At 33.6% G+C, this 70,070-nt stretch overlaps 8 protein-coding genes and 1 non-coding gene across 18 annotated transcripts in view; 4 read left to right on the top strand and 5 right to left on the bottom strand.

Annotated features, from left to right (window-relative positions):
* The window catches only part of LOC118054494 (histidine kinase 3), a 7,371-nt gene extending 148 nt beyond the window's left edge, over positions 1-7,223 (top strand). Inside the window, exons 1-12 of one of the 4 annotated variants that reach the window (XR_012169356.1) lie at positions 1-799; positions 862-1,578; positions 1,978-2,259; positions 2,520-2,689; positions 3,015-3,227; positions 3,444-3,630; positions 3,717-3,768; positions 3,858-4,087; positions 4,199-4,297; positions 4,744-5,882; positions 6,140-6,428; positions 6,537-7,223. The exon at positions 1-799 is cut by the window's left edge and continues 147 nt beyond it. Coding sequence is in view for 1 of the 4 variants with exons in the window: in XM_035066111.2 (XP_034922002.1) it covers positions 1,093-1,578; positions 1,978-2,259; positions 2,520-2,689; positions 3,015-3,227; positions 3,444-3,630; positions 3,717-3,768; positions 3,858-4,087; positions 4,199-4,297; positions 4,744-5,882; positions 6,140-6,344 (3,063 nt within the window). In the remaining 3 variants the exon portion in view is untranslated. Of the gene's footprint in view, positions 1,579-1,977; positions 2,260-2,519; positions 2,690-3,014; positions 3,228-3,443; positions 3,631-3,716; positions 3,769-3,857; positions 4,088-4,198; positions 4,298-4,743; positions 5,883-6,139 lie in introns of all 4 variants that reach the window. The other 3 variants (XR_004688525.2, XR_012169357.1, XM_035066111.2) reach the window with 3 other exon arrangements.
* Positions 7,224-7,683: 460 nt separating this feature from the next.
* TRNAS-UGA (transfer RNA serine (anticodon UGA)) lies at positions 7,684-7,765 on the top strand. The gene has a single exon. It is a non-coding gene; the product is annotated as a tRNA-Ser (tRNA).
* Positions 7,766-9,012: 1,247 nt separating this feature from the next.
* LOC118054493 (nuclear transport factor 2B) lies at positions 9,013-10,867 on the top strand. Its single transcript, XM_035066110.2, has 2 exons — positions 9,013-9,418; positions 10,540-10,867. Exons 1-2 carry the CDS (start codon positions 9,122-9,124, stop codon positions 10,612-10,614), a joined length of 372 nt encoding a protein of 123 aa, XP_034922001.1. The 5' UTR covers positions 9,013-9,121; the 3' UTR covers positions 10,615-10,867.
* Positions 10,868-11,292: 425 nt separating this feature from the next.
* On the bottom strand, positions 11,293-12,475 carry LOC118054492 (uncharacterized). The gene is made up of 2 exons (XM_035066109.2): positions 12,266-12,475; positions 11,293-12,095 (listed from the first exon to the last, which is right to left on the bottom strand). Exons 1-2 carry the CDS (start codon positions 12,407-12,409, stop codon positions 11,649-11,651), a joined length of 591 nt encoding a protein of 196 aa, XP_034922000.1. The 5' UTR covers positions 12,410-12,475; the 3' UTR covers positions 11,293-11,648.
* A 1,016-nt stretch (positions 12,476-13,491) lies between these two features.
* LOC118054491 (calmodulin-binding transcription activator 4) lies at positions 13,492-21,653 on the bottom strand. 2 transcript variants are annotated; one of them, XM_035066107.2, is made up of 13 exons: positions 21,306-21,653; positions 21,071-21,196; positions 20,873-20,988; positions 20,460-20,548; positions 20,165-20,210; positions 19,439-19,919; positions 18,196-18,314; positions 18,007-18,097; positions 17,647-17,870; positions 15,821-16,521; positions 14,867-15,437; positions 14,351-14,644; positions 13,492-13,860 (listed from the first exon to the last, which is right to left on the bottom strand). In XM_035066107.2, exons 1-13 carry the CDS (start codon positions 21,316-21,318, stop codon positions 13,771-13,773), a joined length of 2,961 nt encoding a protein of 986 aa, XP_034921998.1. In that variant the 5' UTR covers positions 21,319-21,653; the 3' UTR covers positions 13,492-13,770. The 2 variants fall into 2 exon arrangements, with proteins under 2 accessions (XP_034921998.1, XP_034921999.1); XM_035066108.2 differs by having other exon boundaries at positions 15,821-16,503; positions 21,306-21,651.
* Positions 21,654-26,834: 5,181 nt separating this feature from the next.
* Positions 26,835-31,971, top strand: LOC118054565 (uncharacterized). The gene is made up of 3 exons (XM_035066204.2): positions 26,835-27,303; positions 27,601-27,610; positions 31,448-31,971. The coding sequence occupies exons 1-3, from the start codon at positions 27,095-27,097 to the stop codon at positions 31,724-31,726; spliced, it is 498 nt and encodes a 165-aa protein (XP_034922095.1). The 5' UTR covers positions 26,835-27,094; the 3' UTR covers positions 31,727-31,971.
* Positions 31,972-35,498: 3,527 nt separating this feature from the next.
* On the bottom strand, positions 35,499-38,222 carry LOC118054490 (uncharacterized). Of its 2 annotated transcripts, XM_035066104.2 has the most exons (3): positions 37,460-38,222; positions 36,849-37,006; positions 35,499-35,907 (listed from the first exon to the last, which is right to left on the bottom strand). In XM_035066104.2, the coding sequence occupies exons 1-2, from the start codon at positions 37,827-37,829 to the stop codon at positions 36,969-36,971; spliced, it is 408 nt and encodes a 135-aa protein (XP_034921995.1). In that variant the 5' UTR covers positions 37,830-38,222; the 3' UTR covers positions 35,499-35,907; positions 36,849-36,968. The 2 variants fall into 2 exon arrangements, with proteins under 2 accessions (XP_034921995.1, XP_034921997.1); XM_035066106.2 differs by lacking the exon at positions 36,849-37,006 and having other exon boundaries at positions 35,570-35,907; positions 37,460-38,218.
* Positions 38,223-43,093: 4,871 nt separating this feature from the next.
* On the bottom strand, positions 43,094-54,930 carry LOC118054488 (MADS-box protein FLOWERING LOCUS C-like). Of its 2 annotated transcripts, XM_035066101.2 has the most exons (8): positions 54,774-54,930; positions 54,394-54,662; positions 48,251-48,329; positions 48,006-48,067; positions 47,823-47,922; positions 44,771-44,812; positions 43,532-43,576; positions 43,094-43,429 (listed from the first exon to the last, which is right to left on the bottom strand). In XM_035066101.2, the coding sequence occupies exons 2-8, from the start codon at positions 54,576-54,578 to the stop codon at positions 43,142-43,144; spliced, it is 801 nt and encodes a 266-aa protein (XP_034921992.1). In that variant the 5' UTR covers positions 54,579-54,662; positions 54,774-54,930; the 3' UTR covers positions 43,094-43,141. The 2 variants fall into 2 exon arrangements, with proteins under 2 accessions (XP_034921992.1, XP_073264002.1); XM_073407901.1 differs by lacking the exon at positions 54,774-54,930 and having other exon boundaries at positions 43,532-43,573; positions 54,394-54,767.
* A 5,090-nt stretch (positions 54,931-60,020) lies between these two features.
* Positions 60,021-69,110, bottom strand: LOC118054487 (MADS-box transcription factor 14). Of its 4 annotated transcripts, none has more exons than XM_035066095.2 (7): positions 68,836-69,109; positions 63,399-63,477; positions 63,144-63,208; positions 62,947-63,055; positions 61,902-61,943; positions 60,563-60,604; positions 60,021-60,455 (listed from the first exon to the last, which is right to left on the bottom strand). In XM_035066095.2, the coding sequence occupies exons 1-7, from the start codon at positions 69,018-69,020 to the stop codon at positions 60,405-60,407; spliced, it is 573 nt and encodes a 190-aa protein (XP_034921986.1). In that variant the 5' UTR covers positions 69,021-69,109; the 3' UTR covers positions 60,021-60,404. The 4 variants fall into 4 exon arrangements, with proteins under 4 accessions (XP_034921986.1, XP_034921987.1, XP_034921988.1 ...); XM_035066096.2 differs by having other exon boundaries at positions 60,021-60,245; positions 68,836-69,108; XM_035066097.2 differs by having other exon boundaries at positions 60,021-60,396; positions 68,836-69,103.
* Positions 69,111-70,070: the final 960 nt, after the last annotated feature.

The raw sequence follows: 70,070 nt of genomic DNA, 5'->3' as shown, positions 1-70,070 counted from the left end.
AATGAAAATGAAAATGAATATCCTTGTCGATTTATGGTAGTATTTTGTGTGTGTGAAATAATTTTTATGGCATGGATATAGATAATGGGGCTAGAATGCTAGCAGACATTTTCTATAACCTTATTCTCTCATCTTTATTTCATAGATTCTTCTTTTGTTAGTGTGTCCATGAGTAACTCGCTCTTATTACCTTCTTTTTCTACTAGCAGTACTAGAACCATTACTTGTTGTACTCTTGTTGTCTCTACTGCTTCTTCTTGTGTAATTTCTTGTGCATAAACTTGGTGGAAACACTTGAGAGAGTCAAACCTTCAATGGTGGTTCTTGATTTTCTTCTACTAGTTGTTTTGAGTTGAGAAATTTGTAAGGACCCTCTTGTCAAACTTGATTTTCTTGCTAGAATCTTTGTTGGGCGTTGGAGTTTGTGTTTTAATATAAGCTGAATTTCGAATCTATGTTTGTTCTGGTCCGTTTCTTTTTCTAGGTGTTGTTTTTGGTTGGTAGTTAACTGGATAAAAACCATTTAAGCTCTGTTTTAGATTAGAAACTCAAGAATCTTGAGGATTCTTTGATTCTTTCTTGAGGGTGTATATGTGAATTACTTTTCTTGTTTAATATCTGGTCCTCTTGTAGCATTCAAAATCTGAACTTTGTAGCTGTTTTGATGGATAAGATCGCATCTTTTCCTGAAACACCCATCTCCTTTCCGAGTTCCACTTGTTTGTAATTGAATTTGGAGTTAGGTGAAGTTCTCTAAATATTCTTCTTCGTTTAACCGTGCCTCTTCTTGGTCTCATAGGTGAAGTTCGCTAACTATTCTTCTTCGTTTAACCGTGCCTCTTCTTGGTCTCATAGGTGAAGTTCAAGTTCGCTAACTATTCTTCTTCGTTTAACCGTGCCTCTTCTTGGTCTCTTAAGTTTGGATTTCTTTTGATGTTGGGTTCTTACTAGACAGACTCTGTAGACTTGATAGTGGCTCCCTTTCTTTCTCTCTCCCTTTATTTTTTTCTACACCTAGGGCTAGGCAATAAGTAAGACCCACTTAAACCTTTGGTACTGTTTTTAGATATCCCGTGTTTGTTACTGCTTTGGATGAGTTTGCTTCATGTATTTGGGTTTGGTTTAAAGGTGGGTCATCTACTTTGGATGCTATGTTGCTGGATTGTATCAGTAATTTACATGAACTGGTTCATTAATGGTGGAATTTTGGAGACCAAGGCTGGTTTGCTTGGTGATGGTGGCAAGATGTGGCTCAAATGCTTGGAGAAAGTTTCAGGGAATAGTTGCAAGATCCATCATCTCTACTACCAGTATATTGGTTCCAAGAGAATTAGAAAAACATGGTGGAGAAAGCTTTTGTTCGCGTGGATAGTTGGCTGGATCACTGTCTCTGTTTGGCTCTTCTGGTACATGAGCTCACAAGCTTTTGAGAAGAGGAAAGAGACCCTTGCAAGTATGTGTGATGAGAGGGCTAGAATGCTACAGGATCAGTTTAATGTGAGCATGAACCATGTGCAGGCCATGTCCATTTTAATCTCAACCTTTCATCATGGAAAAAACCCTTCTGCTATTGATCAGGTTAACTAGATCTCCTTTAACTCTTAGCAACTCTGAATACCAAATCTGGTAGAAATTGCTAATTGTCTTAGAAGTGCTTAAATGCCTTGCTTCTTTTGTTCAATAATGTCAAATTATTTACAAACCAGAGTCGATCATTGCTCCCGCTCCTTCGATTTGATTAATCTAGGTTCTTAATCACCCAACTGCTTTTACTATATTCAATAATTTCGGTGCGCAGTTTTGTTATTCTAAGTTTTTTCCATTTTTGGAAATTAGTTCACAGTGTTAATTTCAGTGAATTTTTTGAGGTTTCCATTTCATACTGTTAATGGCTTAGTCCAGAACTAGATCTTGGGTACTTCTTTTCTATTATTGATATTATCCAGTTGAAGTATAAACTGATTTTCTAAATTTCAGAGGACTTTTGCGAGGTATACGGAGAGAACCGCTTTTGAGAGGCCCCTTACTAGTGGAGTGGCATATGCTGTAAGGGTGATCCACTCTGAGAGGGAACAATTTGAGAATCAACAAGGCTGGACTATTAAGAGGATGGATACCTTTGAACAAAGTCCAGTTCAAAAGGATGACAATGTCGCCAAAGCATTGGAGCCATCCCCAATTCAGGAAGAATATGCTCCTGTCATCTTTGCACAGGATACTGTCGCACATGTGGTTTCCCTTGATATGCTGTCAGGAACAGTAAGCTCAATTCCTTTTTTTTATTTAAAAATTTCAGAAATGTTTTTTATCGTCCAATTCCCTGGCTGCTCATAGATTTCGCTAAAATAATGCTAATGGGACACAATAAATTACCAAGAAATAAAAACCTGGTGATAGCTTCCATTCATGTTTTTCCACCGGTCTCACAATTTTGGTTAAGCTATTCTTTTAATTCCTTGACTGCTGCATTGCTGATTTAAATGTACTTATTTGCGAAGTTTCGTTTACATCCATATCAGGAAGACCGTGAAAACGTGTTGCGTGCTAGAGCATCTGGAAAGGGGGTTCTAACTGCTCCTTTCAGGTTACTCAAAACTAACCGTCTTGGAGTTATTTTGACATTTGCTGTCTACAAGACAGACCTCCCTTCTAATGCAATGCCAAATGAGAGGATTCAAGCAACTGACGGGTATGATTTAATTCATCTATATGTGAGAGGAAACGTTTCTTAATTCATATGGTCCTGTTCTGTTGATGCTTGATCAAATAAAGGTGCATAATTGATGCGGAAACTGAGTTTTAATCCAGAAGCAAGGGTGATGCTTGAAAATCTCAACTGTTTCCCTACATTTAGTCAGTTGTATGGAAAGAAAAAATAATATTTGCAAATTTTATGGTGTCAGGATGTTCCCAAAGTGATGCTCTAATAAAAAGCTTGGATATATAGAGTTGGCACTCTGATGAAAATTATAATTAATAAACAGCTCTTCTGATCTTCTCATGACTCCAATCAGGTACCTTGGAGGAATCTTTGACATTGAGTCACTTGTGGAAAAGCTACTTCAACAGCTTGCAAGCAAGCAAACTATCTTAGTGAATGTATATGATATCACTCATCAGTCTCACCCTATCAGCATGTATGGTTCAAATGTATCAGATGATGGGCTGGAACATGTCAGTGCCCTTAATTTTGGGGATCCTTTCAGAAAGCATGAGATGCGCTGCAGGTAATCAATAAACATCCATCTTTTGTTGAATGGCATGGGGTTCGACTTGTGTATGAAATAGCCATCTCTATTTGATTGTTTTGATGTGGTTATGCCATTATTATTCAAAAGAACGGAGAAAAAAAATCACCAGTTGTCTCTAAATCAATGTTGTAATGCTTTTAAGTGTATATTAGTTGAGACAGTTGCATAAACTAGTTGTCTCTCTTAATGCAGATTCAAACAAAAACCACCATGGCCATGGTTAGCAATAACAACATCAATTGGCATCCTTGTGATTGCATTGCTTATTGGTTACATATTCCATGCAACTATGAATCGAATTGCCAAAGTTGAAGATGATTTCCATGAGATGATGGAGCTTAAAAAACGAGCTGAGGCAGCTGATGTTGCAAAATCTCAGGTATTTGGTATTTCTATTCTGCTCCTCTTTTCTTTAGGCTTGCAAGTTATGTCATACAATGCTAAATAAATTTCAACTTTTTGTAGTTTCTTGCTACGGTTTCCCATGAGATCAGAACCCCAATGAATGGTGTCCTAGGTGAGTTTTGAAATTGTCCATTACCCGTCCAATATAAGGAACAGTGCAAAGTTCATGCAGCCATGACACTGCCTTTGTCCGTGTTTCAGGAATGCTACATATGCTTATGGACACAGAACTAGATGCAACTCAGCAAGATTATGTTAGAACTGCACAAGACAGTGGAAAAGCACTAGTCTCACTTATAAATGAGGTCTTGGATCAAGCAAAGATTGAATCTGGTAAGATTGAGCTTGAGGCAATGCAGTTTGATCTGCGAGCAATTATGGATGAAGTATTGGCACTCTTTTCTGGCAAGGCTCATGAGAAAGGAGTTGAGGTAAAGTGTGTTTCTCGAAATTTGTTGTTTTGTTTCCTTCGGGCCCCACTTCTTGTCTTTGATCCTTCTTTACATGTTTCATTTTCATGATACAATTGGCGGGAAGAGCAGTTGGCAGTTTACGTGTCTGATGGTGTTCCTGAAATGCTAATCGGTGATCCAGGGAGGTTTCGGCAAATTATTACCAATCTCATGGGGAATTCAATCAAAGTAAGTACCCAGTTATTTCTTCCTTCAACCTCTTTGGTAACAATTATGGTTGAATATCCAAATTGATACACAGCCACCAAAAACTGATTCAACTGAAAACTTGAGAACTTGCACAGAGATATAGGAGAAAACACCAGCCATAGTTTTTTTTGTGTTAAGGCTTGGACATAGGTCTTCATGTTTTCAAGTTCTGGCAGCTGGATTAGCTAATGGTTTCTTGCTCAGTGATCCTGAAGAGATCTCTCTGTGCTTGCCATGTGTTGGTTGGAATTAGGCCCCATTGTGACATAAAAATTGTACCTTCCTTTTGAGGAAGAGTGGAATGAGGAATGTTGTGCCTTGTCCTTAGGCTTAATGGCCTCTTCTAACACATGATTTTTCCCCTGTCAACGAGAAGGAAAAAGGAGTTGTTGACTGATGTTTTCTTACCTCTTTTTTTTTTCCAGTTTACAAAGAAAGGGCACATCTTTCTCACTGTTCATCTTGTTGCGGAGGTAATGGACTCGATAGATGTTGAGACAGAATCATCATCACGAAACACCTTGAGTGGTTTGCCAGTTGCAGATAGATGCCGGAGTTGGGTAGGATTTAAGACTTTCAATCCAGAGGGCTCAAGTCATACTCTCTCGCCATCCTCTTCTGACCTCATCAATCTAATAGTTTCAGTTGAGGATACAGGAGAAGGGATCCCTCTAGAAGCCCAGCCTCGTGTTTTTACTCCTTTTATGCAGGTTGATCCCTCTATTTCCAGGAAATATGGAGGCACAGGCATTGGCCTAAGCATAAGCAAGTGTTTGGTTGGCCTCATGAATGGGGATATTGGCTTTGTTAGCATACCAGATATTGGGTCCACCTTCACGTTCACTGCTGTCTTTGGAAACGGTTGCTCCAATTCAAATGAATCCGAGCTCCAGAAGCAGAGACTAAAAACCCAAACTAACACATTGTCTTCCAAATTTCAGGGCATGACTGCATTGGTTGTGGACCCCAAGCCTGTTAGGGCCAAGGTCTCAAGATATCAGATCCAACGACTAGGAATACATGTTGAATTAGTTTTGGATTTAAATCAAGGTTTATCTAGCATAAGCAATGAAAATAAAGTTGTCAATATGGTCTTTATTGAACAGGAAGTTTGGGATAAGGATTCGAGCATTTCAGCTCTCTTTGTCAACAAGTTACAAAATATTGACTTGGAGGTTTCTCCAAAACTGTTCCTCTTGGGAAATTCTCTCAGTTCTTCAAGAACAAACACTGCAACTTCTGGTGTTTATACCCCAAGTGTCATAACCAAGCCCCTCAAGGCAAGTATGCTGGCTGCTTCTTTACAACGTGCAATGGGTGGGAATATGGGGAATCCTTGCAATGGAGAACACCCTAGTTTGTCTCTTCGTAAACTCCTTGTTGGAAGAAAAATGCTTATTGTAGATGACAATAAAGTGAACCTCATGGTAGCTGCTGCTGCTTTGAAGAAGTATGGAGCTGATGTTGTCTGTGCAGATAGTGGCCAAAAGGCTATCAAATTGCTTAAGCCACCTCACAAATTTGATGCATGCTTCATGGATATCCAAATGCCTGAAATGGATGGGTATGTGATGCTTCACGCCTTTAAGATTTTAATGTTGGATTTTTTCAAGTTCGTGGTTAACTTTTGAAACCCACAGCAATAGGAAAACTACTAGTTTTGAAATATATATTTATAGGCTGCCTAGTTTGTGATGGCAGCTGTTTGTGCTGGATGTGCTAATCCAGATGCATTCTTATCTGTCCGTTGATTTTATTTGGATTTATTAATTCATAGATAGATTTGTTGTTAATTTTAAAAACAATGTCCTTTTCCCCCAGGTTTGAAGCTACAAGGAGAATTCGGGATATGGAGTCAAACTGGCATATACCAATACTGGCAATGACTGCAGATGTGATCCAGGCTACATCCGAGGAATGCCAAAGATGTGGGATGGATGGATATGTTTCCAAGCCATTCGAAGCTGAACAACTCTATCAGGAAGTTTCACGTTTTTTGCAGCCAACTTCCAGTGCGAATTTATAGAGAACTTCTTTTGAAGGCTACTCATGACATGAGCTCAAGCACCTGTTCTCCAGGGCTTGAAGGGGTTGAGAGTTTTCCCGAACAGTGAGTTCTCCATTCCCCTAAATTGATTCTTGATTTTCATAGTCTCTGCGATGAAGGTTTTTCTTCCAAAATTCCTGAAACCCGCTACTTTTTTTTCAAAACCTGCAGCACACCTTTCTCAATTGTTCCTCAGATCATTGACTCTAAACCTCAAATTACTTTGCTACCTCACAAGCTTGTTGACTTCCTGATCCGCTTGATGTTTCTCCGGGGAAAAAAATTTGTTTTGTTGCGGAGAGTGTAAATAGAAGCCATGATTGATTGGTTGGGCTCTAGTTCATTGATTGTTTTACGGGCTGCATAATGAAAGCTGACTCCCTTTTCCTCGTAAAGTTGATCTCATTTCCAAGCTGTCATTAGTGTTAGGGAGGAGGGTTTATTGGTAGAGACAGAACTCTTAGAATAGGACGTCGAATTCAATACTTACTTTCCAGTGGATGGAGAAATCCAGATTCCCGAGTGTATCATAGAAAATACGGAATTGCATTCTCCTTCATGTGAAGTAATAAATCAGTGAGAAGCCGAAGAGATCTCTCTTTCTTTGAGGGTGGCCGCCTCTGGCTTGGATACAAGATTCTCTCGGAAGAAGGAAAGATAGCTTCTTGGCAGCAAAGGAGAGAATGCTTCATGTATATTATCTCTTTAATAACGATGTTGATGTGTACCATACTAGGTTACTTCTTGTTAGATGTTTCTAGCAGTACTAGAAGGTTGTACTGCTAAGAATTGATGTAACTTATACAGTCACAGTCAAAAAAATTCGAGTAATCGCAAGATTCTTGTCTGGTTATCACATTTGACTCGCGGCATTATTGTTTCAGAGAACGTTCATTACGCCCCATGACTCTGTTCTTTGCGGGTGAAGTGCTTTTTATCAGTACTCGAAACGGTCCTTCGCAGTTCAGTTGTCAAAAGTGATTGATGCTGTTGTCCTAAAGCTCTATTCCATCCGCTTCTGACAAATCAAGTTAGACATCAAGTCAGAAAACAACGTGTATTATCTACTCTCTCTTTTACCTGCATACAAAATAGATGTACAGGGAACTAGGGAAGGGTATGGAGTGGATGTAGAAAGCCCATGTAGATATATAGCTTATAGTAAATTTTCAAACAGTAGAAAGTGGAAAAATAAGTTGTGGCCTTCAACCACCAGAGCTTGGAGCTTGCAGTTTTCTACTAAACGTGTAAAGTATGGGCTATGTGCTTCGTAAAATATGTATTAATAATATGAATAGAGCTTTAAGACAGCACGAGTGTCGATATGTCCGAGTGGTTAAGGAGACAGACTTGAAATCTGTTGGGCTTCGCCCGCGCAGGTTCGAACCCTGCTGTCGACGGTTTTTCTAACCTTTTTCAACTGCTTTCATTGCAGATAGCATTATTACATGCAGTATATGAAAATTTAAGGGATGAAATACCATTAAAATTAGAATATATATTCAAACTACAATAATTGAGACAAATCAGTTAAATTTATTAAAGCGTAACTCAGGATAGAAGAATAGAATAACCTGCAAAAAAAACAAATTGCAAAATTCAAGACAGGCATGACTACGGCAAATTATTCCATGCAAAAATAATAAAATTAAAAGAAAAAACTTATAAAAAAATTGAGGACAAAAAACAGACTTTCAAAAGAAACACCTGGTAAAAAAAAAAAAAAAAAATACAAGTTAACTTGGGTTAACTTTACCACTTCACACTTAGAATAACTTATTACATGCTTATACGTGCAGCTATTTTGTACTATTATAATGGCTCCCACGCGCCTACACGTGTGTGGCACACACAAGCCTATTATATTGATTCATTATTATTATAATAATGCAAATTATTGAAAAAGCCCTAAAAACATATGAATATTATAAAAAAACAATGATGGAAATACAAAAATACCCTCCTAAGGCAGCCTTTGATTTTTTTAAGTCAAAAGGTAAACATGGAATTTTACTATACATAAAATGTGCAAAAAAAAAAAAAAAATTCATCGTTTAAAAGGCTATTTTTTTTAGACCTAAAAGGTACAAACATTATTTAACTATACAAATCAATTTGTAAAGATGCAAAAGCCCTGGGATCAAAAGCCATTTTTTTCAGCTCCCAAGGGCAACATATTATTTTTTCTGCAAATAAAAAACACAGAATAACTATTTTGTTCCCGATCAATTTTAAATCACATTCGGATCCCATGAAAAATACAACTTTTCCCCATTGCCAAGACAATTGTTAAGTGCAACAAATGGTAAAATGGTCAAAATACACTGTTTGAATCCACAATATTTCACTCGCAAAGAACAGTAAATAACCTAGCTGATTTAGTTTTTTGTTTTTTCCAAAAAAGGGCTAGGCTTAACCCTCCATGTAAGGCTTTTGAAGGCCCAACGCAGCTACAGTTGGGCTTCAAAGTCTATCTACAACGTTCGCCCAAAACAATAGAAGAATAAAAAAAGTAATTGAAAAAAAAAGCCCGCGTCAAAGAGACTAGAATAAAATAAATTTCTACGATCGTAAAAATCCCCTAGATATTCTTACTTTCCAACCCCAAATCCTAACCGTTGGATGATGAGATAAAATCAAAACTAAACCCTCTCTTCCTTCCTCTCCTCTCCCTCTCTGTCTTTCTCTCTGTGAAACGAAGCAGAAGAAAGAAAAAAAAAAAGGAGGAAATAAGATTAAATTTACAAGGGGTTGAGATGGATCCAGACACAGTAGCGAAGGCATTTGTTGAGCACTACTACAATATGTTCGATTCGAATAGAGCTGGGTTGGCGAATCTGTATCAAGACGCTTCCATGCTGACTTTTGAAGGTCAAAAGACTCAGGGATCCCAGAATATTGTAGCTAAACTAACTGCTCTTCCTTTTCATCAGTGCAAACATCACATCACCACCGTTGATTGCCAGCCTTCTGGTCCTGCTGGTGGTATGCTTGTTTTTGTCTCTGGTAATCTCCAGCTCGCCGGCGAACAGCACGCTCTCAAGTTCAGCCAGGTATTTCCTTTTTTTCTTTACGTTTTGTCTTCTGGTGTATGTGGACTGATCTGTGGTTAATTGATTGATGTTTACGGATTCGATTCTCGATCTGATTGAATTGGTTGTGACTGTTAGGTATTTTAGTTTATTTATTTATTTATGATTTCGTTATTTTTTAGATTCTTGTTTTGGAAATAAAGAATGTTTGTGTTTTGTATTGCTAGATCTAGGGTTTATTTGTGTGTTCCTTGTAGAGATTTCCAGTTATATTATAATCTGATTTGTAGCTAATTTATGCACATCTAGAGTTTTATGACATTGCAAGTGCATGAAATAGCAGTGACACGAATCAATTTTCTGGTTCAGGTGATTTTTCAATGTTTATGCGGATTTGAATTGTTTTTTTCCTTTGTTTTCAATGGCTGCGCAAGGGTTTTTTCTATATGAGATGCTTAGAAACTTATATTGAAAACTTGGTTGGTGCTCGACCTTCTAGAACATTATAGGTGATTACTTGTTTCATTTCCATGGTGTTTTGCTTGTTGTAAATTAAGCATGCGCTGCCAAAGTGGAGTGAGAAAGAAGTGATTCAGTAATGCTGAAAAAGTATGCCCTGAGCATTGGATGATGCTTTAGATGATCAAATCTCCTAGATAAGGAAACTTTAAAGTCGGAGCTGGGGCTTAAAAATGAAACCCAACTCTGTGTTCTGTCGAGTTTCTTCATTATGATTCCTGTGTTGAAATCAATTTGATGAATGTTTGGCTAGCCCAATACACATGCATGTGCTAACCGGTAGAGGATGAGTTCTCTTGTTAGTTGTCTGGGTCATCTAATCATATGTATGTTGGCATGTATCAAATTGGTCCTCTGAATTCTTCATGCAGGTACTCTTGAAGTCTAGCGTTCTGTCAGCCATGACAATGTGGCACTGATTTGTTTTTTGTTTGGTCCTTTTTCTAGCACCATCTAAGCACTTGGTGGATAATGTATTGTTCTTTGTGATCTTTAATTCATTTTAGTTTTGTGGTGTGTATTTCAGTCTTCATTTATTTCTTTACTGTGCTGTTCTGAGACTGAAAGGTTAATATTGTCCGTTTAGTCTATAACCAATTTCCCCTTGCGCTTTCTGCTCGCAGATGTTCCATTTGATGCCAACGCCACAGGGAAGCTATTATGTGTACAATGACATATTCAGGTTGAACTATGCTTGAAGACAAGAACGGCCAAGTGAAATCCAATATGGTTATATTTTCCAGGGATTGGACCTCTTTCATTATATCCGTTCAGTTCAAAACATTTTAAATGAAGACGGGGATTTTTTGTTTGGGTTATGTTTAATGTTTCATTCCAACACGCCTTCTTGGTGTTTTCGAAGTTCTTAGATTGCTATGTTGTGGTTGGTTGAATTGGTAAAGATTTGTTGGTTTAATGTTTAAAGATTTTGGTGTTGGAGATTTCAAAACATTTTGCTCGAGTCGAATTCCATGTCATGCGTTCAATGTTTCAGGTCTTGCTTTGAGGTTGAACTGCAGTTGCTTGCTATTGAACCATCCATCATCACTTAATTATGCGCGTTGTATCTTGCATTAAATGACTTGTGTAATGTCACTTTTTTTGTGTTTAATTTTTACGGTGGCTGGCTAGGCACCACACCATGGTAGTCGTCGTGCAGATGATTGTCTCACTGATTAGTCCTCATCTATGAACATCGAAGGGGGAGTTCACTGCGCTGTTGAAGTTTGTGGCTGGCATGAATTCTTTTAATCATTTCTTTACAGAAAGGGAAACTGTACGTGGTCTGCGTAAAAGTTAAAACACTTCAATCTTTATTATTTACGTTATCCAGTTGCTCTCAAATGGAAACTTGAAGGCTCAAAAAGCAGGGGACCTTGATCGCAGTTTAAACGCAATAAGAAGACGTATTTTACATGGTTCTTTTACAAAACATCAACCTATAAAAGCAATTCAACATGGTTTTCTCTTCCTATAAATGCCTTGTTTATACCTGGATGCTAAAAACACTGAACATGCAATTACAATAATGCATCATATAGGCATTTACTGCCCATTTTGGTTTTTGAGGTTGCACTGGTCAGTTCCCAAGTGAAAAGCATCGAAAATTGTTTTTTAAAAACCAAAAACACTTCTAGAAAATAGTTAGAAGCAGAATCACTACCAAACACCTACTTTTAGGCGGTTACCCTTCATCGGTTTGCCATCAAATGCACTTGAAATGTAGCAAATGCTATTCAATGTTGGAACCTAAATCGATATGTGGAAGCTCTGGAATTTTAAAAGGAGGAACTTTGACAGGAACCTCTTCTGACTGCTGATTTTCTGAATCTTGACCTTTGGTACCGAAACGTTTCAGCATCCCATTTAACATATTCCCAAAGGATTTAAACGGGTGGCTCAACCCATCTTTAACTTGCAAAATGATGGACACCTGAGATACCTGCCAGGCAACAGTGAGGACAATCATTGCTGAAAGAAGGCACTGCGTAACAAAATTCTGCCTCCGCAGTTTTCTAAGCTCGTTCACTATCTCTCCAGCGGCTGTATTTTCAATGCTGTTCTCATGTCTTGACAACACTTCACCAATTGCAGGAGAATTTACCTCCTCCTCCTCCTCCGCTCCAGGTGATATATCAGATTGCTCAAGTTTAACATCATTCCCTTTTAGTGATTCCAACTGTTAACACAAACGAGGCCAGCTACGTTAATTGACAGCGAGACATGTAATTTGAACAAATCATTCAATAGAAGCTAATCAATCAATCAAAACATGAAGTGTTTATTGAAAGTCAATCACACAAGAAAATGATTTCAATGTTCCTTGGAGTTTTTCTCTCTCTCATATACCTCGGAAAGCAATTTGGAGAGGAGAAGTTGATCGTTATCATCCTGGAGGAAACCATCATCACCAGAGGATTCTTTGTTTCTTTTCTCTGCTAAAAGCTTCTTGATAGCCAGATCAATGAGCTCCAGATTTTTGGCTGGTTCCATGGTTAGGTTAGGCAGTGATATTGATGAGAGAAGAATTGACAGATCAAAATAAGTCAAGACAACGAAATGAGATGTACTTGAACGTTCTAAATGGCAAGCTTATCGCATTTTAGTGGAAGCCACGTGGCCTTACACGATAATCGTGGCTCCAAATCACAACTACCCACAGTGCACGCTGTCTGTTGCATTTTGCACTGCAGGTTCAGGGCGAGGGCGGCTACGTGTAGCAGGCTTAACCTTTTCAAGTGACGTCGACAAATTTCTACTCTCTCTACACATGTACTGTTGCGAGGTTGGGTGATATTTTCGGTTTGTTTGTTTTTTATCTTTAAAAATAACTAAATTAAATTATTATTATTTTTTAAAAAAAACTGAAATTAGTTCAAACTAATTAATTTTAATTTGATTATTTTAAAATAAAAACTGATTCAAATAGATTGGTTTTTGGTTCGATTTAGTTATTTTATATTAAAAATCAAAAACTATATTATTTTTTGGATTTTGTTTTTAATTTGCAATAAATATAGTTTTGGTTTGGTTTTTCAGCTCGGTTTTGATCAATATGACTCGATTCAGTTTTTCAGTTTAAAACTTATTAAATAGATACCAAACTGAACAGGTTATATTTTTTAATATTCTAATTAATTTAATCAAGTATAATTTTTTTACTCATCTCTCTCACGCCCTCTTTGAGATTCACCATTATTAAGAAGGGGCGAAGCTGGGTTATAGAGAAGAGGTTAACGGCACCCTTCACACTTTCCATTTTATTCCTTTGATTTTGAACCTTTTCATTCAAAATAAATAAAAATGTATTGATTATCTTCATCATTCTCATTTTTTATCGATGAAAAAGTTGCTATGAACTTATAAGCTAACAAAAATACAAAAGACTACTATAAATGCAAAGCCTTCAACAAATATTTATAGGGGTTGACGTGATAATTTCTCTATTTCTAGTGTCGTCGGTAGCCATGAGCTCATCTCTATTCTAGCCAGAAAGAAAAGGCTTCACGCCTAGGGATCCAAGGAAAAGACTTTGATACCAGGAATCCCAGCATGGGCATGCATGCACACGAGGATTGGAATTAAGACTACTTTCCATACTAAAGAGTGTTGTAGCTTCCAAGAGAATAAAGAAACTACATCAACTTCATCATGTACCATTTACAGCACTTACAAGAAGCATTTACACAATCAATATGAGATAATGTACCAGTCATATTCTAATATCACTAGCGACTGTTGTGAATGCAAGCCATTATACACAACAACTGAATCCAGAATTGTCCAAAGCAAACTTAGGATCGGTCAAACTGAGGTGAAGATTGGTTAGTGCAATCGTACGTCAGAAGTTGCTTCTACTGGAAACGGTACAGATCATCATTTTCCATCTCATTCGCATCAGCCAGAGAAGTAGACGCTGCTGCTTCACTGGCACCAAGTTCATCCTGCAAGAATGGTAGAAGAGTTCACAGGTTTGGCCAAAAGAAAATAAGCGTGCTCACCACAGAAACACTAAAATCGCAGAGTGATTCTCTTGGGATAATCTGGGGCAATAATAGCAGGAGCAAGTATCTTGTTAAACTTTTGAGGTTGATTCAAGATAAAATGGCAGGAACTCACAATTAATCCTCCCACCTTCAAACCTGACTTTCTATTTCCAACTGTGTAATTAGGCTAACATTAGTATTTTCAAAAAAAAATTAATCCTCCCACCACGACATTGAGTTCACCATGCTTTACATGCATGAAAAAAAATTACATAATTGTTTCTTCTTGTTAATTCCATCGAATTACTTGGTAAAAAAAATAATCCATTCTATTGCACAATCAACAGATGCTCAGAGGTAAAAGGCTTAAAAAACACATTAACCAGTTGCATTAGAAAGCATGAATGTTCAAATTCGATGTCAATACAAATTTTTCTGATCTATTTACCTTAGCTTGGCGGTATCGTTGCAGCATCCGATGATATTGCTGACGTGCATTCGGAGAATCAACCATTGATAGCACACGAGAGAAAGCCTCATCAATAGTTCCATCCACTTTCTGTTTGCGGAACATCTTGAGAATATCATCATCTTCCCTTTCATCAATGGACACCGTCTCATTCCGGAAACCTCGCAAACCAATTCCTTTGCGTCGCCACCGCAGCACTACCTTATCTAGAATTCCAACAGCCCAACATATTACCTTATAGTTCTTCCTAACCCGATAGCCTCTCACATGAGCCTGCCAAAAGACCAAAAGGTGCTTAATCAAGGATACTCTACCTCTCAAAATGAATGTATGTAATATACTCAATGGTTTGTTGATTGTGCTATTTGATAAATGAATACACAAGCTGTCTAGATAATGAAATGCTGAAGCACAAAACAAATCATGATTTTAATACATCTCACTACTTTGAGAAAATACAGATGAAATTAGATCTCTGGTGAAAAGATACAGCACCTGTATCTTCACAACTTTCTGTCTAAGTTCTAGAAAATCCTTGCGACCTTTCCATCCTCGATATTTCTTCTGAATGGATAATGCAGCTGAATTAATATCCTGGGAGTTGCGAAAGGCCAGCTTTGACATAGCTGAGAGCCCTTGAATGTCACCAGCACTGATACCATACTCATCTAAAATAGAAGCTTCTATCTCTTGTCGCTTTCTGAAAGAATGTGCACGGAAAGCAGATTGTATTCGGGCAGCTGCCTGAGCCGCATTCCGGACCGCAGCCAAGGTATCTTTAAGCGAAACCTGATCTTCATTGGCAGCGAAGCTCACCTTTGAGATGCTATCTACAGCTCTGTCAGCTTCAATCTCAGCAGAGCCTTTAGAAAGCTCACTTTCCTCGAGTCTGAGAGATGAAAGATGGCTAGTTAGTGCCACTTCTGAAAGATAACCAGCAAGTCCCTTGTGCCCACTACTGGCAGCAATGGATGCTGCGGTTTTGCCAATTGGATCTTTTGTACTAGGATCAGTCACAGCCCCAGCTGATGCACCAGAAGCTAAAAGGGCAGCAACCATTTTTTCCCTGGTGCAGAAAATAACGACCACCATTCAAAAACTAGTAGGCAAATAAAACCAATTTATTATGAGATTTACTACATTCTAAGTCATAACCCAACAACACCCCTAATCGTCTTCCGTTTTAGTTCATTTGGTTAATTGGTGAATTAGAAAATAATTCTGCCACTGAATCTCTTTCTAGCTTTCTCTCAAAACTAGTCAATTCTATCTTCTCATCTCCTATACATGTACTCAAAATTGCAAGTCTGGGTTGAATGCATCAACATTCAACATGGATATCTTCCCCTGCAATATAAGTTGTAAGCCTCTTCTTTTGGAAGATGAACAATCTCTATAGCCAAAATCAGTATACAAAATATATGAAAACATACCAGATTATAATTTTACCTTCCAAAACGAGCAGCCCAGTGGAGAGCGGTCCACCCATTAATGTCACGGAAATTTATACTGACTCCATGACTGAGAATTGGGCTTAAGGCCCACTCAAAACCTAACCCAGCAAGCATGTGTATGATCCCTTGCTCTTTTTTGGACAATGAACATCCAGGATGGTCATGTTCTTCCTGAGACTTGGAGGAAAGCCACTGCCACAGCTTGTCTTTCAGTAGTTGTTGCAGAAGCCAATCAACTGTCGTGGATGAAGTTCCACTGCCAACTAAAAGAGCCTCTATGATATAACCCCATGAATCATCATCAGCCTTCAATTTTTGAAGTAGATGAATTCCCGTTTGTATGCTGTCTCCTCTCCGCAAAGAGAAGTCAGACAGAAGCATCTGCACAAATCTGACAAGTAACAATAGCTCTTCTGGACTCTTAGTAGCTTCTGTTTGGGACAAGTTACAGTGAGTGCAGCTATAATCCTTAGCTTGGTAATCAAAGTATCTGATCTCACTGCAGGACTCCCGATTGCCAGAAGTAATGCAGAGAGTGACCTTTCCAGGCTGGTGGGGAGGAGCCTCGCAACGAATAACGCCTTCTTGAATGATTTGAAGAGGAACTTCAGTGTCACCAAACATGCATGTCCATGATGATTCTGATGGGTCACAGAGAAACGATCCAACAATGATGACCTGCATTGAGACTCGGGACTTGAAATTTTCGACTCAATCTCTTATTTCAGAACTAAAAAGAAAAACATCTAAAAGCAATGCATAATATAACTAATTTAAGAATATTCTCAAAGTACAACAGATGCAAACTGGAAATGTTTCAAAAATAATCCTGAGGAATGAGTCATCATCAGGACAGAAGTTCATTTCGTGCATCAAGAAGGTTTATGAGATAATTGTTTGGTTTGCAAGCAAATTGGTAGTTTGAAGAATGTTCACCAAAACATCTAGTTATCTAAAAGGACCATAAGCTACCAGTAACTAGTCTTACCTGGTTTTCCCAATGGTACCAGTAAGCACCAGGGTTGGATGGTTGGTCGCTGTCCATGAAATTTTGAATTACTCTTTGCCTAGAGAGGGAGAGGGGGGGAAGGAGAGGGTGCAGGAATCCATCACTTGAGATTGGGAAGCATAAGATGATTCTGTGTCCTTTGCTGATTTTATAAATGTGTTGCATCAGGATCATCTAATACACTCTATATTCAAGTACTTCGGTGTCCTGGAACACTAGTCATGTTTTCCTAATTTCTTAAATACTATCTTCAATGAATTCAGCATAAGATGATTCTGTGTCCAGTGCTGATTTTATAAATGTCTTGCATCAGGATCATCTAATACATGCTATATTCAAGTACTTCAGTGTCCAGTATAAAGTCATGTTTTCCTGATTTCTTAAAAACTGTCCTCAATGAACTCAGGAACCAATTTAGCAGAATCATAAAACTAGGGATAAAGCTAAAAGGGAAAGTTTTTCCTCTGTTTCATTCAATCCTTGATCAAGAATGAGGATGGTGGCAAATAGTTGGTCAGGCAGCAAAAAACTAGTCAAATCTTACATGAGATGGATGCATCAGTGAAAGCATAATTCCGAAAGAAAAGAATGAACACATCCAGACAGGAGTGAGGAAAATTGTGCTATCAACTTAGAATTATATCACTGCACTGAAGGGGCAGCCTTTTTTCAAACGCTGTAAATTAATGAGTTCATACATTCTTCAAACCACACAACAGTTCAATTCTTAGAATAATACTGCCATCTCAATGAATGAATAATGAGAAATGTAGTGAAGAACATAACAGTTCATAGAATTTGATGAGTCATACCTTTGTAGCCTCTGTAGCATAACCCCATTCTGGGGATATTTCACGGATACTAAACTTCTGCTGCTGTGCAACTGTCAAACTTGAATCTGCCTCAATGGGAATTCCAAGATGGCCTTGGTCATATAGCATTGCATAGCAGTCAGCATTGTTTTCATGTGTTTCTATAACAGAAGAATATGTAGGAGTTTCAAAACCTTCAAATTCTTGAGGCGGCAACAAAGAAGCTGGCAATATGAAAAAAATATTAAAGCTTGATAAAAGTTCACTAGATGTTGAAAATTAAAATGTGAATCACTATTGATATCATTTCAACACCACATAATTCATTGAAAGGATCCTCAAGGCCATAGGATATCATACAGTTTCCAACATTGGCTTCATCAAAATTTATCCAAAGAGAATTTTCTTGCTCTTGAGCTGTTTCCATCATTAAAGAAGACGTGCGCTTTTCCTGTTGAAAAATATAAATGTCCATAACCAGTATAAACAACTAACGATATCAAAGATGTAACAGAAAGATATGTCATTTACAGTCTCCATTTATTTAACCTGGTACTCAATGCCTGATGAAGTCTTATAGGATTCAAACACTTCATTCCAAGAAAGGTCTTCTTTACTTCCATCTGTATAATATTGAGAATATGATTGCTGGTATGTGCCACTATCACCTAAAAACCATAATGTCATTAGTAGCTTTTTCTTGATTCCTTTCATATTGTGTTTTATTTATACATCAATGAAGAAAGGAAGAATGGAAGGCAGATACATGAACAAAACTAAGCAGATCCGGTAGTTAAATATTAAAGCACCAATCCAAGAGTAAGTATGCAGTAACATTAGCTAGGAATGACTGAGGAATCTCTGAGAAGTGTTTTAAGGAAGTGGTAAACAAGAGATTACTTGGTGGTTACACCACAACTAAAATAAAAGGATTATATTGGACAAAATCTGGTCCTTGGGAGATGGATATCCTCTCCATCCATGATCAAAAGATCCCTTTTAATCCATTAATTCTTAAAGCCCTTTACAAGTTAGTGCTCATGTTTCCAGAATAGCAAGTTGATGAGATAATATAAATTAGTTCCTAACCTATGATGATATTGGAAATTCTCTTCCCTTTCCAACTCAAGTATGATTCTAATAGAAGCACAACATATGCTGTAAGAAACACCAGTATCAGGCCCTCTTTCTCACAATTAAATTGGGACATGTACAGAATCAGAAAGATGCATGTTGTATTCACCTTCTAATCACAACTCTCTTACCCCTCTGTCATTTATAGACCACAATACCAAAACAAATCCATTTGGAATTTATCTGTGAGGAAATTTTATTTCCCCTTATTTTGTTTTGAGGATTATGGTGAGAGAGCTTTACTCACAAACTGTCAGTCAAGTAAAACCTCTTCCAAAATCTTTGCATGCTTTTCTCTCAACAGGTAAGATTTGAACCAGAGATCTAACATGACCCACCCACTTATTACCACCTGAGCTAAGTCATAGAAATTAATAAAACTAAATCGCAGAACAATAGTAATTGAATCATTGCACTCCAGAATTTGATACACGCAAATTTTCTAAGCCAACAACACTTTGAAGAATTAATTAAGAAGCTAATGTTAAGTCAGATCTAGCCAAAAAAAGAGTGCTTAACAATACTAAACATGATGTAAGGATACATATGAAACCAATTAAATTAAATGCAGCCACGTGTAACGTGGCATCAATAAACTAGCAGAAGTAAAATGTCATGTTTAAATTGAGTACAAGCACCAAATAAGGACACAACAAACCTGCATCCTGAAGTGGTGCAGGATTGTTTCTCTCTAGTTGCTTTCCAGAAAGTCCACCATAAGATTGGTAATCAACAATATACTGTGATCCACGAAGTAAATTCTTAGATTGATCCTCCTTGGAGTTGTGGTCAACGTATTCCAGAATTTTTGAATCATTTGTGGCTCCCTCCTCAAAACCAAATGAGCTGATTTCTTTGATGTTGTCCTCGTTCAAACTCAACTGCTCCTCCAGCCTTCGCAAGCATTGAGTAACCTTGTTATTAGCAAAACTAGTAAGCTCTGCTGTACTATCCACCCCATTATCCTTGATGTCTAATCCCGAGTTAACTTCTACAGATGCTGGACTGGACAAACTCTGATGTTGTTCATATACGCCACTAATTGCAGAGGATGATCCTTGAGTTTGACTATTATTACTGCTGGGACTATAAGAGAATCCAGGTGATAGCTGTGCAGCAGATCCAGGAGAGGGTTTTCCCTGTAGAGATAAATGTGACCAGTGACGTTAATTTGCAACTTATAGCAGGCTAAGCAACATTTCATCAAAAATCATTTGCTGCTAAGCTAAAGGATTGACAAGCACCTCAATGGAATGATAGAGTGGTCAATCCAACCCGCATAACAGAAATAATAAGGATTGCGACAGACAATGACAGAACTTAAACACGTTCAAACATGAAATATAACAGAATTTGATAATTTACAGAGGTCATAACAACTCACCTCAGAAATCTCTCTATAATGAACAAGCACAATGTGCTCAAATGCCCTGCCAAGAAAGTAATATTTCAGCACATGTGACCCAACACTTTATCATCCATTTCTCTTGCTCATAAAATGGGAGTGAGTAAAATGGCCATGATTCTGTGGATAATTTTATGTTAGCCTTTCTATATCTTGCGTAAAACTTATGTTTCCACTTGCCTCGAAAGATATCATGAATATGAGGTATTCTCTATGATCATAGCACATAATGAAAGGGAAAAGATAGTTATAGAAGAGTAGAGAGTTTACTCACGGGTCCAGCATCCAATAGCTGCGTCTCTGAAAATTTGGGTTTTGCTCACCATGTGCATAATAACAATTTATAGTCTCAACATTTCCAACCTAATCATGCCAGCAAAATGTCAATACACAGAAAAATACCAGAAATATGAACCTTAGAATAAACACTAAATGCATGAAATGGAAACACGTTTCACTAACTAAACCACTAAACCTATCCGAAGTCATTTCATGTTCTAGAACACCATTGAAATGCATATTACTCGTTCTAAATTGATACATCTAGCACCTAATACTATAAATGAGATCCATAATCATATCTTAAAAAAGTTTCCAAAGGAACTTCTACCGCACGAGAGATGACAATCACAAGAATAAATAAAAAGTGATGTATGTGCCAAAGATTTGAAGGTGTGAAACAATAACCTTTAGCCTTTCATGTGCTTCCCCGACAGTTCTTCCATCCTTCTTTTTGCGCCAACTATGACCATCTCTTCTAAAGAACCTAAGAATCCTCTTATTAAATAGAAACAAAGATCCACCTGTTCAACATTTCCACACTGTAAGTAACTAATTAGCGGTAATCTAATCTTCATTACCTGTAAGAAAACCTTAATTACTTACTGGTTGGCTTTTGAAGTGGTTCCTTTGTGAACTCATACTTATCATGATTTTGTAATATAAAAAGCACTTCTGCTGGTTTCAGCCACCGCGTTTGTGCTTCTTCAAACAGACTATTAATATCATACCCTGATTGAATTCCAGATTTTCAGTAAAATAATATGAAATTTGTTCATCATAAGAACATAATCACAGCAATTCATCTTTAATAATAAAAAAAAAAAAAAAAAAAACTTACCTGGTTGCAACATAATGGAATTAACTTCTCGAAGAAAAAACAGCTAACTGGAAGAATTGCAGGGAGCAAAAACAAATAATACAGAAATCACTGCACCCTCTGCCCGATTGTGTGAAGTGGAGACTCTAACTGCAGAGAACATGAAAGTAAAGTCTCTAACTAGGAAAACTGTACTTACGGTCCGGATTTGTCCATCCTTGACCCATTTTCTAAGCTTAAACCGGAGAGGCCGATTGATGAGAGGGAGGAGGAGGGTTGAGATTTTTTTACTAAGTCGTGCAGTTATTGACGATTTTAAGACGAGGAGACAGTGACGAGTTTGTGCAAGAGAAAGAAGGAAATTATCCAATGTTTCGATCATAGCTGAAACTACTTTGACCTCTTAGCAAAAAGGGAGAAGGTTACTGGTATATGCTGTTCGGTTATTATGTTTTTATACTAAATTAACCCTGAGTTTATCACGAAATAACTCATTTGTCCCTGGACGAGCTAATAATCAGCAATTTGACTTGAGAAAGATAGGATTAGCGACTGTTACGAGGTGGCCTACGAAGTGCCAACTATAATATTCTCGTACCTGTATTTTTAATTATTAAGTATGTATTTATTAATGTGATATAGTGTATTTTTAAAGTATTTTTTAATTTAAATTATATTTCTTAGATTGTTCTAATTTCTTACATCATCATATTAAATTGACAGAAATATGTTTTTTAAAAATAATTTAATATTTTTTGAAGTGATAAATAATTTAAAAAACATATTCAATTGTCTACTCTGAAATTTGAGTGGTTGCGTCGTTGAACAGCCCGTGGTGCTCTTTCACCGGTGCCATCAAAGGTCGGTGCAGTTTATTTCCGCTGGCTTAATTCAAGGGTGTTTTGGTTATTTCACTCGTTTCCAAATTTTAAAAATCATGAATGGAAGTGCTGGGAAATTGGTGGGGGGTATTGACAAATCACAGGAGCTTTTTTAAAGTGAGCTAATGATTTTTAAAGCATTTGTAAGAAAAACAAACACGTGGTGAAGTGCATTTTCCAGCTCGTGGAAGAATATTCAAATCAGTGCAAGACTCGTGCAAGATGCATATAATTGTTGACCGTTAAATAAAGCCATTTTAGCTTAATTATGCGTGGTGGGCGAGCCTATCTGCAATCTGCGCACTGACATCATTCTATGAACCCTATTTATATTTCTCCGGGAGTTTTGATTATAGTCAAGGGATGGTCCGAAATATAAATATTCTCATGTGCTTTTCATATGATTTGGATCGGAGGCGTCCCTGTATCTATGTTTAAATAACCTCATGTAAACTCTCGATATATATATATATATATACATAGTAAATTCCTTCCACGCATATATGGGTGGCAAGACAATTTCATAAGGACTGTTTGTTTGTTGAGAGGTGGCATGGGAAGTATTGAGATATATTTTATCACAAGTTCTTAAGTCTCGAAAGTCTAGTTCCAAGTTAATTTCTAATTGGGGTGCCATTATGGAAAAATATTATGGTGTTTAAGTTGTAATGATTGTAATTTATATTAGTTATTCAATGAAATTTATTTTATATAAATAAATAGATGCAAGTATAAAAGATAAATATTAAATGGAGATATTCTTATTACTTTTGACATGTCATAAATTTGATTATCTCTCAAACTTGTGTATGTTTCTTTTTTCAAAATAGTTTTTATTAAGTAACTAAGAGAATATCATTAGTTACAACTTCAACACTATAAAATTTTATTTGAAATTAGGTTAAAGATAGAGGCGAATATTCAAATGTAAAATTAGTAAAATTACTTTTTTATATAATTACTCTAGTTATCTAAATTCTTAATTTTTTCTACCCCAGTATTTTTTTCAACCCGAATTTATTTTATTTTATAAAATAATTTATATAATTTGAATATTTCACTCATCACCTCTATCCTTTTTTTTTAACTAAAATACAAAAAAAGAATTATAGCTAGCCAAAATTAAGTTGAAGGAAGGCTTTGACTAGCCAAAATTATATTAAAAATAAACTACAAATTCATTAATTTAATGATTTTATACGATAAAAAAATATTGTCTTTGATGTTTATATGTATACCATGATCAATACTATTCTAACTAGCTTTATATATATACTTTGATGACTGCAGGTCATGACAGACCCAGATGTTCTAGGACCCAGTAATCCATACTTGAGGAAGCACCTACACTGGTATATATATTAATCCCGATATTTTTTTCAACCCAAATTTATTTTATTTTATAAAATGATTTAGATAATTTGAATATTTCACTCGTTACCTCTATCCTTCCTTTATAACTAAAATACAAGAAAAATAATAATAAAAAAAAAAACTTGTCAAAAGTTAAAGGAAAGCTTTGACTAGCCAAAATCATATTAAAAGTAAACTATAAATTCATTAAATCGATTAATTAATTCTTCAAAATTTTCGAAATTCAGTACTTGAATAGTTTCGAATAATTCAGTATTTTTTTTAATTAATATAAATATTTAAATTAGCTTTTATGTACTTCCATTAATTCTCCGTGTACTGATAACATTATGCTGACCCTTAATGCAAGCCGCTGATTATGTACCACTCATTCTGAAGACGTGATTGTTCTTACCGCGAAGATGAGTCCATCATGTTTCGTTCAATTACCAGGCAATTGAGCTCATCATCTGCCTGGGTAGTGGGTGGGACCAGTTGAGAGGTTTCCTTGTCTTCGCTTGTCGGGCCCATCCAAATTTTAAGATGGGTGTAATTTCCTTTTCATCAGAGTGGATTGTGACAGCGTCTCCATGACTTATCAATTTGCATGCAATGCAACTTGGATGCTTTTGGAATACGGTAATGTCCCAAAAATCTTAGTTGTCTGTCTAATAATAGAATTTCGGGATGGGTAATTAATTAGTTTTAATAATTTTATTTATTTATTTTAATTAAATTAGTTAATATCTTATACTTGATGTTTGATAGGTGCTTATGATTAATACTTATAAAATGTTTTTTTTTATGAAGGTAAGGATTTTTTAATGTTTAAATATATATATTTTTTAGAAAGAAAATAGAGAAAAATATTCTAAAAAAATCTAGTTGTGATCGGACTCCCTAAACTAAGACAAGATTCAATCATTCAAAAACCACTTGGTGTTAACATATGACAATGGGAGCTCCTCTTGTGAGTGTGGGTATGGAAATTCTCTGCCTTCATTTCTTTTTGGTATATTGCGCGTGGAGAAAAAGTAAAGGCCCTCAATTTTATTATAACCGAGAGAATTGATTTTCCTTAACTAATGAAGAAAGTAGAATAATAATATAGAGTGATTTTATCAGCTCATAGGAAATAATCTATCATTTCTCTTATTTCCCATGTCATAGCACAGGTGGGTTGAGCTAATCATAGGCATTCAGATTTCTATGTCTAAAACTTAAATAATCTATCATTTAATTCTTATTATGATTTTTTTTTGTAATTAATTCTCTATACGATTTTCTTAATCACACAATGGTTCGTTACATATATTTTTTTATGCATTGCTTATAATATAATGAGTTATTTTAATTATAACCAATGGTGAAGGCGGGGGCTGGCAAGGGCCTTGATCTCTGCAAGGAAATTTTTTCCAACCCCCTCTTTTATTATAAAATAATTAAAATTTTAAATACTTCTTCTTCTTGTATTTTTTTCAAGAGAAGCTTTTTTTTTTTTTCTCAGTCTCTCTTTACATCATTCAGAGCTAATATTGATTTTTTTTAAGGGGAGCCTACTTTCTTTTAATTTGGCCCCTCTTGATTTTTTTTCCCTAGCTACGCCCCTATTATAACCCTTTATTATATTGTAATTTTAAAAATTACATAAATAAATATGAAAATATAATAAATTTATTACATTATAAAAATTACAATTTCTCTTAAAACGTGACTTTAGTGTTTAGGAGAGCCGTGGACAAAGGAGGACGACTTTCCGCAACTAGGTAATAGGTAGCCATGGTCATTTTGCCTAGTTTCTTTTTAGGAAAATCTTAACTCCTAGGGCAGGCCTGCTGCGCTCAGCCCAGGCGCTAGGAGCCCCAGGCAGCCTGACCCAAATTCGTCTTTTACTTATCAACGAATTAATTATTATGGTCATTTGACATCACACCCATACATTTGTCGGATAGGAAGTCTGGTAGCCAATTCCTGACAATAACAGCTGTCGAGTACGGGATGAGAGGGCAACCTGGTCCCCCAGTGCACCAAACAAAACCGCCGGCACAATTCAACCGTGGAGAAATTTTGACGAAGTCTTGGCCGTGCTTTGCACTGCAGTTAAAATGTTGTTGCTTTTAAAATTAAATTTATTTTAGTTTTTTAGCTTATTTTAAAATGTTCATATTAAAAATAAAAAATATATCATTTGAATATATTTTTAAATAAAAAGTATTTCAATACGTAACCTTTTACTTAATCGGATATACCATTTCTGAATCCAAGCGCTCTAAAAAAAAGGCAATTGGACATGTGGGTCTTTCTAGTTATTCCCGTAACTTCCTCGGCACACAAAAAATATCCGTGTAAGATCACCCATTACTGCACATGTGGTCACATCAGTCCTCTGGCAGTCCTTTAATTTGCTTGGACATGACACATTCGATTAATGTATGTGTCGTGAATTAGAGAGTGTACTAGACATATACATGCTAAAGAAAAAAAAAAGTGTATAAAACATGGGAAAAGGATGCATGATTAATGAGCAAGTTATTCTTACACGAACCAACTATATATAATATCTTTAATTAGGTGCCCTTTAATCCTTGAACTTGTTTTAAACTCGTCCCAGATTTAGTTATCCAAGTAATGCAAATAGATTAATTAATTAATTAACCGACACACCTTGACCATGCATATATAATTAAACCCTCGTGCTTATGATATATCTAGAAGAAGAAGAAGAAGAAGAGAATAATTTGATATAAAGTAAGATGGTTCTCGTAATTGAGAGAGGAGTACGGCCAGAGGGGAGCGGTGTGGAGATTTACCAATCGGAAAACTTAGAAGAATAATAGCCCTTTTTTTCCCCTCGCAAAGCATGATGAATCATAGGAAGTGTTACGCAAATGTTATTTTACCCAGGTAATGACTAATAGCTACGACTTGTTTTCCTTTTCCTAGGGGAAAAAGACTAGCCAATACGGTGTCATTTATAGAAAAATGGTAAAATTACAGTACCTTTTATTTTGGAAATCGGTAGTAACTATGTCATATTAATTGCTATCCTCTGTCTATAATCGCATTAATTATCCACAACAATTTCCTTTCAAAGCAAGTAAAATTACAGTGACATTCCTTCAAATTTTAATAATATAATATCAATTTTGCAATGAAAACACTTTAATTGAGGATGAACAAATCAGGTCAATTGAATGGTAGTAGTTATAAAAAAATAAAATCCAGCCAGCTCTATGACAGAAATCTTATGTACATGGTATATAGTAATTTAATGGAATAGCATTAAATAGAAAAAAAAAAAAAAAAAAAAGGAGAGATAGCGAGTAGAAAAGGATTGCCACATGCGAAAGGCAATGGCCACCGGTTTGAGAAAAGAGATGGAGGTGGCGGGCAGAGAATCCAAAATGACTTCATCTACCAAGTTCCGCCCCACACAGCACTCCCTCATGAGTCATGATCTCCTCCTTTTTCATCCATATAAAAAACCCTCTACAACCCTAAAATCTCCATCATAGCTTTTCTCATTCTCCACAAAGAAAGACCAGGGCCGAGACCGAGTTGAAAAGACTACGCAAAATGTCAGACTGGGGTCCGGTGTTTATGGCCGTGGTGCTGTTCATCCTGTTAACTCCAGGGCTGCTGTTTCAGGTACCAGGGCGCCATCGAAGCATTGAGTTTGGCAATTTCCAGACAAGCGGTGCTTCAATTATGGTTCATGCTCTTCTGTATTTTGCTCTCATTTGCGTTTTCCTGCTGGCTGTTAAGGTTCACTTGTACCTCGGTTAGTACTTCTTTATTGCTGATGCAATTGACTTGCTCCCCTAGTTGAAAAACAAGATCAAGGGTAATAAATTCAAGGTGTGTTTTGGAGTTTGCTTCTCTGTCAAACGTAGTCTATTCCATTGTTTGCAAGCTATATATCAAGATATTATTTTCTTACATTTTAGAGGGGGTTTGTTTGATTGATTGTCATAAATGTAACGTGCCGAGCATTGATCTTGCTTGCTTTGTAACTGGAAGTTAAGGATTTGTGATGCATGACTTCAATTAGTATCTTAATTGTTCTTATTGAGTATTTTTAGTTATTTCGCTGTTGATTAATTAATTTTTGATTCTAAGGGGTTGAGAATAATTCAAATAAATTTTTATTTTTTTAAAAAATTCAAATATGCCATACACTAAAGTAAATAATATTCTAGCAAAGAAACACCATAAAAAATGCAAAAGACTTGTCTAAAATTTATTTTAAAAATCTAACAAAAAATCCAACAAAAAACTAAAATAGAAGGATGAAATCATCAAAATGAAAAAAATAAAAAAACTAATAAAATTCAATGGGCCCGAAAAAAAAAAGGAGGCAGGTGCCCCATTGGCTTGGCCAATCCGAATTGGCATGATAAGCTCGTGACTCAAGTTGTGAGACTGGGCTATCTTCACATGAAGCAAGTGAAAAAAATAATAATTTAATCTTCAATAAACTCAATGTTAAAAAAAACAAAAAAATTGATGTAAAAAAAAAAGAGAAGGAAAAAGACGGATGTTGATCTAGGCTAACATCTTACAATTATGACTTGGATCATAAGATAAGAATCATCGCATCGGAAAAATTATGATCTAAACTCAAAACTAATTAAATATTAAAGAATAAAATCAAAAAAATAAATTTAATTAAAAAAATAAAAAAAAATAAAAAAAAATTGAAAGAATGATGATCAAATTTAATATAAAAACAAAATAAATAACGAGGGATAAAATTAAAAAATAAAAGTCAATTAAGAAACTAATATAAAAAATAATAATTAAAAGAATAATGACTAAATTTGATCAAATTAAATTAAATTTCAAGGGATAAAATTGAAAAGAAAAGAACATGATAACTAAAAGAATAAGAACCAAATCTGATATAAAAATCAAATCAAATTAAATTTTAATAGATGAAATTAAAAAGAAAAAAAATAGTAATTAAAATAATGAAAATCAAATTTGATATAAAAATAAATTAAAATAAATTTGAAGAGACAAAATTAAAAAGAAAAATCAACCATAAAAAGGGTTTAAAACAATCAAAGATCATTTAAAAGAATAAAAACTATAATTGAAATAATAATAAAACAAAGGGACACTTTTTATTTTTTTACTTGGCTAACACGAATCCAGGGCCATGAGATAGAAAAAAAAAAGGGGAAGAAAAAAAATCTAAGCCTCCCCCAGTTGCCATAAAAAACAATACATGCATCGCCTTATTAGAAGCGCCTTCACTTGACAGTATTGGTTACACGGTGGTTGGGTACTTTTGACCATTTGAGGAGGTACACACGTCGCTTGGATATGGCGGTCTTCCTCCGCACTCCATCGTGTGTTTCTCAGTCGCCTATAACTTTTTATATATATATATATCCTTAAAAGGACCAAGTTAAAGACCAAACTAACCCTCTTTCACGTTTTATACAAAAAAATCAATGTAAAAGTATTTAAAGCTCCTAGAAGGTAGTTTTACAAATTTTGGTTTCAAGGACAGTGTAGTAATTAAAGTAAATTAGAAAAAAAACCCTTCCATGATAATATTTTTTTTCTTTATTTTAAAGGTAATATAATCATTTTGTTGTTTTTTTTAACAAAAAAACCATTCTACCTATCCCAAATCAACAATGATCAATTGGTCTTTTTAAAAAGATTATTGTACCCCAAAATCAAAGCTTATTTTTCAATGGAGAGGTAAAAAAGAATAATTTTACTATAATAATACGTGTATAGTGCTAACACCCCGTATATTTTTTGTGTAATATATATAAAACATAGGCTTACCAGAAAGCAGAGATTTGGAAACAGACAAGACTGAACAAGATGATTGCATTGACCTCCTTAACCAGCTAGTTTGCGTGCAGATCAAATTAATGGATTGTTTCCCCTGCCAAGCTGTACTTTAATTTACGTTTATCAAGAATGGCACTTCAAAGTTCGAGTAAGATACAGCATTTTGCCAGGCCGCCTCCGTGGATGATATATATTGATGGTGTTTGTGTTTTTTCAAAAAAAATTAAATTCTTGTTTTAATTAACTTTTTTAGATGTCCGAGAAGCTGAGCCCAACGAATGCTGCTGGACCAGGTGTACCATGAATGTGGGCTTTGTAGTGCTGAAGCCTAGCATCGCTCCCTCAAGACGAAAACAAAGAAAAAGACTTGATGATGAATATTGTCTGTCACGATGGTATATTTATTTTTATGTTTTAAAAATATATTTTAAAAAAATTAAATATATTTTATTTTATTTTTATTTTTATTTTTAATTTTTATTTTATTGATATTTTCAAATCATTTTAATGTGATGATATTAAAAATAATTTTTTAAAAATAAAAATATATTATTTTAATATATTTACAAGTAAAAAACAATCATAATTATATTTTTAAACAAAAAAACATAATCTCTACCGAGCTGCTTTGGGTGGTGATAAGCATAAACGTTTTGAATGCCCGTGCAATGTATAATAATGTGTTTGTGCATTGAAGTTGGTAAAACCAATTCAAGTCACTGGGAAAATATATGTGTCTTTTTTTACAAAAAAAAAAAAGGGAAAAACAACTAAATTAATTTAGTGTTTTTCTACAAAATAGAGTTTCGAATTAATATTGAAAATAAATAAGAGCCTTAAATTCGAGATCGGTATTAATATAATTATTAGTTTTTATCGAAAAATTCATTTAGGAATCAAAACACACAGAAACCTTCAACGATTATTCGTGTAAATTCTTTAGCAAAATGAGAGAGACAAAATCAAAACAAAAGGGGAATTGGGATGTCACATCCAATAACAAAAGTACGAAATGTCATTTTAAATTGGTATTTGGACCCAATATAAAAGGCAAAGGATGCATGGATGTGATATCCAGATAAACTATATGATTAACAAAATATATCAATTTAATTAGAGGTTTTTTAACATTCTAGCATAGTTTGGTAAAAATTTTAGGAAAATAAATAAAGTCGTTGTTAAAAATAATAATTTTTTTTAAAATCCATATCTAACATAAAAATCAACTTAAAATTTTAAAAAATTTCAATGGTGAATAAATAAGATTTAAAATTCAATTATTAATAAAAAGCAAAAAAGCAGATGTGACTTTAAAGAAAAAAAAAAAAAAGAATGGGTCACAAAAAGATACATCATGGCTTCCTTTTCAACACACTTTATACCATTAGAAAAATCTTGATAAGATGATTTTAACTATACTTTAAAAAACCATAAAAAAAAATTAGAATTGATTAAAGATTTTATTTGAGGTTAATTTAGAGTTAATTAAGACTTTGTTTGTTGGTTTTTCAATGTGTAATTAAAATCATCTTATCAAGATCTTTTTAATGATATTAGATATATTAAAAATAAAAACTCTGTGTATCCTTAGTGAATTCTTTGTGGCTATTATAAATTGAATCTTATATTTTGATTATTGGATATTCATACAAATTTGAGTTGATTTTTGTTCAAAGCAATTAATTTACATAAAACATATATTCTAAAATATGAATAAACAATTGTTATTAAAAATAACAATGATGTACAAAACTAATATTTTAAAACATGATTTTATTAAAACTGTGCTATTTATCATATAGTTTTTTTAATCTATGTCATTCTTCCATTATTTTTAACAAACTAAAAAAAAAAAAAATCTTTAACTAGAAGCAGCGAAACAAATAAAGCTGCCACGTGCATTGGTTCAGCATCTATCCAGAGTGTACCGAATGTGACATTGGAGTATATTATCTGCTGCTAGAATTGGATTTTTTTTTTTTTTTTAGATTTCTTGTTCTTCACTGATGCTCTCCCTTTGCTTCTTTTAATCTACTTAAATATTCGTTTCGTTCCTCCCCAATTCATCAAGTCTTGAAATACCTTCGCCCATCCCTATATTAATAGAGAGTTTGATATCAGAGCTGCAGCTCGTCGTATTTCTATAAAACATCAACACCCGGAAAAAAACAAAAGAAGGAGGCGATGTCAGACTGGGGGCCAGTGGTGATAGCAGTGGTGCTGTTTGTGCTTTTAAGTCCGGGATTGCTATTCCAGTTGCCGGCGAGGAACAGAGTTGTTGAGTTTGGGAACTTGCAGACAAGTGGGTTATCGATATTGGTCCATACCATCATCTTCTTCGGCCTCATAACCATCTTTCTCATTGCTATTGGTGTTCACATTTACACAGGATAGCCAAATAATGCTAAAGATATCTCCTTTATTTTCCCTTTTTACATAGCTGATCACCCCCATAACCTGTTTCACTGTCTGAAGCATGAATATCTGTTTCATGGTCTGCCCTGATGTCTTGTATTGCGTTAATTGGGTTCTCTTGTTTTTTTTTCTTAATTTGATTTTCGTTGTTGTTAATTGATTTATATTTCCTGTAATGATACTTCAGCCGATTACCAACTAAAAGTTTAGATTCTTATTCTACATATCTCCCATCTTCTTCCTAGTTGCGTTGAGTCTTTCTTTTTTCTTTTTGCTGAAAGAGAATGGCACTAATGACATGCGTGAAGTGGTTTCTACTCTGGTTTTTGAATGCTTGAGAGTGATGTTGGTCGCTCTCGGCGCTGGACACCGTCGGGAGGATGGTGGTCGGTGGCCTCATCTCCTCCTATCCCGTGGACACATAACAGCACGGCATCTTTTTAAAATTTAAAATTATTTTTGGTAGAATTTTGTAGTTGAAAACCACATGGATACGATTCTTGGTACGGGACTCCCATCAGTGGAATTGCGTATGGTCGATGATATTGATAAGCTTCTCTTGAATATATTAAAAAGGTATGCTATTGTGTGGAAGCTGTTGATTTTCTAGTTCTAATCTAACAAAACTAACATCATTTAGATATGGTTTGTTACGAGATTAAGCGTGATTTTTTAAATGTAAAATTGATTTTTAAAGATGTTTAGTGTGTTCATTGTGAATATAAAAATAATTTTATTATAAATAATGATTATTGAGATATAATAAGGAATTAATTTGATATGTATTTAATTTAAAACAAAAAGTAATAATCTTTGTTTGAAGAGTAAAATTTACTTTTCTAAAACATCAATTCGAAATATAATTATCACCTCTTTTAATAATTCACTTTTTCATTAAAAAAAAATCAAACAAGTTTAAATTTTACATTGAAACCAGGGTTTCTTCGATGTCTCCTCTAGAGAGGAAAAATACATCTTTTTTTATGGATTAAATTGAAATTAATAACTTCTCTATATTTAAATTAAGAAATAAATAACTAAAAAAATATTTCATTTGTTATCCTATACAATATTAATTTCTATATGTGCCACTTCATTAAGATTCTATTAAGAAAATGAAGAAAAAAATTTCATAAAAGTCTTATTAATACCTCTCTCTTTTACTCTACCAATCTAGGAAAATATGTTTACTACTAGAGAAAAAAAGGGAATGGAGAGAATTTTTATGAGTTTATTTTTTTTTTAATTTTTCAATACAATCCTAATTTTATTTTTTTTATACTTTTTTTTTTCTCGTTCGATTCCAAGAACAAGTTCTTACTATTAGACTTCCTTTTTAAAAGCACTAGACGATTATAGCCGTCAGATTGGGTCGTTGATGGTAGTCAGAATACATTCAGGGGAGTTTAGAATATGCTCAAAACATGGCCACCTATCATTATAATCGAGATTGAATAAAGTAGTAGAATTCTTTTGTACAGTAATAAAATACGAAAGTGAAACTCACTAATTTCAAACGTAGTTATAAATAAAAAAGATTTATAGTATGTTCAGTAACTAAATGCAATTCAATTGATAACTTATTATAAGTTTTATATTTAGAATAAAATATTAAATTATAATTGAATTTAACCATATTGTTTAGAATACTTGTGGAAATAAATCGAATTAATAATTTTGGCTATTTCATCTTTAAAATAATTTCTTTTTATTAAAAAATATGTTTTTATTACAAAAACTTTTATATTTACTATTTTTGTAACTACCATACTTGTAATATTTTTACCATCTTTACATTAATTCTACAGTCGAGCATGTTTGTTACCCTTATGGAGTCAGCTACTCTACCATCATCCTATTCTACTGTAGCCAATCCAGCTTTTATAAGGTCTATGAGCTCCTTAATGAAACGGAAGCGTAAAGGTGCCCATCAAATGTTGTTTCTTACACCTCTATCATCGCTTTCATGGCCAAGTCACAGAATGTCTCTCGTTGCACTCACAGTTGTAGCTTAATGTTGAACGCAATGTGATTGCAAAAGGTTTTTTTTTTTTTAGTAGGTGATGTGACTCTCAAATACTTAAGTATATTTTTGAAATTAAAAAAAAATACAATAATATTTTAGAAAAAAATTATCTGAAAATAAATATGTATAAATATTAAGAAAAGAGAAATTATAAATTTTTTATCTGAATGATTCAATAGATATTTATAGCACCTCAACTTTATCTTTTGTTACAGTGTAGAGGCTGAATAATCACTCCACTATTATAAATTAATTTTTTATTATAAGTTGTGTTTCACTTAATTTACCGCAAAACGGCCACAATCACTCATATGTCTTCTACTTAGTTAGTGTCGGGCTCACCGAGCTTTGAGCCCGACAAGGTTTCGGGCATAAGAAGGATCGAGACTAACGAGGAGCCAAGTCAGGGAGGGCCTGATGTGGTTGGAAGTCAGGTGGATATCAGACCCATGAGGAATTGGCACGGGTCGCTGGGGGCTAGACACCGAGGGCCAGGCATGGGAAGCCCTATGCATGCTCCTTGTGCCTTGTTGTGTTTATATGGCGTCAGGCCATAGGCCTGGGGCCATTTAAATGAATGATCTGATTTATCAGAAACTTTGGCACTCTGCAAGTTTGATGGTCAGGCGTTCTACCCATTGCTAAAGGTATGCCTTAGAACTGAGGACATGAATTTGTGGAGTTAATTATTGGATGACATGGTGAACAAGCATATGCTAAGTCTTGATAAATCAGCCTTTGCTCTTTTAATTCATGGCCTTTACAAAGCAAACAAAAGCAAGTGGGCTTACCATTTTTTCAAGGAAATGATCGGCAAAAATATAGTACCGAAATATCAAACATGTCATTTTCTTTTAGAGGAGTTCAAACTAATATATATATATAGACACGCTGCTAAGAATATCTAACATGTCAATTTTAGTTAATTTTAAAAGAAACTATTGTGATAAATCAAAAGTCTCTCTTTTTATTTGTCTTTAGTTATTTTTTTAGCAATTGAATTTCAAATAAATACATTGAAAAGGATTCCAGACAAAAAAACTCACTTAGAATTGAAATGTCAATTTAGTTATTTTTAATTCGGGAGAGCATTACATTATCATATGCAAAAGGTTTGGGCCAGTAGCAACACCGTATGCGGTGAAAGTGCCACCAAAATTGGCCGTTGACACGGGATGAACATTGAATTCCACCGTTCACTTGACAAATGATCACACCTGTGCCACTTCCTCTGTACAAAGAGACAAAACCGTTTCCAGAACTTATGATCCAGAAGTTTGAATTTGGAAGAATCTTTAAACTTCAAGAGATTTGATCCTACTAACTAACAGCAGGATAAGGGACAACTGTTCAAATATATAAAAAGAAAAAGAAAAGGACAATTGTGATCAAACCCTTGGCCTGCCTTACTTACTATTTCTGAAGAAGGTTCCATCCCATAATACATGCACAGCTTTACTCCAAGTGGCAGCGGGTCTTTTTGCTTCTTGGTGGTCTTAACATGATGAACACTTCTATATATTTTCTTTTTTTAAAAAAAACCCCCTTCTTCCATTTTCGATTTAGCATAAAGATTCCGAGTATCTAACTATACCAGAGTGGATTCAGAATTTCATCAAACAACAAAAAATGAAAAAAAAAAATTGGAACTGAAAAAAATGGTAATCGTACGTCATGTGAAATCTCAACTTTATCTCGTTAGATTCACTAAAAGAAAAAACCTCATTCAGTATCTCAATCATCTCTCCTTCCTCTTTAGAATTAAATATGGTTACAAGAAAAGAATACAGATGAAATACGATAAAATGGTAATGCTGATATATTGCTGAACAAATAGGGGAATTGAATATCAGAAAGAACCAGGGAACAACTCTCCCATTTCCTCCCACAAGTAAGAATCCATTACACCAGTTCTTAAGACCTTAATATTCACCATTTCTAATTGATAAAAGAAGTCGTATCCACAAGTTTATGCCATCAGGAAGCACAGTTATCCACAATTCCTGTCAATTCATGAAAAAGCTGGGTAATTTCATATATACGCAGCACCATTCACTAGAACATTAGTGCTGCTCAATACTCCCGTACACAGTTCAGCTCTCTGAACCACTTTGCATTCACAAAAGTTTCCATCCTGCAGTCACGCCAAGAAAAGGAAAAAAGAATTAATCTACACACCAACATGCAAATAATCTGTGTATTCAATAGGGAAAAACAATGACATACGAGTGTACAAAAGTATAGAGAAATAGATCCATAGAAAACATGCCATATTTATCATCTTCCCATAAATCAACACAACTTCCTATAGTTCTATGTTAACCAGGAAAAACGAGAATGACTGATGCCCCTAAATTCTTGTCAAACATGTTTAATTGTTCCTAGCAAATCTAATTTTTCCTGGATATGTTCTGCATTTAGAAGATTTATTTAGCAGTAAATATATTCTCATGCATTATGAATATGTGGACAAGCCAAGTGCATCACTACCACCATCAAAGCACATCTCAATTAAATTTGAATGTGGATAAAGCTCAAATTAAAAGTGAAATTTAACTAGCCTTAATCAAAAATGTTATGAGCCAAGAGTAACAAGCTTCAATTTATTCCATTTATTTGTCAAAATAGCCATCTCCTATCAAACTCCACCAACTACAGATTTGGACATGCCTTTAAAGTTTAATCAATACAAATTTTCACACCTTAACGACCTTCAACTACAAATAAAACAATGTCTTCTGGTTGCAAGATTAGACAGATGGGATTGAAAGTTTTTCAACAATTTGAAATTTGGAATCTAAAGAATAGAAAAAGGCATACACAGCAAAAAGGTCCACGATAGGATTGATATTTAGAGCCTCTTTACATTTAGAAGATCCAAATTATATTTCCAATATGAGATTCAAACAGCCAACAAAAGACATATCACCCTAAATGAACCGAAACCCAAGATCCAATACTGAGTTATTCCTCATCCTCGTGTTCAGTATCTAGCCAGCATTCCAATGTCGAGTTCTAAATAACAGCAGTATTAAATGTTAGATAGCAAGGCAGGTAGCAAGAAGGCAGGTTTACCAGAATGGGCAGAGATAGACAGGATGCAATGAATGATAATGTGTTTTAAATAATTGGTTCGAGAAATCTTGTCATTCTAGCTCCAGAAAGGAGGGAATTTTCTTCCGACGAAAACATCTTCTATCCAACATGGTTTCCAAAATCCCCAAATATAACTCCTGTTAACAAAAGAATCGACAATCCGAGGCTAAAAAAAGTTAAGGATAGTTAGACCTTTTTGATCAAGATGAGGCCATAAAAAGGACAGTTAAAAAAAAAAGTCTCCTTTTCAGTTTAATTAGATAATAATAATTCAATCAGCACATACAGAAACATTAATCTACAGGATATGGCACATCCATTTTCAACCTATCAATCTTCACGATTCCAAAAAACCTCCCAAGTTTACTGACCAACACATCCAAATACAAATTAAGAAAACAGAGCTGCTTCTCTTCACCACTTACAGCCTTACAAGAGCACAAACATAGACAACGAAAAGTAGCACAATATCCAAACGAAACCAGCCAAGATTCCTTAGAAGATTTCATGAAATTAACACACAAACAGACAAAACACACACAAATCATAACAAACCAGAAGAATAAAAGAGGGAATTCTTAATTAATTACCAGGAATCTCCTTTCGAGGAGAAGGAGTCGTGGCGTAACAAAGAATAGAGCGGCCCAGCATGGAGACAGTAGAAACAATTCCAGCAACATAAAACACCATAACCAATCCAAGAACCCAAGGCATCAACAAAAACCCAATAAAAAACGTAACCGATCCACATAACATCAAAGCCAACGATATCCCAAATAGCAACGACGCGAACTCCCCTGGCGTTATTTCCGACAACCTCCTCCTCACCGACGTGGAGGGCACCGGAAACTGATCAGAAAACGAGATCGGCGTCCATGGTGAACGGAGGAGATTGAATACTAACGCTGATAGCTCGTCGAGTACACGAGATTGTTGATCTTGATTCTGTCTTCGCATCATTTTTATCGATTTCTTGATTATTAGATTTTTAACAGAAATCTTAAATCTTCAAAAATTTGACAACCTTGGCTAATTATCTCTCTGTGTAGATAGGGAGTTTAGAGATGTTAAGACCAGCGTGATTTTGGGTTTCGATAAAATCGAAGAAAGTGGACAAACACATAAACTTTTATCTACACAGAGAGTTTTCAAATAACAAGCTGAGGATGAGTTATGATAAATAGGTAAGGATTCGTTTGTTTCTCGGGAAATTCAAATAACAAGCTGGACGCGGCGATCGCTTCTATTAATAGAGTTTTGATGTGTAAAAATTTTGTAGTGTAGAAAGAAAATGAGAGGCTTGTGTGTGGATTTTGTTTGTTTGGCTGGGGTTGTGCTTTATCCAGAAGGAATTGCTGTACCTTTTCATTTCTTTTGTATTTTTTATATGTACTCCAATTATTATTATTATTATTATTTAGTCCTTTACATATCAGTCTTCCAATTTTACCTCAGTCTCGAATCAGTCTTCAAAGTTTGTGATCTTATATGTTGACCTTGCAGCTAACACTACCGCTTCAATTTGGTCCTTTATAATTAGACGTGATGGAAAGGCTAGCCTGTGAATTGCGGTTCCTGAACGCTTGATTTCAGTGTTTGGAAACCTTAATTAATTTAATAAAACTTTTAGTTTTGTATTAGAAGACGAGGATTTTTTTTTCTTTTTGTATCATTTTAAACAAGGTGTTTTTATTTATTTATTTTATCGTTTTGATTGGTTCAACATGGCAACATTGTCAGATTTATACAGCAAGAGAGATTATCATGCATGTATAATCTAATTATGAAACTGGTTTGATCATATTTATCTTAAATCATAAGCATATCAAGCGATTATATTTTTGCTCGATATGTGGTAAAACAATTTAAAAAATATTATAATGGGGGCTAAAAATCTAATTATGAAACTGATTTTATAATGTTCTAACAAATAAATTGAGTGTTCATTTGTAATTTTAAAAAAATAAAATTGTCATGCAATTGGCTAAAAAAGTCACTAACTTTTCCCCTAGGGTTGAAAATTGTATTACACTTCTCTTCTCGATCCTGATCATATCAGTAATTACCTTTGCTTTCAATCAAAGTATACAGAGTGCTTTTGTATTAATAATATATACATAACTAACACTTTAAAAAACAATATATTTAAAAAACAGCTAGAAGCCATGAATGGTAATTAAGGAGCTCAATAAAGTCAGTGCAACGAAGGGGAAAGCCCACTAACTCGTGAATGACTTTTTCACCCATGTGTTTCGAAAGGGTAAAAGCCGGGAGAGAACAGGAATATATAAATCATGAAGAGAATTCCCTGTTAATAAAAAAATAGAAAAAGCTTTTATCATATCGTGAAGAATAATAAGAGTGGGCTCCAGAAATTGAAGAATACATGAATGGAGCATCTCTTGCGAAACAAAGAGTGGTGATCAATTGAAGAAGACACCTCTTTATTGACTTATAATTATGTATTCGGTTGATTTTTGCTAATGCTATGTTAACTGATTCCTTTGTTTTCTAACTTGAGTCGGTCGAGACTAATTAAAATCATTAATCTGTGTAATTATATTTACTACACGTAATGATACTGGCATTGATTTTATAGAAAAAAAGAAGAAATAAAGTGAAAGAAATCCAAGAAATTGCAGAACAAATAAAAATCAGTACAGATGGGATTGACTGATTGGACAGACATTCACTATGGCAGGTTAATCACTGGACGGCGCCATTTTACTGTTTAAGAGTCAGCTCATCTGTTTTTTCAGCTTTATCTTTTGAAATTTATTTAATTAGAGATTATCCTTTCTTTTTTTCTTTTTTATTTATTTAATTGGGTTTTTTTTTTTTGCAACTAAATTTTATTCATGAATTAAATAAAATTAATTAGTTAAATATAAACTAAAAAATGATTTTTTTTAGTGACGTTACTCTAGCAATACATATTGTTTCTTTTAATATCACTATGCATTTTTTAATGTGTGGGTAAGTTTTATGTGGTAGGCATTGTCCACAGTGTGATAATGAGTTTGTAATTATTTTTTTTTAGAGTATGATATTAACAAATTATTTGTTTCAATTAATTATTACTAAATATTATTTTCTATCATGCTTTAAATTAAATTATTATACCAGTCAATTTTATAGTTAAGTTAATGACTGGAGCATCATATTTTCTTGTGTTTTTATAAATACTATTGTTGATTTTTTCTATATCCGTGATTGATATCAACAATCGATTATTTAGTTGGCCCTCTTGCGTGCAAGCTACCTTTAATTGTACGATACATTTTTTTTTTGAACAATGAGGCTAAAAGAGGTGTTTATGGTAGTAATACATTCTGTTTTTAAAAATATTTTTGTTTAAAAATATATTAAAATAATATATTTTTATTTTTATTTTATATTTGTACTTAGTTGATTTTTTTTTATTTTTTCTTAAAAAAAAAACTGGTTAAAACACGGACCCGTCATTAAATTCCTTATAAACTAATAATAAACAAGTCAGGTTCTACTAGTTGCCTTTAGGGGTAATATTTTCAGTTTAGTTTTTATAAAAAAAATTAATTAAATTGGGTTTTTTTTAAAAAAAAAACCAAAATCAAACCGAAACCGGTTCAAACCAGCTGGTTTTTGGTTTGATTTGGTTTTTTAGAATAAAAACCAGTTCAAATCGGTTTGACTTATTTTTTTTATTTGACTTGGTTTTTTTAATTTTGGCTCGGTTTTTTCAGTTTTGGCTTAATTTGGCTTTGTTTTTCCGGTTCTGGCTTGATTTTTTCTGGTTTTTTTTTGTTTGGGTTCAGTTCGATTAAATTTTTTCAGTTTTAAACTTATAAAATCAAAACCGAATCGAACGATTGGTATTTTTAAAATTTGAATCAGTTTACCGAGTTTTTTTTTTTCATAATTTGATTGATTTAATTAATTTTTTTATTTAATTGATTTAATTAATTTTTTTATTTAATTGATTTAATTAATTTTTTAGTCATTTCTAGTTGGCCTGGAAGAATGGGATGGGAGGACACACTTCCGGAAGCAGTTGAGACTCGACGGTATTACTAGTTCTTTTGAATCTGGCATGCACCACACATGTTAAATACTAAGCTGTCCTCTCCGACATGAAAGTTGTCTTCATAATATAATACTGTCCCACCTAATCAATGACATCGATTCAAAGTTATTTTAAGCTTAAAGATGAAAATATTTTAAACTCCCGTGATAGACCGACAACACACGTCCTCGTCTGTCCCCATCGTCGCCCAGCAAAAAAACATGAAAAATGTTCCTACCACGCGAAATCACGTGCACCTGCATTTAAATGACTTAGGCATGAATCAAGACAAAGATGTCTCAACAAAATTATAACTGTTGCATAGACTGGATTCGTGGTATTATATTATTGGATGCTGACCTTTTCCTTCCTCGTGTCATAACTCACAACCATTACTTCTTAACCAATCCGATTTAAATCGCCTGTCCACCTATCTATTTTATTAATTAGTGGCAATGTATATGGCAGTAAATCAGTTTCTCTAGCACTGTCAATGTTACGATTTGTTGTTGATTCTTTTACAAAATAAACAAACTTAATTGGCAATAAATTATATTTGAGCAGAAGTAATTATATGGAACTGCCAAACAACATTTCATGAAAATTTAAATTATTTTTATTTTGTTTTTGGATATTTTTAAAAATAAAATTTTAATATATTTATAAATAAAAAAACACTTAAAAATTAAAATGACAAGAAAATACTTCGTATATATTCAATACGCGATCAAAGAAGTCTGTAACAACACCGCATTTCTTCTGCGCGCCGCCCATAAGCGATTGGGCCGGGTAAGAGAGAGAGACACTCGGGTCAGTTCAAAAGGGCTGGACAAAGCAAAGCGGTAGACGAGGCCACCAGCCCAGTCTGCCTGCGTGGTATAGGGCGCCCGCATTTCTTCTTTAAAGTAAAAAGTAAGCGGTTGAAGGGTCACAGATTTGCCTTCAGAACTCACAAGGCATTAATGCGGTGATCAAGCGACCTGTCTCCTCTTAGTTCAACCCTAAATAGCCAAGATCTTAAAACTCTGGCCTAATTAGATGTTACCTGCATATGGCTACTTGCTTTGGTTACCTTTCCTCACAAAGAATCAAGCAAGACGCCACAAAAAAACGTTGTTACCATATATATAGCTACTAGCTTTGGTTCTTCGCAAATGCATGGAAGAATGCCACAATCAGGAAGCGTTCAAACTGCTAAAAACTCTTAGCTCCCTCTCTTCCTCTCTCTCCCGAACATGTTTATTTTGCTACTCAAAGCAGACATGATAATAACTAAATGGTTAAGAGTTAAGACGTCTGCTTTCTTTATATATGCTCCCCATGCACGTATCATCAGTCAAGAATACGTGTGGGTAGGTAGCCTGAAAAACACACAGTCATCAAACTGCAATTAGCTAGTACCTTAGAAGTATATATGTACTAACTGGGTGCGCTTTGTTTCTTTCTGTATTTTTTTTAATGGGATTTCTAGACTCTAGCTAAAACAGTTCAATAATATCAACTCCGCATCTTTTTTAGAGATCCCACTCTTCGATCCAACTGTGTCATGCATTGCTTTTTTTTCTCTCCCAAAGCAATTTTAGAATAGCAGCAAATAGAGAGAGATTCATACATGATCTTATTCTGTCGTCTACTCCTCTACATATCCACAAAGGGAGTTGAAGAGGAAGAAAATCAATCTCTGTAAATTAGACATGTACGGCAATTATGAGATTAAAACAACAATAATTCCCTGCACAGTTGCACTGAATCTGAAATTTGAAAAAATCCTTTTATTTCACATTGATAATATGAAATAATCACAAAGGTAGATGGGTTGGATGCAGGCAACTGGATGGCATGCATGGATTAGCGACAGGAGGAAATAGGAAGGATAATTGATGTCCTTGAACTTGTCCTTCAAGATTAATCCGGTTGAATTTTTTCGTATCGCGGGATTTATATGTACTTTGTTATTTTTAAATATATATTCCCATGAATTTGAGTTAAATAAACCATGCATGCACATGGGCGAGCGAGCACACACACACATATATATATGGAAGTTATGTATCTTTACAATCCAATTTTCCACATGTTGCAAATGAAAGTACAAGCTCCTCAAATTCATTTACTGACAATGAATGTTAACACAGGCCATAGCGGAACACCATGTGTCGGGGCTTAATAGAATGCAGTCAATGATAAATATATGCTTTTGAATAAATGGAAATGTTTGGAAACAGAGTTAAAATGCTTGGGAGGGTGGAGGATACTTAGACATCAGCTCAAATAAGAACGAGAAGAGAAGCAGAAACGGTGGAAATGCAACTTCGGCAGGAAGATAATGAAGGTAAAATGTTGGGCTAGTGCATGCATGTGAGATAACTAGATTGCCTGCCATTATAGCCGCTTCCAGCGGTAAGTTATCACACTGCATGTGCTGCCTTACTATTTTAAGCAAACTCAGTGTAGTTTGTTGTGGAGGATGACACAGAGGGTGATCCGAGTCTTCACCGTTCTTCATTGCTACAATCTGCAAGTAATACAATGAACCCGGTTTTCCACATGTTGCAAGTAAAATCCCAATATGCACTTGCTGAAAGAGCAAATGGCAACAGGATTAAACACTCTTTACCTGTTTCTCTAGCAGCTGGTTTTCTTCTTTCAGCATCTTTTCCTGCTGAGAGCAAAAGACATTCATATAAAAATCAAAGGTACCTAATTCAGTTTTTCCTATATATATATATATATAAATAATAAAGACATTTGATTATGAGATCACTTCATACATGTAGAATTGCACACAAGCAAACTGCAACTGAGCACACAGCACTAAAGAACACAAGGAAAGAGCAGAAAGCCCGCATGATTCCCCCCCCCCCTCATTTGTGGCTTGCTTTTATATTCATAAATTACTGCTTTCCCTTCCTCGTGACATTTAATTTAGTAACTATCTTACCTCATTGATTTACCTAATGATGATGTTCCTCGAATAAGAATGAACGGTTACTAGAGACTATGCATAGGCCCAAACTTGACCATCTCACCACACAGTATATCATGCATTACTCTTCTAGAGATCATAATAATGTGCAAGGATTCGAAGTATGCGGCAAAATAGTTTTTAGTCGAAAGTTTTCTCATACTTGGATTGTACGATAAGCAAGCCTTACTTAAGTCAATTTTAGCTTTGACATCCTTAGGAAACAGTTTTTAACAGACAGTAGGAAAGACTTACGAATTGATTATGCCCAACAGTACAAGTAGGAAACCAGAAATTAGGAATGCAATAATATCACCTAAAGCTCATTAAGGTTGACTAGCCATAATTGCTATGGACCGGCTCTATTCTCCTATTTTGCTAAGAAGCATTCTGGATTTTTAAAAAATTAAACTTCAGGATAGCATGCCCATTTCAAACATAATGCAGGAGGTTGATCAAAAGTGCTTAGACGTCGACAATTAAATAATGATCAATAGACCGAGTGCATCCTTGGAAGATCATCGTTGACAATTAATTCAGATATCATTGATGCAGTAAAGGGATGCTATATGCTGGTCCAGGAATCCTGGACATGACATGATCTGAGCAATTTAGCAGCTATAAAATGTTGGATGCAAACAGCAGGTAGGTTTTCTTAATTATGAATAAGATGCTTCGGAAGTTTTCTCATACTTGGATTGTATGATAAGCAAACCTGGAAGTTTTTGTATCAGAAACCTTCTCTGGTCAAAAGAGATACTAGAGAAAAATGAGGATCCTAAGATCATGTCTTGCTCTCTCCATGCAGCATTCATGCATTGATTGCAAATAGGGGTTTATATATTGCAGAAATGATTTTCAAAGCAGTTATAACCAAATGCACTTTCATACCTGGTCGTGGAGGGACTTCACTGATTCCAGCATCATTTGTATCTGAAACAAAAAGAAAAATGATGAAAAGAACTGTAGTGAGATATTACAAGATAGTATAGTTGTGCTGGTGAATGGGATGTGCCCAGAAATACAAGATACACTAGTTCTAAAATTCTAGAATAGAAAACAAACTAGCAATCAACAAATAGTGGGTTGAAGATGGTGTTTTTCATAATAATCAATTACATTCATTCAAACCATGTTCGTGTTTCCATATATACCTCTAACTAGATTCTTCTATTTCTTATAGCTTACCTCCAATGTTATCAACTAAATTCTTCAGTTCTACCTTTTCAGCAACAATGACACCATATAGCTCTCAAAGCTTTCTTAAAACTTTTACCCTTAACATCGTTAGTTATCAAATTTTCCTCAGACTTTTCTTGACCCAAACACTTTTTTTACACAGCAACTTCTTTCTTGTTAAGAAATGGAGCATTGAAAGTCTCTAAGAGCACAAATTCTTCTTCGAGAAGGATAACACTTCCTAACAGAATTTTCAACTTGAGCAACAACATCCATCTTTGTAGATGATTGGTCCAGCTTTGAGTCCAACTTTTGCTCTTGTAGGTTGTTTGAACAATTCCCACTTTCCCAAGCATCATCTCTTGATAAAAGTTCTTATTTTTTCAAAAACGAGCCAAGGAACTCTCCATAGACATTGGACATTCAGAATTATCTTCTTTATTCGGATCAGAACCATTGTTACTTCCTTATATATGATTTGGTAATGCAGCTTCATGACGTAGAGATGACCTTAGAGGTGTTGCAATAGACTATACTTCATCTTGTTCACATTCCTTTTCTTTGCATGAAAGAAAACTACCTTTAGAGCTTTAAACTTGTAATGAAACCTTCTCTTTACAAGGATCAATAGAAGAGAGTTCTAGTTATTGATTTGGTTCTTCTTCACGATCAAGATTACAGTCGCAATCTTGATCACAATCACAATCCTTGTATATTTTAACATCATGTGGACCAAACAAGGCATAATAGCCTATTCATGGTAATTATACTACAGACAACAAATTTTTCTTCGTGCTTAACACACGATAAACATCTTGAAGATGTACATGATTAGATTTATAGCGAAGCGTGTTTATCATTTTACCAATATAAGTGATTGGTAATCTTGAGTTGTCAGTTATCACCACTATATAATTTTTTTTCTTCTACTTTGTTAGATGCTATAACTTTTGTTTATCACATTTCATGTGATTAGAACATTAGAGCAATGATCCAATCACTTTCATAATTGATTCAAATTGTCAATTATCATTATCAATGCTAATTCTTCCCTTTCTTTGACAAAGAATGCTTTAGCATTCCATTCATCTTCAACCTGCCTTTCTAAACTTGAAATAATAACATTGTTTCCATAATTATAACAATCATTTTTAATAGGCTTTTTGAACCAATAATCTTTCTTTATGTGATCACTCTTTCCACAATTATAGCAATTGCCTTTAATTCTTCTGTCATTTCCATAATTCTTTGAAGCTTTTTTTTTCATGAAAGCCTTCTTTTCTTCAATAATTCTTTTTTATCACCATCCTTATTATATTTACCACCAATGTGCCAATTGTGAATTCTGTCCTCACGAGTAAGCCATTGTTTACTCCTACCAATGTTGGTGTAGAGTAAGTCTCTTCACCCTTCAACGAGACTCCCGTCATATGTTTAGCCATATTTTCTTGACTAACATGTAGATTCTTAAACTCAACTATTAATGGTTGAGTAGGTCATCCTTATAGTGTAGCAACAAAAGTCTGATATTTAGGTCTCCAACCATGGATGATTATTCTTTTCATCATAGTTTCACCAATAGTTGCTTTAAAGTCTAATTTAGAAATCTCATGATTTCACCTAATTAAAGTATTGAGGAATTGTCATGTCTTATTGTGTCAATGAAAATAACTTATTCTCGAGAAATTGCAATGCAATATCATTCTTCTTTGAGAAAATACTAACAATGGTGTCCCATGCTTCTTTTGGCATTGTAGCATCCCGAATATTCTTCAACATATATTCTTCAAGGACTTCATTAGTATTTTTGGAAGTTCATGTGTTTTCATGTCCTTGACTATCTCTTATAGATCCTAACCTTGCTTGTACGACATTATACATGTTGCCCATGTATTGTAATTTTGATTGTTAATCTTTTTTATCCCTTCAACAATTTAAAGATCTCCTATTGTCTTTTGCAGCAAAAAGCAAGTTGTTTGTTGTCGTGATCTACTAGAAGCTGTTGGAATGTGTAAGGCTATTAGAAGAACTTATATGAACATGTGATTAGCTGGACTCATAATATTTCATAGCACTAATAATTTTGTCAAACATTACAGAGTTCTAACGATATTAACTATTAACTATTAACTATAAACTATGAACTATACATTTCATTGAGGAAGGTGAAATGCAAACTTTGTAACAAGATATTAAAGCATCACATAGTAAAAGCCTAACTTTATGATGTACCTGAAACCAAGCAACCTGTACAATGACTTTAGTGTTAATAGATCTTAACCTAAACGTGTCCACGATGACTTCAGTATAAATGAACCTTAGACCACGCTTTTTAAAAATGACTTTGGAGCAAGCACATTTGCTAAAATAAATTAAACGTCTATATTTATTCTCTATCCTAATTTTAGTAATTACTGGATAGTCAGATAATTGGTTAGTGTTTCTCTTATTGGTCCTTGGATTTTATAAAATTAAGTCTCAGTTAGATACTTCACTTATCTGGGAATGTGTGATCTAGTATTATAGAATCTGGTTATATGAAGGTCAGATTTTGCTTTAAAACCCTTCTCTCTATTGCATCATAGGTATGGAAGAAGACACCCTAAGCCAAGCTCAAATCCTGATGCAAAGTTTGTTACTTGAGGAAAACAATCTAAGATATTTATAATTCTTGTCTTGTGGAAACAAGAGGGTTCTTGATGCATCACAATACGGATTTCAAATGACCAAGGGCAAAAGAAGTCATAAAAGAGAGACAATTAACCTTTCTATTTTTGACATGTGTGAGAGCAACATGCAGTTGTTCCTCTAGTTCCATGAGGTCACCCAAGGTCAACTCCATAGCATATAGACCTTCAAGGTTCCTGTGACAAAATATTCATTAGTAGATGTTACGCATTTTTAAATTAACATATGGAGTAAGTATACTAGAAATTGAACAAAAAACCTTTCAACCGTTAGTAGTAGCTCTGCAAGTGATTTCAAGTTCGCATGTTTACCATAATCTACCTGCTTAGGAAATAGATATTTAGTAGTTGGTTCCATACTACAAGGAATATAAATTTAGAAACGAGGAAAAAATAATGTTATGTAACAAATCAAGCCATAAATCTTTTTTTTTTTCTTAATTATCTCTATTGTTATGACGGTGTTTGCACTACTAATAACCCAAATGACACAAGCATTGCATACCTCTGCATGATTAGTTTCTTTGGATGAAGTTGCCATCTTTTTAGAATGACTCGTGTAACGCTCGAGGATACTTGTTGTACTGTATTGTACAAGAAAAAAAGATGAGTCTTGGTAACTAAAATCAAATCTTGAGATAAATAATATTTAATTATACCTAGTAAGATGACAAAATGTATCAGGGTGAATAAGCAACACCTTAAAATAATCAATTTGATGGCATAAGACAATGAAAAAATAGATGATCTTTTGGTTTGATTTCTTAGTTCGTTGCAAAACTTTGCTTAGTCAAAGAATAAATAGATGCTATCCTAACCAATAAAAACATTTGTCATTCTTTTGTATTATGAAAAATCATTAGTTTTAAGCTGTCACTTTCTTATATTTTCATCCAACAACAGAATGTGTACATTATAAAGATCTTATAAAATGTTTATCATGTAATACGATCAATCAAAAAACCTCCTTTCAAATCATGAAAATTTTCGAGAGGAATCTTATGTGCTTATATTCCATAAAAAAAGGGGTTAAAGGGATTGGATCATCATGGCATTAATTAAAAGGCTTTGTCAAAACCATTGTTTTATAGCTTTAAGAAACTTAGCTACACTTAGGAGAGGATTTTAACTAGGAAACAATATCTCGCTCCTTTATAGATATTGATGTGACAAAGGCTTCATACACTTACAAAAGAAGTGTTTGATATTGACCAGATAAAAAAATCCTACCTTGTACCACTTAAATCATTCACCCATCACCATGAATTCAAGATTACAAAAAAAACTATTTTGGAAAAAGAGAACCCTCCACCTATCAAATCATTCACCTTTTAAAAAAATTCTAGTCTTATTAATAGTTAAGATATGATCGGTTTTTGTTTCTAATAGATGCCTCTTTTTTAGTTTAGTTTCATGTAGCTTGATGATTAATTTACAAGCTTTTGATTCTACGGATCATGAATTTTCTTCATCAAACCCTTTTCTTTCGCAACCACTTGTTTGATCTTTTCATATAGGGTCAGGTTTCATATTGGAAAAAATGGTTATTTTGGGTTGGATGTGGATTTTGGTCTAAATCAATCCAACCCAGCCCATGCACACCTTTACACCCTATATCATAAGGGGTCAAGAGTTAGATTCTAGGTAATCTCATTCTCGTAATATAAACTTGTCAACCTTATTGTACAATGTGCTTAATTTTTATCAAATAAATTGAGGGTGAGATTTAAACTTATGATCGCTTAATTTACAAGACTGATACTATCTTGAATAACTATCTCAACCCATAAACTTATATTGTTAAGTAAGTTCTCAAGATATAATTTATATAATTCTCTAGCAGTAACCTCTCATACATCCTCCCCCTTTCCACCTTAGGAACTAGATTTTTCTGTTTTATGAAAAAAAAAAAGTTAACATCCTAAAGAATTTACGAACTAATAATCCATGGCCTCTACATTGTAGCAATAATAAAAAAAGATCTTTCTGATTATTATGAAGTGAAGAACTTCACGAGAGATAACAATATGATGTCCATTGTAGACCTGATAGGTTGAACATCAAGTAAAAAATCCTAGGACATTTAATGGCTAGTAGTTTTTTTTACAAGTGTTGCACATGTATGATTTAACTATTTTAAAGATATCTTATGATCTTTAATATATAGCTTGTTATGGATTATTAATAAATGAGAAATCATGAATACTTGTCAAATTAATATATTTGATTTGAAGGCAAGCAAGTTTATATACATTTTGATAATTTATAATTAAATAATTTATTCTATTTTTAAAACATAGAAAATAAGAGTCAAGACGTAAAATGAAAGTACCATCTTTCAAGGTTTAATGCATAGATAATCTCTAGTAAGTATACTTAGAAGTTGAAATGATATTTTTGGTATCATGTTATTGTAATAAATTTATATAGTACTTTCAAGATTAAAATAAAAAAATATATAAAGAAAAAAGAAGTTCCATTTTTTTATAAAATACCTTTTTTCATTTTTATTTTAAAAAGTTAGTTTTGATTAGATGATGACATTGAACTCTTAGATACAAAAATAATATGCTATGAATTATCCTGGTCATATCTCTCACATGCATGGCTTACATAACTCTCCTTTGACTAAATTCAAAATTGAGTGCTTCGAATAAATATAATAATAAATTCAAAGTTGAGTGCTTTGACTAAATCCAAAGTTTATTAACATACTTATAATAAATAGAATCATTGATATTAAAAAAAAGATAATAAGTAATCCAATAATTTTTCATCAAAGTTATTTTACTACTATATTTAATAAATATCTATAGTTTAAAACCCTTGAAAAGATTTTGCAGAAAATATAAGTTTGATAAGTTATTGGCTGATAGACACTAACATTTAAGTTTTAACATAATAAAATTACAATGTATTTTTCTAACTCAATAATTATCATGATAAATATATTTCTCCATTTATTTTTTCTAAAAGAGATAATTTATTAATAAAATCTATTTATATTGCATGAAGTTATAAGGTGTTAAGATGTGAAGAAATTTTACTTAGATCTTATTAAATATTATATTTGATAATTGAATTTGAATTTGATTCAAAAGACCTAGACTTTAAGTTTTATGGTTTATAATACATTCTTAACTTTATATATTATTTTTTAAAATTTTATTTAATTCATATGAAATTGATGGTTCTTACATATCCTTTAATGCAATTATAATAGCATTAATGTTATACTATATACAAATCTTTTTATTTGGAGATCTCTTTTCAATCATATGTGACGTGGAGCAAAATTAACAATACATAGATGGCTAAGAACTTTAAAGATTTTTTTTTTTAAGTTAATATTTTTATAACATTGGTAGAGTTTATAATATTGGTTGAGTCTATCAAAAGTAATAACATAAATTTTGTGAATTTTTAAATGGCTTAAAGTTAATGTTAAACAATAAAAAAATAAATAAGAAGACCTTGTGAATAAAAATAGAGGATCTAGTTCAATAATTTGATAAATTTTGATGTGCATTGATTCTTTTCTAAATATAGTATAATTAGTTTTTCTTATCTTATTTTTAAGTATTTTTTTTTATTAATGTGAGTGTCTAGACCAGTTTCTGCACACTTCGACCAATCCCACGGGCCCTAAAGTTAACGATAATATAAACATTCAATGGCCTTGAGGTTTGTAAGACTTGAATTAGTGCCTTCCAAGGAGTAAATCTAAAACCTAACAAATTAAGTTACATCTCTCAAGATTGTATTTTTAAAATTTTGATATTTAAGTAAAGTGTTAATGTGTTATGGCAAACGATGTATAAATAGAAAATATTGAAATAAGTGTGATTTAACATAGCTTTTAGAAATTAAATTTTCTTTTCTAATAATCTGTCTTCTTTTTAACAAGAGTTGGGAGTGAAATTTATATGTTAGTATTCGAGAGAGTAAGTGTAATTAAGGTTATCATCCAATTGATCCATTAATTGAAGATGACGTGTGATGTTGCGCATTTAAAAAAAAAATATTGGCACTCCGTTTAGGCTGGCAGTCTAAAATGGACTTTACTTCCTTTTTATTTTTTTCTCTTTCATGTTCTTACTTATTTGGCAACTACCCAGTATTTCAAAAAATTCTTAGCTATTAGCACACATCTTAATAATTCTCAACTACTAACAAACATTTTAATGTACTGTTTTTCAAGTTATGAAAGGTCAAAACTCGATATTATACACAGCCACACATGCACAAATTTTTTATAATTTGTTGATATATTCTATAACATTTTCTTCAAGTACATATTTTTACATAGGATTGCCAATATCTTTCCAGCCAATGACAGGTAATACAAATATACACCATATTCAATGCAATCAAACATCTTTATTATTATTATTTTTTTAATATGATGTGTGGTGTAAGGTTTAAACCCTGTAGTTGCTAATATAATGGCTATTACAGGTTTACATGGTTGTTAATTTCAGAGCTTGTGGGATTAGTCGTAATGCACGCAAGCTGACGTTAATAAAAAATAAAACATTTTTTTTTTCTATCAATAGTTATTGTCACTAATATTTACTAATTACTTAACCAATAACATTTCAAACATTATATCCAATGATGAACACCAGTATTTTCACTGATAAATTTTTATGCAACTTACGAGGTAATCTAATATGATTAAGATCTATAAATACCTTCGTCATCAAGTAAACAAAACATGTCTCAAATTCAACATTTCTCTATACTTATATTTCTTTTTTAATTTTTTTATGCATACATCTACTAACTTAAGTAGTGAAGAGTCTCTTATGAATAAGAAACTTTTTCAAGAAAATTTTCAATCATTGATCAAGCCCAACCAAGAAACCTAGACATAAGAACCATATTAAACTCATATGTCCTGGACTAAAATAGCAACTCGTGAAAATCTCATTTTCTGTGGAAATTTTTTTCATGATTTTATCCAAGTGGATAGTCAAAATTTTTATAGGATGAAAATTGAACTCATATACCAAAATAATGTTGTAACGTGAACCAAGTTTTACAACTTACATACCCATAAAAGTACAAGTGAGAAGATTTTCTTATGCCATGTATATTTGAGTAATGGTATCATAATTTAATTAAGATTTTAAAATAAATCCATTTGTTTTATAAAATAAGTCTGGGTTTATATTTGGGACAAAGATAGTACATTTCTAGGTTGTTTGAATCAACTCTCTATTTGTAATTGAATTCAATTATAATGTTTGATTTGAATTTAATTGACAAATAAGTTGAATTTACATGTTTGGAACATATAAAATTCAATTTATTTTATTTTTTATGTTACTCTCATTACCTTCACTTTAGTTCTTCAAAAATATTATTTTTTTTAAAAAGAGAGGCTAGATAGGTATTTTGAAAAGGTTAGCTTCATATTAATTTTTTTTCTTTTGGGATTGTGAATCAGATAGTATTTTTAGATATTGAATTCCATTAAAATTCAATTCTTAATATTTAATAGTATATTCCAAACATGTTATTTCATTAAAATCTCTTAATTCAATTTAATTATAGGTTTCCAAACATATTATTCTAGATTTAATAAAAAGAGAACTGCATATTATTCTAGATTTAATAAAAAGAGAACTGTCTGGCCACGTATATTAGGGTGGATGGCAATTATAACCAAAACTGGTATGGCTGGTTCAGTTGTAGTTAATAATATTTACCTCTTTTAACTATTTTCGTATTATTCCATTAATTATAAATAATTAGTAACTCATTTCATATATTCTTTAACTTTTACTATGACGTAGAGAGTTGCTTTATATTTGAACAACTAAAATGGTGGTTATCATTAGAAATGAATATTTTATATGATTTAAGAATACTTTCATGTGCAAATTCTAATTGATTTTTTTAATATTATATATTTTATAATTAATGTTTTAGCTGACATGTAATTACTCCAACTTGGGTTTCTTTAAAAAAAAAAAAAAAAAAACAGAGGGTTAATGACTGAATTGATAACCGATTGACCATTGACATCTTTGAAGATTAGCACATGAGCGTGAGTGTTTTTTTTTTTTTTTTTTCCCCTAACTGTGTATAGGTTAGATGTCATCATTATATATAGGTTAATTTCATGCTTATCCTAATTACGCGAAATTTGTTTATCCATGCTATAACCATCTAGCTTAGCAATTGCATGGTAGTTAATTATTTGTCGTAATTAAGAGAAAATTATAAACACCAAGTAATTAAACAAATTATTAATACAGAGATGAATTTGAAATCGATGACAAAATCCTAACGAAAAGACTAAATTAAGCATTTAAATGTATAGGATTGTCAACAAAGTTTTGTTCGATTGTTCATCAGAAAGTTTCGTGTCTTTATATTTTGTATGGATGGATGGACACGCATGCAGCAAATATTACACATACACTACAGGCTTTTCCTTTCAAAGAAACAAAAGATCACAACATGTGCGAGCCATGACTGCTCGTGTATAAGCAACGATAAGCACCAAATCCCTAGAAAATTGACAAACCAAAGAAATCAACAAGCGATTTATGTGCAAGAACAAAAACAATGCTTCTGTTGGTAATCAAGGGACCTGAGAACGAGGTTTTAACCTAAAAAATAAAAAGAGTTGGGTACCTGCCAACGCTAGAGAATTCATAAAGCTTGCCGCTACTTGAAAAGACAAGAAAGGCGACTTGTACGTCACAAAGAACGGAGAGTTCATGAGCTTTCTTGAACAATCCATTTCGCCTCTTTGAGAAAGTAACTTGGCGACTGCTCTTGTTTTCAATTCGTTTTAGCTCCACTTTCTTACGGCCCATCCTCTTGTCAGCAAGCAAGCAAGAAAGCTGACTCGATCGATCCTAAATCTGTGACCTAATTTTTTCCTAATTTTGAATTTTATCCTTTCCTCAGATGAAGGCAAATAAAGTAAGTGCTCCACCTCTATCACAACCGAGTAAATGGATAACAAAAAAAGAGGAAAAGGAATGAATGTTAAGATTTTTATTTTTTACCGGCAAGGAATTGAGGAGTGGGTCTTCCGTATGTCGTCATAAATTCGCGTCATCTCCCTTCTGCCACGTGTTTTGCGCGCTTGCGGGCCTCTCCTCTCCGTGTTGCAGCTTCTGCTCCTTTTGATGCAAGAGGTTTTTAGCTGTTTTTGTTTTCCTTGTTTTCGTTTTCTAACTACGATCCATAGAAGTACAAGAAATACCCTTAGTTGATACGATATGACTATACTATAAGTATACAGTAAGAAAAATAATTTATATTTTATTATTTTCAAGAAAAAAATGTGTTCGTATCTTTCCATTTAAGGTCTTTTTTTTTTTTCATTTCAAAATAATCAAACCACTCCATGTAGGAAAATTTGATGTTACTTAAGTAATAACTAATGATTTACTATTAGTTATTCCTTGGTGTTCTATTGTTTTATTTTTAAAAATCTTGGTTTTCCATCCAAATAATTCATGCTTCTTTCTAACCATTAATTATATTGTTATAAAATCTATGATTCATAAAAAAAAAAAAAATGTTAAGAATATCTTTGATTTTGACCCCAAAGATAAATATAATGCTATTAGTTATTAATGAATATCTAATTACCCTCTGAATCATAAATTTAAGCTAAATCCTTTTTTATTTATTTATCAATAGATAAACATTGTGATTTTGAAAGGAGAAACAACACAAATTAAAAATTTTGCTTTTCGGTTTTTATTGATAGGGTGGAATGAAATTTAAGATTAAATTAAAGATTACTCAATAACATGATGTTTTCTTTTTTACTTTGTGATAATCTTGCATTGAGGCCATTAAAACAAGCTATCAAGGTCAATCTCAAATAAAATATCGTGAAAGGATCAAGTTGAAAAAGAAAAAAATATGTTATAAAAAAACAAAAAAACAATTATATTATGAAAATCCATAATATAATTATGTTTGTGTGTAATGGAATGTACAATAAAAGGCTTTAACTCTTTTAGAATTTTGTAAATGAAATTTTATCTTAATTTTTGAGAAATCTTAAAAGTTACCGCTTACATTCTATTCTTCAGTTGTATTATGAGAAAATAAAGATTTCTTAGCAAATAGAAAACAATTTTTTTTAATATTCAGTTTTTCTTTTTAGATTGAAAATTGAAAAGGTGTTAATGATGAACATGAACTTTTATTGTATATAAAAATACAAGAATACAACTATTTTTTATATATAAAAAAAAAAATCAAAAGTCATCTTAATGGTTTGCTTCCGTGATAATCTAATTATAGAGTATTAGTTTTAAATCCAATGTTGGGTTTAAGGTGGGTGATGGAAGAAACATCAGGTTTTGGTCTGATTCTTGGCTAGGCTATGCAGCCCCTCTCCGGTTCATGTTCCCTAGGCTCTACAACCTCTCCCTACAACAATCTTTAAGTGTTGCAGAAGTTCATAACCCAACAGATAACTCAATCAATCTTTCATGGAGAAGACCCCTTCGATCCCGAGAACTCTGCATGTGTGAAAGCTTGATAGCAGAAGTGGAACGTGGCCTAGTCTTCTCTGATGGTGAAGACAACAAGATTTGAAAACACCATAGCTCCAACAATTACACAGTCTCCTCTGGGTGCCATCTCTTTGACGGTTTTAATGTTTCAGGACATCTTCCCCCTGCTTTGCTTTGGAAAGGGTTTGCGCCTCCAAAAATAGATGTGTTCATATGGCTTCTTTTCAATGGCAATGTCTGCACAAAGGCTTTCTTAGCTGAGAGGAGAATCATCAATTATGAGGAAGCTCTTTGTCCTTTCTGCTGCAAGGAGATTGAGACTATACATCATCTCTTCCATCTTTGTCCAAAATCATGGTCTCTTTGGGGCAAACTATTTAGTTGGTTTGGGTGTGTAGGCTGTCTACCAAAAGACCCATATCATAACCTTCAGGAATGGTCCAACATGCTAAAAGGAAAATTCCAGTGTCAAGCAATTACCCTTCTCTGTAAAGGATTATACTGGTCAATTTGGATAGCGTGCAACCACATGATCTTTGACAACAAAACTCCAGACTGGGATGTGATTTTTGACCTCACCTTTCATCGGTTAGCCTTTTGGTTGAAGTCCTTTGTTAAAAATTTCAGCTATACAGGCTCTGATCTTTATAGGAATCCTGAATGTATCATGAACTGGACTAGCTAGTCAGGTCTATAGATTCCTTGTTTTCTTAATGTTTTTTAATTTCCCATGTAATCTTCCTTAGCAGCCCTCATCTCCTTAATGGGGGCGTATTATTTATAATATTCTCGATTACTATATAAAAAAAAAATAGAGTATTAGTTTTATTTTATTTAAATTGAAAATTTTTGTGAAAAGTTATATTGCTAGTTACTTAATAAAAAATATTTATATTAGATTTCTAGTAAAAATTAAATTTATTATACTAATTTTTTATTTTAATTTTTTACATTGCTAAAAAGTGTTTGTATTTAAAAGAAAAAAATTAAAGTGTTTTTCATTTCTTTTTTATTTATTTGAAAAACAATGAAAATGGTAAGAAAAATCGAAGAGAACCTCTAAATTTTATTTTCTAAACTCAAAAAAAAATATGAAAAATTAGTTTTTGTTTCTGAAAATTAGCACTTGAATAGGAAATTTTAATTATATTTTTCTTATTCTAACTTTATATTTTCAAAAAATTAAAATATTATTTTGTTTCTGAAAAACCCTAAAACTTTAGTGTAAATACAATACTGGAATGACCTCGCATGAGTTTTTAACTTGTACGGGAATGCTCAATTAGGTCCACAGACAATTTTTTCCTCAATTTCATCTTTTATCTCTGAAATCCTCAATTGAATTATTCTATCTAAAATTATCTAGATATTTTAACATAAAAAGACAGGTTCTAATAAAAATAAAAAAAAACCTTTTGCTGCATTAATTTAGCACCTGACACATAGGAAATGTTAACGTCCATAAACGAGGACCCCTTTGAGGAAAAATATAATTTGAAGTTCTAGTTCAAAATCGGTGTATAGATTAAAGACTCATAAGATTACAAGTTGAGAAACCCATACTTTTTAGTCAAAGTTATCAAACTCATCATCCCGATCCATCCAACTTATCTGAGATAATAACATCACACTGAATTTCATCATTTTTCGGTGAGAAAGGGAGCGTCGTGTGATACAGGGTAGGGTGCATGCATAAATCATAAGAGACGAGGTAAGAATGATCCTTGTCCCTTAATCTCATTGTTCAAGATTAACCCTAACAAGCTTTTACCCTTGAAGGCCTTATAAACCATACCAGGTGATTGATTTAATACACGCATGAATTTTTTTTTTTGTTAATAGTCGAAATTTTATTGAAAGGAAAAAGCTACAAAGATAGTAGCCTAACTTACATCAGAAGAACAAACAGAGGAAAGGGAAGCACAAAAAATGTTGCATGAAACAGGGGATAGCAACAAAAAGAGAACAGATAAATCAAAAGAAACCAACTCCTCCCAACTAAACATTCTCTATATTAAGCTCGAAAGAGTTGGAGTCAAGCCTCAGCCATAAAGCAATACTTTGGCACACCATGGAGAAACAGATTTGAAGGTTAGGGGCAGCGTCATTAAAAATAACATCATTTCGATGAAGCCAAAGATTCCAAACAACGCATGAGAAAAGAAGTTGCCATGAGAGATTTTGTTGCTTGCCTTTAACCATAGAAGACCATTGGAAGCACATATCATCAACAGATTTTGGAAAAACACTGCAAAAGCCCCGATTAGAAATCAGTTTCATCCATATATTCCAAGAGAAGTGGCAGTGAATGAAGAGGTGACTTGAAGATTCCAAGCTTTTATTGCAGAAAGCACATCTTGACTCCTGAAGGGAGAGGTAGTCGCGTTGAAATAGAAAATCTCTTGTGGTTACTTTATCTTGGACAAGGAGCCAAAGGAAAAGCTGCACTTTTGGTGGGGTTAGTTTTATCTAAACAGAAGATTGGAATGGTTTGGCTCCACCGTAGAGTAACTGGTCCATCAATTTGGAGCAAGATTTTACACTGAAGAGGCCATCGTTGTTGAGGGTCCAGATTTTCTTATCCATCTTGTGGCAGAACATTGGCTTGGATTCCAGCAAGGATGATAAAAGTGATAGTTGTTCTTGTTCAAAATGAAAAAGAGGTCTGCGCCATTGTAAGGACCAGAGCCAGATTCCATTGCTCCATCTACCCATGTCAGCCACCAAAGCATATTTAGAGGAAGACAAAAGATATAGCCTTGGGAAGGCTGTTTTGAGAGGGTCGTCACCAATCCAGCTGTCTAGCCAAAAGGATGTTAAATTGCCATTCCCCACCATGAATTTGCAATGATTCGTGAAGACTTGATGAACGTCGGTTTGAACAATGGACATAATATCCTTCCATATCTTGGATGGTTGGTTGTAGAAAATTGGGATCCCATTCTCATAAGATGGATTGTACATTGAAGAGATAATCATTTTCCATAAGCTTGTACCTGGGGAAGAGAGTCTCCAAATCCATTTTAGAAGCAGGGCTCTGTTTTTCGATATAAGGGAGCCTACACCGAGGCCTCCTTGTTTCTTATCGCGCATCACTATTCTCCATTGGATCTTGCAGAAAGATCTTTGCTTGGTACATCCACACCACAAGAAACGTCTTTGGATGGATGAAAGAAGCCTGCCTACCCCTTTTGGCATCTTGAATACAGACATAAAATATATAGGCAGTGAATTAAGGACACTTTTAATGAGACATAGACGACCAGCCATGCTTAGTAGTCTCCCCTTCCATATATGAAGCCTTTTACGAAACTTCTCTATCACTGGCTTCCATGTAGAGATACGAGATGGATTGGCTCCTAATGGCATACCAAGATATTTGCTTGGGAGGGAGTCTGATCTGCAAAAAATAGATGTAGCCAAGCGCAAGCACAAGTGATCATCGACATTGATACCAATAATGGAGCTTTTATGGAAGTTTATATGAAGGCCCAAAGACAGAGCAAACCATCTTAAAATTCTTTTGACTTGAACTAACTGATCAATATCTGCCGAGATGAATATTAATGTGTCATCTGCATATTGAAGATGGCTGACGAAAAATCCTGATGCAAATTGCAGCCCTTTGATAATATTCCCACTAGATGCCCTTTGAAAGAGAACAAAAAGGCCCTCAACAGCTATGTCAAACAGAGCTATGTCACACGCATGAATTTTTAGTGCCGAAAAAATGAAGGTCGCACATTTCTCTCAAAGACGTTCATTTTCTGCGTGTTTCCAAATGAATATTTACCACAAGCTTTTCATATTTATATATTTAATGTCATTACAGAATTCTACAGTAGAACATTGTGCATCCGATCCTCATAACATGCAGAAAAAGAAATGAAGAGTACTACAATAGATGATAGGAGACACAGTGGTGATAAGCGTCTGAGAGACTTCGGAGGTGAGGAGGAAACTTGACACACTCACTCAACATTGCCGTGAAGAGAGAAGCTGCAATGGAAATACAAGAACAATATAATGAAGGTACATATCTTTTGCTAACGCATGTGCATTTAAGATCATGCAGGCGATTGCCAGATTGTCTGCCATCCGATCAATTCCAGCATCAAGTTTAACTTTATATGCAGTGCGGCCTTCAAACCTAGTGGTTCAAAAGATCCAGACATCATGCCCATTAGTCTCATTGTTCATGGCTACAACCTACATGTAAAATAGTCATGCCGACAACATCCAGTTTGCCTTGTAAAAAAACTTGATGAATGTGCTTAACACGGTGACATCCTAAGATTATTTATTCTTATGCTCACCTGCGTCTTCAGACGTTGATTTTCCTCCCTTAGTGTCTTTTCCTGTTGAGAGCAAAAGTTATATTCTAGCAAAATCAACATCTAATTATGGATGGAGAGATTAGCAGTCCACGTGATCATGTGTAATGGCCTTATACATTCTCACCCTAGCTAGCTAACTCGTTCATATTTCTCTACGTAAAAATGGAATGCGGCACCGACACCACCCCTAATTCTAACACAGCTATTCATGTTGAATGACACGTGTGCATTACACCCATGCACAAACAGGCGTACAAAGACATGCTGGGAGAGAAATACTGTGCAGGCAAGCAGCACATGTTTCTACCAAGACAAAAATGCAGTCAGATAACAGAGTCCTAATGACATTCATATCTACTTCAAATGTATAATTTTTAGTTCTCCGATGTCTGTTTAGAAGCATTCCAGGTTTCATTTCTGAGTTCTTAATTTACTGGGTAGCATACCATCTTGCAACATACCGTAAGAGGCAGAGCAAACTTTTTTAGATGACAATTACAGCAAATACAAACAAATATTAGATGCAGGCTTAATTGGAACATCATCAACTGATTGAGACATCTGAATGTAACAGCTTTTAAGAGATTTGCAGGAAGTTCCAAGTCGCACCATTCTTGCTAATATATATGTTTTTTCAATCCTCATCTTATCATCTATGTGAGTATTTTTGCATGCTAGAGATTAGCCGGTAGTATGTACAGGGCAATAGGTTTTCTCGGCTAGCAGCTAGCCTTTTCAAAAGCATTAAAGATCATGCAAGTGTTTGCCCAGTCATGGTGTTTGGATGAATATAAAACCTGGAAGTTGTATCGAGGATCATCTTTACATCATCCTGTTAAGGCCTAAAGACCTGCTAGAGCAAAATTGAGCATCTGAAATGACGAGGTCTGGTTCTCAAAGAAGCATCCATGCATTGGTTGCCGATGAAAACGTAGATTTTAAAGGTACGATTGTGAAAGCATGGATGCTGCTAGTGTGGAACTATTAGAATAAAGTCTGCGGCATGTGATGGACAAACCAGCCGTTCCTTTCTACCCGTTCAAGCAGCCAGCTGTATGCAGGTTGACTAGTTGTAATCTAGTGATTACAATCCCGTGTTTTTACAAACTAGGCTGGAAATATTTTTCTAAATCTAGTAAATAAGCATCGAAGCTTGATCATATAAAAAGCTATATATAGTCTAGGGGAACTATTGGAATAATTTCATAAGATCAACTTTTCTTTTCCTTTTCTTTTTCCTCGAAACTTGAATAGAGTGATGGATGGCAGAATATTGACAGTTGCAAAGTAATGCTTGATAATGAAATAAGCTCCATACCTTGTCATGGAGGGCATTAATTGTTTCCAACATCAGTTGCGTCTGAAACAAACACAAATCAAATGAGATTACAAAATGCAGAGTGAAAGTTCAAAAAGCATAGAGCGATGGCAACTTTCTTATGTTCAAATGAATATTTGTCACCTAAAGACCTTGAAGGAGAAAGCCCCAATGATAACTAAAGGTAATCATGAAATAGATAAGAGTTGCACATCAAGGCTAAGCATCTAGTTCTTCCTCTTAAGTCAGCTAATGAGACCATACTAACAAGTTCAGGACTGTCTTGGAATACAGGCTTTTTATTTGTCTTTCAGCAAGTGGGCATCCTGACTACCCCTCCAGCTAAATGCAAACCATTACAGCCACACGTCCCATGTGAATCTCGGACTGAAGTCCACATGTGCAGCCAAACATGGAATTGTTTGGTATCTAGCAGCATTGAAAACCAACCTCGATTTCGTGTTCCTAATACACAAATCACAAGCAAGTACTTGACTACCATGGGCCTGTGAAGTGTGCCAGTTAGTGGAATTATTGATCAATAGCCAAGAAGGTGCTTAAATGAAGAGACGCGGACATGTTGCTGAGATCTTTTCCAAGTTTACTTGGAGTTAGGTTGTCTATGCATGAAATGCAAGGCATAGTAGCTCCAAAGTGTCAATAAAAGAAGGTGCGAAGCATTTTTATATAGATCAAGATATTAAACCCTGGGCAAGTTATGTTGGAGGAATGTTTCTTTTGTTTATTAATTTTTTTTTCTTTTGAGAATTATGCTGGAGGGACAATCAAGGCAGCTCAAAACAAGGGTATCTAATTTTCAAGTCTAGATCAAGATATTGGTGTGAGACTGTGTAAACCTAGCAATATCCATAAAGTGTTATTATATGGGACGTGCTCCATTTTGTAATGGATCTGCTAAGCCAAGATGAAATGGTGCCACTATTAATGCACTTGGCGGCATCAAATATTTGTCGAGTGGAGCAATTGGGTCCATGATGCACCATATAATGTCTCTTCAAAGAAAAAAGACAGAGACACGAATGACCTTTCTAGCTCTCGTACGTCTCAGTGCAGCATCAAGTTGCATCTCCGTTTGTTCTAGGTCGCTTAAGGTCAGCTCCTCGGAGTTTGAATTCCCAACTTGCCTGTGGATACTATATATATAGACGTATCTGAATAGATAGCATGCATATTGATATCCATAACATTTAGCATATGTATACAGGAAGCTGTACAAGTTACCTTTGTACTGTTCGCAACAGCTCTGCAAACGACTTGATTTTTTTTTCATATTTACCGTGATATAGCTGCAGATGAAATAGGAAATGTGCAAAGTCATACCTAGTTTCGAATTACACGATAAAAACTAAGCAAATAAGAAAGAAGATTACGATATGAAAAGAATGAGCTACAGTGTAATTTTTTATCAGCTTTTCCATTGTGTTAAAACATTATTCTCTACATGATTTAGTTAGCCAGACAAAAGTAATTGCTTACCTCTGCATCATTAGCACCATCAGACAATGCAGTTTTCTCTTCGAAATAACTCCGATGACGTTTCAGGATTTTGGCCAAACTGAATAGTAGAATTGATGGGATTAGATTGAAAATCCACAAAATACAAAAATAAGGAGCACACGCAAGTCAGCGTTGGTCAACATTGTTTATATCATATGGTAGAAAATGAATGCAATCTTCAATAAACCTCTTAGAATATATCTCGCACATTTATAGACACAAGCCCTACATAAACCCAAAAGTTTTTGAACAAAACTATTAATGAGATATGAACTACGTAACATGCGATTCTCCAAAAAATCTTGGTTAAGTAGCTCCTTAAAAACAACTAAATAAACACCACAAAACACCCAAAAGGGTCTAGATAACTATTACAGAAAGAACAAGAAATATCGCTGCCTGTCTCAACAGCAAAAAAAAATGTCTGTTTACATGACCTGCAAAATTTTTCTTAAAGAAACCACACCATAAAACTTAAATATGCTTTGAAAAAGGCTGCACCAAAAACTAAAGAGGAGACTTCTTCTGTCGGAGTAAGAGCCAACAGACTCACTTACAAACCTCACACAATGTTCATTTCTTAGTGCTCAAAAAAAAAAAAAAAAAAAAGAAGAAGAGAATTTGGATCACGTGTTAAATAACAATATTTGAGCGATGCCTAATTTTAAACTTGCCTCCACAAAAATAAATATCTGTAATTAAAGCAGTGATATTAGATGTTAAGTAAGGATGAAAAAATTCTTTACTGCAGATATTGAAAGATGGATCGAGATCATAGTTAAAAAGTAATACCAAAAATAATCGTTGTAAAGGGACAAGATTTTACTGACTAATATTGGAATAAGTTTAAGATTTTATTTTTGGTGGTTCTCACCAAACTGCAAGTTCAAAAAGAGTTTTTGATCAATAAAACAGACTTCTGCGAGGAAAGTACACTTTATGGAGACTCAGGGAATAGTTATTAATTAAACTTAACACTAATGGCATGTTAAAGGCAGTCTGCAATCAAAATGGATACTTGTTCACGTTGTTGAGCGGCCGATAATCAATAATGGACAATGCTCACGCTTAAGTTTAATGAAGAAATCTTTTTAACTTAAAAGAAGTTTGATAATTGAGTTTTCATTCTCACCTTTAAGTGGAGGTCAAAATAATGGAGGGTGGCAGGATACTATATATTACTCGTATTATTAAGAAGTATCGGCTTTTTATTGAGAATAGGCTTCCAATCTTTTATCTTCCATTATCAGAAATGTGGCAAAGATATAATACTCCTTTATTAACACCGGATATCAAGTTTCCACAACTTTGAAAAACCGTTGCTGTTACAAAGGGGGCAATGGAAAAGATTTTTGGTTTTGGACAGATCGATGGCTGAAGAACAGAACTCTAAGACAACAATTTCCTCAACTTTTTAACCACACAACAATGCCAACAGCAAGGATTGCACATATGCATGGGTGATTTGAATCTATTGTGGAAGAGGCACTTAAGGCATTCAAAGTTGGAACAAGTTAATCATCTTCTTGCACTGTTAGATGGAGTAAAACTAAAGCATCACACAATCGATTCAAAACGTTGGGAAGCTGAAAGAAATGGAGAATACACCATGAAATATTGCAACATCTGCTTAAGTTTAATGAAGAGATCTTTTTAACTTAAAGGAGTTTGATAAGCAAAAGCAAACCTGTTAGAAAAACAGAATATATTGTAGATAATATGTGGTAGAGAAGCAGACTAAATTATAGCTAATTATTTGGTAATAAAGCATGAATTAGGGTTATTGTATGAAAACCTTCATCAACAACAATTAAGTCCTTTTTCTTGCTTGTTGTCTTCAGTATTGTATTTTTGTCTGCATCAATTGGTATAAGAGCGTAACAATTCTTGATGATTATTGTCTTCAGTATTGTATTTTTGTCTGCATCAATTGGTATAAGAGCGTAACAATTCTTGATGATTATGTATTGTGTGTTGTTGAATAATCATAACGAGAAGAGGTGGTCATAGAAAATGACGTGTTTATATAGAAAAAGATGTGATTCTTTCTTGAAAAAAAGATGTTAAGGAATTGATGATAGAAGATATATAAAGACGGATTGCAAAATTGACTCATAAGTTAACGGTGATAAAGTTGCAAAAACAAGTTGAAGAATTATATTGTTAATTAAAATAGATGAAGAAGAAAAACATGAAGGATCATGAAAGGTGTACTAATCATGAATCCATTATCAATTTTGAAAACGTATTTTAGAAGTATGAGTAGAGAAATCAACTTTTTAATAAGGATGAATATGATGTTGAAACTAAAGTCGATTTTTTTTTTAATTATTCTAGTCTTTTTTTTTTTTTATGGATTGAAATCAAACACTAAAATTCAATGAGAAAGAAGTGGACGGTGTAGAAGAAGATGATTTTGATACAGAAAATTGGTATGTGATGACTATGAGGATGCAAAAGATATTCATGCTAACAAGCAAATATTTTACTCTTAATTAATAGGAAAAGAAAGGAACAAAACTAGATGTGGTTTTAAATGTGAGGTTTGATGAAGTATATTGTGGAGAATGCACTTCACATATGCTTGACAATAATTTTAGAATTGATAGGATTAATGTTTTTGAACTTTAAATAAAAGTTGTTAAGCAAATATTCAAAAGTTCTCCTAACAGAGAAACCATCACACATCTTATTAGTGATGATATAAAAGATACATAAGAGATTGTTTGGTTTTTGTAGTATTAGGTCTTTAATTGAGTTGGATTTTGAGAAGGTTGTTACACATGCATGGTCTTTAATATAGAACTAAGATTGGTTTCGTGGTTTTGTTGCTAGGGAGGATGAACATATTAAAAGTCTTAGAATATAAAGTTATGATGTTAAAAGTCTTAGAATATAAAGATTGAAATCTTTTGATTGAACAACCATTAGATTGAAGCAAGAGTAATTAAATTCAAGAACAAGTTCTCTCCATCTAGATGAGACTAATGCAAAAGATTTTTTTCCCAACATGTAAACTTATGTTAATGGGCATGAATTTTGATTTGGTCATTGGATCATACTAAAATTTTGGTAGGATATTTTAGAAGCCTTGTTTTTTATAGGGTTAAAATTTCATAGCCATTCGAAATCGGTAAGGCTTAAGAGTTATTTTTCAAGATTTGTCATATTTTCTTAATTTATTTGGGATTATTTTTTTATTTAGTTTAAAGCTCTCTTTTTTTTCAACTTTATTTAGGATATTTTTACTTTTATCCATGCAACCTATAAGAGAATATTTAATATTCAACTTTGATTAAAGAAAATATTGAGATTGTACAAAAAAAAAATTCCAAAATTATATCTTAAAAATTCCAACCATTTGATTTTATGTAATTCCGTAATAGGATCTTCATTCAATGCCCAAGTTTTTTTTAGAAGTGGTTTTGGATAGAATATTTGATAAAATAGTACTGCTTATCATAAAGTTTTGAGATTGTATCACCTTTTTATCATTGTTTATGATATTGCAATTACATTCTATAATATTTTAATTTATTAACTAAATCTTGTAAAACTTGAGGATTCATTAATATAACCAAAATTTCATTGCTGTGGAGCCACTTATCAAAATTCTTTTTATAATTGTACATTATTTGATGATCTAGAATAGAGATTCAGAGTTCCTGGACAATTTCTTTTGGATGGAACCATTGAGTTGTTGTCATAACATTTTACGATAAAATTGTCAAATTGTTCATAACAAATGCAGTAACTTCTGTATAATTGAAGCATAATTTTGACATCTTATTTAATTGTAAGAATGCTTGCTAGTATACCATTCAAATGGTTATCTTTCATCTATTTGATTGTCACAATTTGTAACTCCTTCAGGCGGGGAGGTGTATATATATATATATATATGGTGATCAGTATTTGTTCTAATATCTTTAGATAATTTTGAAATGATTTTTTAATATCTTAAAATATGAAGGACATCAAGATATGTTCTTTCTATTCTAATTATTTATGAGCACGATAACCAAAAGCTACTAAAAATCTTAAAAACAAGCAACTTGATGGTAATATCATATAACTCGTTTTTTAAATAAAGTAACTGAAGGGGGAAAAAGAACACAATAGTGTAATCGACTAGCTAATTATAAACCAAAGGACATTGTCTTTTAATTTAAATGCTAAATGGGTGTATTCCTTACGTCATCATGCGGAATTCAATCCTACACGAAGCTATTACAAAGAAATCTCTCGTATGAATTACCTATACAAGACCTAGCCGAGGAAGAACTTAACTTACCTATATAAGACCTAAATGAGGAGGAATACCAAATTAAAAGCATCCTAGACAAGTAGCATACACGTGTGGGTGGTCATTCTGTCATATGAACAAAGGTAGAGACATCCAACATTGATAATGCGAGTGTACTGCAGTGTATTTTTAAAAAAATATTTTTTATTTAAAAAATTAGATTTTTTATTTTATTTTTAATATAAATACATTAAAAGTATTGAAAAAACACTAAAATAATATTAAATTATTAACTTTTTTGAAGACACATTTTTTTAAAAGTCACTCTACCATGATTTCAACACACTCGCAAATATTTACCGACACAAAAGTATTTTCCTCCTTGAGAAAAAAAAAAAAAATCACATGCTAGCTATGACAGCATCAGCAAGAAGCTGCTTTGAGAAAATAAATATATACTGTGTTTGTTTTTGTGGTGATTTCGTGTTTAAAAAAAAAAATTATTTTAAATTAAATTTTTATATGTTTTTAGATATTTTAATATACTAATATAAAATATAACTTTAAAAAATATATATATATATTACTCGAATTTGTTTCAAGACAAAAAAACTTTTTTAAAACAACAATTACCCCATAACCAAAACTACCGTCCTTGTATAGACGTGTTAATCGTCATGTCAAACTATCGAGCATACTCGTACTTATCACAACAACAACACTGAAATCAACACAAAAAAATGATAATAATGATAATCAGAAACATTAAATTATAAAAAGCGTAGATAGAAACAAATCTAAGATTAGAGTACCTATCCCCTACAGAAATGATTATTTTATTAAGGATCGTTCTAGATAGAAGTAATGATAAACACCAAATATCCCCAGAAATAATAATAATAAAAAAATTATTTGTGAAAAAACAAAAACAGACCCGATCAAATAGGAAATCAGGAACATGAAATCCAAGATTCAATGAGTTATCAAACAAATATGAACTATATGAAGAAAACTGTTCGTCATAATATTATGTGCACAGTGCAGTGTAGCAGCATCAACTCATGCTAAGCGTTCGTTCCGGGTTAAGAGATTGAAGATCAATTTTGAGACGGAAAGCTAGCGGAGAAGGGAAACAAGGCGAGCTATGAAGACATAAATAAAAGTAAGTACCTGCCGGCGCTAGAGAATTCATACAGCTTGCCACTACTGGAGAAGACGAGGAGAGCGACTTGGACGTCACAGAGAACAGAGAGGTCGCGTGCTTTCTCGATCACTTCCTTTCGCCTCTTCGAGAAAGTGATTTGACGACAGATCTTCTTTTCGATTCGCTTTAGCTCCTCTTTCTTTCTCCCCATTCTCGATCCAAAATTCGACCTCACCTTATTTTTACCCTAATTTAAATTAAATAATGATGAAGGAATGCTACCAAAAATATATATAGAATTTTTTATGTGTATGTGGAATAAAGTGTAATTTGCTTTTTCTAGGGTTTTGTTTTTTTTTTTTTTTACAATTCTTTTAGAAAGGAGAAATGTAAGGTCGCAAATTCGAATCGTCAGCGTTCTGCCACGTGCTGTACGCCTTCGTCTCTCGTATGCTTAATTTACTGCGGCTTTGATAAGTGGGCACTAATATCGTTGCTGTCTCCTTCACTCCTATTAACTTTTTATTTTGCAAGTTAATTAAGTTGATCCTTTTTTTAATTTAAAATATCAACATTACTTTTTATAAAGTATTTTAACATTTTATGTCAATTATTAGAGTTGAATTCTTAATCTTAAAAAATAATAGCATCAATCACCCCATCATTAAATCACAGGCCATTTGTTGAACTCAATACTTAAATACTTATTCATCTAGTTTTAATATCTATGGTACTTTTTATAACAAATCCTTTGACTTGTACTCAACAAAATATATATTCTCGGAATAAAGTGAAATATGTAACAAAAATATATACAATTAAAAATTACAAATAACAACTAATTAAGAAATGATTTCTCTCTTGTATTTTTTATATCTGGTTAAATATTAAATTGCTCCTTGATTAACACTATAATAACAACAAATAATTTTGAAAACTACTAATATGTCCCTTGATGCCAACTTTAAAATTGTCGGTTCTAATAATATTTTGTTATTTTATTATACAATAAATATATAAAAATATATATTTGTCCTTGATAAATTTAAAAATAACAAATGATTCATACAAAAAGATTTTAATGTCCCTAAAAGTTAGTGTCAAGCTCATAGTTTTGAAACCCCGGTCCAACCCGAGACCTGGATGACCTGTAAATGGAACCGTGTCGAGTTTAAGAAACAATATGAAAAGTCCAAACTCAGTGTGACATAGTTAACCCCCATGGGTTGACCCGGTAACCCGAAAAAAACCCGGTTGCAAT

Source organism: Populus alba, chromosome 3 (assembly GCF_005239225.2).
Source record: "Populus alba chromosome 3, ASM523922v2, whole genome shotgun sequence".
NCBI classification, from domain to species: Eukaryota; Viridiplantae; Streptophyta; class Magnoliopsida; order Malpighiales; family Salicaceae; genus Populus; species Populus alba.
This window is presented reverse-complemented; position numbering and strand designations above follow the sequence as displayed.

Coding starts and splice junctions, on each gene's coding strand:
- LOC118054493 (XM_035066110.2), top strand. CDS start 9,122: ATGGATCCAGACACAGTAGCGAAGGCATTTGTTGAGCACTACTACAAT. Junction 9,419..10,539: donor ACGCTCTCAAGTTCAGCCAG/GTATTTCCTTTT, acceptor TTCTGCTCGCAG/ATGTTCCATTTGATGCCAAC.
- LOC118054492 (XM_035066109.2), bottom strand. CDS start 12,409: ATGGAACCAGCCAAAAATCTGGAGCTCATTGATCTGGCTATCAAGAAG. Junction 12,096..12,265: donor TCTCCAAATTGCTTTCCGAG/GTATATGAGAGA, acceptor TTGTGTTAACAG/TTGGAATCACTAAAAGGGAA.
- LOC118054491 (XM_035066107.2), bottom strand. Junction 20,989..21,070: donor ACCACTTCAAAAGCCAACCA/GTAAGTAATTAA, acceptor AATGTTGAACAG/GTGGATCTTTGTTTCTATTT. Junction 13,861..14,350: donor AACGATACCGCCAAGCTAAG/GTAAATAGATCA, acceptor CCATTCTTGCAG/GATGAACTTGGTGCCAGTGA.
- LOC118054565 (XM_035066204.2), top strand. CDS start 27,095: ATGTCAGACTGGGGTCCGGTGTTTATGGCCGTGGTGCTGTTCATCCTG.
- LOC118054490 (XM_035066104.2), bottom strand. CDS start 37,829: ATGATGCGAAGACAGAATCAAGATCAACAATCTCGTGTACTCGACGAG. Junction 37,007..37,459: donor TCCTCGAAAGGAGATTCCTG/GTAATTAATTAA, acceptor TTTTGTTAACAG/GAGTTATATTTGGGGATTTT.
- LOC118054488 (XM_035066101.2), bottom strand. CDS start 54,578: ATGGGCCGTAAGAAAGTGGAGCTAAAACGAATTGAAAACAAGAGCAGT. Junction 47,923..48,005: donor CTACTACTAACGGTTGAAAG/GTTTTTTGTTCA, acceptor ATTTTGTCACAG/GAACCTTGAAGGTCTATATG. Junction 43,430..43,531: donor ACCAGCTGCTAGAGAAACAG/GTAAAGAGTGTT, acceptor TATTACTTGCAG/ATTGTAGCAATGAAGAACGG.
- LOC118054487 (XM_035066095.2), bottom strand. CDS start 69,020: ATGGGGAGAAAGAAAGAGGAGCTAAAGCGAATCGAAAAGAAGATCTGT. Junction 63,209..63,398: donor ATGGTGCTAATGATGCAGAG/GTAAGCAATTAC, acceptor TTTCATCTGCAG/CTATATCACGGTAAATATGA. Junction 60,456..60,562: donor ATCAACGTCTGAAGACGCAG/GTGAGCATAAGA, acceptor TTTTACATGTAG/GTTGTAGCCATGAACAATGA.